Consider the following 72,089-nt stretch of genomic DNA (forward strand, 5'->3'; position numbering starts at 1 on the left):
TCTAGGGTAAAGCTCACAACTAAAGGCCCATATCCAAAGGTCTTCAATTGTCCGTTCCTTGCCCTAGTCAGTTGGCCTTTCATATTGGCCAGCACAGCATCGCACCAGTTGAAAATGGTGCCTCGGAAGCAATCTATAGCCATCCGCATTTGGGAACCAGTGGCTATGTGCAAAGCAGCAGCATCGCAAAGTTTGGTAACTGTAAATTCAATTACCATAAGTTCAGGTCAGGATATGTATTTGATTTCTATCCCCTTCTCCTGGTTTTGATTGTTGCACCACTCTAGCCGGAGACTAGCAAGGGATTGGCCACCCGACCTAGTCTCGAATAGAGACAGTTGCTCGCCCCTGTTAGGCAAGCCAGTGAGAAAATATATGTCGGAGGGCTCTATCTCGAGCTGGTGTTGTCCGATGTAGAAACATTGATCTTGAATATTCCACCTTTCAACCAGCCACTCTAAGAATGGCACCAGGGCCCTCATGCCAGGAATGGCCCAGTACTTGTAGAGACAGAATGCCTTTAAAGCATCAATGGAAGTTTGATGACCTATTGCAGCCAAATCGACATCTTCGTGTTCTCTTTCACGCCAACCTAGCATGGTGGGCAATCTACACACCAAAAAACATTGATTAGAATTCATTAAATCAAATTTTGATGGTTAGGTTTTGAGTTTGGGTTTTGAAAATCCGCTTTGCGTGGAGTGCGCACCTCGCGTTCAGAAAACAGAGCGTGGGCACGCAGCTGTTCTGAAAGTGGGCTGCGTACTCCGACCATTTTCCCATATACAAAAATGTCGGGGTACGCAGGTCACCCATGGGGCACCTGCGTCCCCCGAAAAGTGGACCCTAAAATCCCAAACCCTCCAAAAAATCAAACTAGAACTTAAAATGGAATTCTAAACGGATGAAATTGAAGAGGAGGATGTTGTGAAATACCTGAAAGAGACGGCGCTCGATTCCGACGGTCGGATTCTCTGTAAATTCCACGGGAAGTTTCTTGTCAAAAGCCCTTTTCTCACCCTCAACAGTAAAATGGTAAAAATGACATGGTAAAAAGTCTTTTTATAGGTTTTTTGGATAAATGAATGCTAAGTTTGTTTATTTTTCACCATGAAAAGATATTTTTCAATGTATTTTTGCCCATCTTAAACAGGTATGAGTAATGTGTTGTTTTTGTGCAGGACAAAAAGGACTTTAGGGTAAAATCATCATTTTTCATGAACCAAGACATCAGAGTCATCTTTTAAGCCCTTTTTTGACTCCTAAAACATGAAAAGATTGCCGAGCGTTTCTTTTACACTCGTTAAAATGGAATTAAAAGACGGTCGTCTTATAGCCCTTTTCTGACCGTAAAAGCAAGAAAAGATTGCCGGATTTTTGTTGTTTCAAATTCGATACTGGAAATAAAACGACGTGTCCTTGATCGCTTTTTACTTTTCAGGTCAAAGGCACTAATCATGAAAGTACTCCTTGGTCGCAAGATCAAGCGGTTCTCTCAGGTATTATTTTATACTTTTTCGGGCTTGGGAGACACAAATTTACGAAAAAGTTCACCTTGGAGTCTTCTTTAGTTTTTTCAGACTCTCTAAAATTGAAAAACGCTGAGTTTCTCCTATACTGGACTCGTTAAAATTTTACAGTAAAGGACCTGTTCGATTACAAACAGGAACAGACCACTCCTTCTTAGGGTCCGAATCTAAACTAAGTTGGACTCATCCGAAGGATGAGCTTATAATCAAGCATATGTTATCCTCCTCAAGCTTGTAAAAAATAAAGAGGTACTTGCCAGAAATGGTGGGGGAAAGGAGAGAAGAATGAACCTATTTGTTATCCTTTGTTACAGAAGAACCTTATCACCACTCTTGAACACGACACGTTTCATTCACCTGGGTTGGGAAATCCTTTGCCTTAAAGCTGATAAAACCACTTTGAAAGTCTTCAACCATTTCTGGGTATTAACTTTGGGTCAATCATCGCCAAGCCATCTGTCGTGTCGTTATGTGTTCAAGAGGTCTATGCAAATAAGCCATTCATATGCAAAATACTTGTCATCCATTTGACCATCCCTGAGTCAGTCCTTACAGCAACATTTCTTCAACTTGAACAATGATTTCGTGTTGTGGGCTTGCCTGCAACGGGTCGCTTTTTATCGACATCAACACATTATCTAGAGAGATGACATAGAAATCGTCAGTACCTTGAAGTCTGCATGCATCAATGGCAGGTTTCTCGCCTTTGACGACAGTTTACATCATTGACTTTCGATCAAAAGATTCCGTGACGTGTTCGACATCAACCCATTCATTCACATTTCATGGATTGTACTGGGTACTTTGAGAACCATTGACATCACTGGTGGTCTCTCTCACACTTGCTAACGGTTTACATCATCGACTGGTAATCAAGTAGTTTCTACCATGTTCGACATCAACTCATTTATTCGCATGGATAGAATCGTACCAATTCAGGAAGTAGAGATGAAGACCCTGGATCTAGTTTCCACCATCCAGGCTGCGAGGAGTTTTGTATTCATTATATAGTAGACTAATCATAAACAGATGGCTGCGTCCATACTGTGTCTACAAAAGTCTATGATTTTGATGTACTGCAAAATCATTCTTGTATCAGAGCAGTAGTTAGATTGTTAGTTAAAGTTTTCAATCTGAGTATGGGAATGCCTACCTCAGCGATGATATCATCTTATATATGTATTTTGTGTTGAATATTTGCAGGTTCTGACCGGGTCCTCCGCAAGATACTCCTTGAAATGATAAAGTACTTCACCCTTCCTAGATCATATATAACCCTAATCTACTACAGGTTTCGCACTTTAGGGGGCAATCTGTTACACTAAAAATGTCACCATGACTATTTATAGTTAGTATGGCTCCATCTACTGTCATACTATCCTCCTTGGCAAGTATCATGCCTCTGCTCTTCATGTCAAACTTCAAGAAAGAGAGAAAAGTCATTTAAAGTCAATTATCTTTGGTACGCAGTTTCTCTTAGCCTTACCTGCGTGTACGCAACCCAAGTTCACAATACCTGCGTACTTGTACGCTCTGTATGTAAAGGGGTGGGTGCGTACCCCTGTAAAGGTCAAAAGGCACGAGTTTCATCTTAAAAAAGTTACTTGTGGTCATTTCTAGTCTTCTAGAAGCTTGTTTGACGTGTATGAAGCGCCTCCAGATGGTTCATGTATCCCTACCAAAGAGGAACTTATCCCATCAAGAGGGGAGTTATCCCATCCAAAGAGGGGCTTATCCCATTGATGGTGGACCTGAATAACTTCCTCTAGAGCACTATAAATACAGGCATTGGGCCAAAGGGAGGAGAGGTTGAAAGCTGAACATTCCTAAGGGTAGATGCTGCTGGAATTAGGACTTCCTTGTAGAAGCTTGTGAGGAGAGATTACCATCTTTGCTTGTTTCATTTGGAAGTGGGTGAGCTGATCAAAGTAAGGGAGAACTCTTGTGGACCCTGGGAAGGACCTGCACAACACCAAGGCTTAGGTTGTAATGGTTCCTTTTGTTACCTTTTAATACAAATTAGTCCATTCTTCTCAACAATTTGTTATTTATGAGTTGTTTCATATACTCCTTGGTCTATATGTTAAATATGTTTTATTTTATGTGATATTCAGGTGCTATTTAATCGTTTGACTGTTAGTGAATGCAGGTTTCGAAGGGAAGGAGGAGCTCATCCGAATCAACGAAGCTGGACTACTACAACAACGTTGGGTTATAGGTAGGATCTAAACACTTGATTTCTCATATTGTAAAGGCATATTTAGTGAAGGATTGCTCTTATTTGTCTTGTTTGTCACTAGAAAGTCTTAGGCTTCTAGGGAGGTCGGTTGTGTTCGCACTAACGACTCTTTCCGTGTGACATCTGGTATTGCATAAAAAATAGCTTCTTTTTGGCTTCCTAATTAACGACAAGTTACGCTTCCATCATAACGTCAAGTTTCACTTCCAATATGGTGCTTCTTATTGCATCTAGCTTTGCTTCCATTATGGCATCTTCTTTAGCTTCTAATATGGCTTCCATTATAGTGTCTTTTGTTGCTTCTAATATTTCTTCAATTATTGCATATTGGTTTTCTACGTAAATGCCTTCTTTATTTTCTTCGTAGGAAACACCAAGTTTGGTTTCTAATATTTCTTCAATTATTACTTCTCTGTTGGCTACCTGAATTGCTTATGTTTTTGTTTCTCAGGTAACGCCAAGTTTTTCTTCCATAATTACTTATTTTTTTAGTACCTAAATTGCTCTTGTTTTTTCTTCTTAGGTAATGCCAAGTTTGGTTGCTAGTATTGATTCCATTATTACTTCTTGGTTTACTACCTAAATTTCTTATTTTTTTGCTTCTAAGATAACGCCAAGTATTGCTTCCAAGATTGCTTTTGGTGTGATTCTAGTTTGACTTCCATTGTTGCTTCCTATTTTGCTTCCAAAATTGCTTCCTTGTTAGCCTTATGGTTTACTTCCTTTTAGTTAGAAGGTTTTCTTCTTGTTTAGTGCCTGGATTTGATTCCTTTTTAGGTCCATGGTTTTCTTCCTTTTAGTCTTGGGATTTTCTTTTGAATTAGCCTCCAATTTTACTTCCTGTTAAGCAACCAATTTAACTTCCTGTTTAGAGCCAATAATAACTCCAAATATGGCTTCCAATTTCATGTCGAATTTTACTTCCATCTTAGAGCCACATTATGCTTCTATTTTAACAACTCATGATGCTTCCTTTGTAGCTTCCATTTACTAATTTAATGTTTTTTATTTCAATTAAATTATTTAGGTATATCATACCCCTTAAATAACTTATATGATTATAGAGTAAGTCATATTGAATTTGAAATATTTTATAGCATACTAGTAAAGAATTTTTAGGGAAATGGACATCCATACAAACTAACATTATTTTTCTTTAACTATAGTTGGTATTTGTATATTATTAATAAATACAAATTTGGTCATGACTAGCTACATATAATGTAGGCCCAGATTAACTTCATAAAGATTTCCAGAGCATAGCTCTTTTAGGTTTCTTATAGTTACATGCCAGACCACAACATTGGAATAAAATAACAAGATATTTTTTTTAACTATAACCTATATTTTTATATTATTAATAAAAAAAAGTCATTTGTCTGTGACCGATTACACATAATTCATGCCCACATAATACATGTTCAAATGATATAAGTCAAAATGATACATGTAAAAATGATACAACTCAATATGGTACTGCAGGTGAAAATGATACATATGATAATAAACATGAAAATGGGCATCATAATGATTTATCAATAATGATCCATTATGGAGTCTATACGATCAATGTCATTGGCTACTACCAAAATTTTTCTATCATCATCATGTCTATAATGATAATCATCACTGTCATCATCATCATCATCTTTAGTCTCCTCTCCATCTATGAAGCTTGCATTACCCAGGAACTTTCTCCCTTTAACATATAAAGCATGCACCTCAAATAATTGCCCAATTCACTTGTACACGCGGCAATTTTCTCCCATTTAGATTTGCAGGAGCTTGTAATTTCACATTCCTGGCAAATTCACATCTATGCCATTTATGCGGAATCTTTTCTCCACATTTAACTTCAACCATAATTATCAACATGCTCATGTGTTTATACACATCATCCAACTACAGTCTACATTCTCAATCCAATTTAGAGACTTCATTCCTATCCCAATGTCAAATCTTGTACATGCTCATTAATCCAATAAACATGACCAAATGCGCAATTATTGATTTGACATTATTTTAAGCAATGGAATGCTTAGACTAATACTTACTCAAATGCGCCCTTTTCAAACATTCAGTCATTCAGATTTTGAAAATCTGTCTTCAATCTCTATTTAATACAACATAAGACATTCTTACCACTTGCCAAGCTGTAGTCGAATTCATAAATTTCTTTTCTAATTACTTGGATGCCTTTCACCTTGATATGCCCTTACTACCATACTGTTCTGCGTTTCTGTATCAAATTGCCAGCATCCTTACTGCGCCTTTCACATCTTTGCAAATGAATCTTCAACTCATTGTCAAAACAGCTTCAAATATACAGTACTGCGTTTCATTCGGCAACTCATTCACATATCTGCAAAACGCAATGATGCCCAACCATAATGTTAACACATGTTTGTAAATGCGCTTACCTCTCATTTAGAATGCGCCTCGCCTGCTCCATCCATCAGAAAATGTTCAACACAGCAATTTATGCTGCAATACCACAGATCGATTTCAAAATTTACTGCAAGTTAATTTCCATCATAATTTCTTCATTTCGCATTTCAATACATCATTGTTTCGTTGCCAATGGACAGATTGTCCGATCATTTGATAGAACTCTGCGTTTAATACCAGAACTCTGTGTTTTTTTATTAATTTCAGTTTCCAATTACCAGATTCAATTCTGGTTCCACACTTCAACAAATCGATTGTGCTATGATTTATGCAATTGGTTATTGTTTTAACACGCTCCGCATACCTTTTACCTCTGAATTTTTATACAACGTGCAATCCTTCTTTCAATTGCAGTCGAGCCACCATCTAAACAGCGTTCAGTTTAATAATTCAACCAATGCATTCATTCCGGAATTGTGAATATTGTATCTTCTAATGACAGCGTTCAGGATGACAAACTTATGGATTTAATTTCAATTTTGAATAATCATTACATCGAATAGGTTACCCTCTGTATTTACCTTTTAATCGATTTCACAACAGCGCCATTTGTTCCAGCGGACACTGTTCCAACAAATGATGCTATTCATTGGTCCTTTTAACGCAAACAACTCTTCATTTCTGAAGCGCTTTCCAATAATTAAAACCTCCTCACAAGTTAGTATCACAATTAATCGATTAAAACTCCAGAATCGATTTTCATACACATTATCAAGCCATTAAAATTAAATGAGAACAACGTTCATCATGTCCTACACTTTTACGGCTTCAATATACCTCTGTTCAATACTGCAGATATTCATATATATATAATCTGCCAATGTGTTGTACAAACAGTGAAATCGACCTTTCCAAACTGGCATTTAAATCTTAACCTACACCGAACTTTGGTTTCATTCCAATCACTGAAAATAAATACAATTCCGCCAATAAAGTTATAAACACATTTATCATAAAAAATACTTACAATTCTTGTTCTTCCTGGCCAGATATGCAAATCGATGGCCCTTTTTACATAAGCCCTAAGGCTTCCAAGTAGAAAACCTTACACTGTACTCACAATCTCAATGTCCCTTTATCCTCTCAAAAACCCCTCATATTTATACATATACAATGCATTTAATTTAGCCAAAATATTTCTCCACCCAATCCTCAACTAATCTATATTTTAGGTGTGGACTCAACAAAGTCCTATACATAGAATTCCTAATCTCTAATTTTGCTCCTAAACTATTTCTCTCATATCCTTTTAATCAATAAAAGAATATTTACAAAATCCTCACTTTTCCAAATTATCTCCTATTTTATTAAAAATAACAAATAAATTAATAAAATAATAAAAATGTCACACCCCCCTTTTATCACATATTTACAAATGAAAAATGGCCTTGATGCTCCTGCATCAATCTACCTCTTGGTCATTGTCTCGAATGTCTGAACCGAACCCAACATAATTTGGATCGATTTCAGATTCAACTGGATCTTATGGAAGACTCGTGTTCTGCAAAAAAAAAAAACATTCAAAATGGAAATTTATTATTTATTTCATGAAATATTTAATATTTCTATTATATTTTCAATATTACAACATATGAAACAAAAGAATAATCATATTACATCATATCAAAGTGCACATATATACCATAATAAATTTCAATTAAGTTACAACTAAGATGTCATTCCAATGATGTAAAACATGCAACAATTTTAATAAATGTTAGTAAATCGTGGAATGACACCATACCATTTTATTGAATGGCTTGTGTTATGTGTAGTGTATTAGCCCCTATTAGGAAGGAAGGACCCTCCTTCTTAGTAGGGATCACTGATTAGGATGGTACTGTAGCTGTTTTATTTATTTCCCATCACTTATAATTTATGTGTGATTGCTACTACTACTATTATTAGTCTTGTTGATGCTTTAATGATTGTAGAATCCTAACCGCTATATTGTTTAACAACATAGGCCTTGGACTGATCCCTTTGTTAGTGTGATAGTTATTTAATTCCTGTTACAATTTGATGGTCTGCTCATATCATTTGAATGTGTGTTTCAACATTTGTTGTGATAATGGTTTCCAGGAGTGCTATTCTTGTATGAATAGGAGTGACAATGTGGTTTTATTCTCCATTGTGTGTTTATTTCTTGAGAGTGTAAAATCTAAAGTGTTGAATTGTTGAGAGTGTGATTACAATGATTGAGTTTGATATTCATTAGAACTAGTCATCATTTTCCGTTGCATATAATTTGTGTAATAGCCTTGCAATAAAAAATCCTATCTAGATTGACAATTAATGTGAAGGGTTGGAACTATTGCTCTAAATTAAAAGGAAATTTTTTCTGCCCAATAGTAAGCTAAAGAAAAACCTATGCACAAATTTCGCATAATGCAAGTTGAAGCAAAACTTGGAATGTTGTATGAAATCTAAAGAAAATATATTTAAGGGTCAAAGGAAACATATAATAATTCAAAAGTGTGTAAAATAATTAAATAAACACTCTACAATTTGAATCAATTAGATTGGCGAATAAATGAAATATGGGTGTGCATTTTAGTGAAGCAAGGTATTTTGGCCTGTTTGAAAAAAGTGCATGCTCGACCTTCATTTCAAGGCCAAATTGAATGACTCAACTTTGAGAGTACCTTTTTTTACCTTCAGTGTATTTTCTCATCGTGTTTAGGACAATAATGTGGTTGTATAGGTATTTGGTTATGGATTTTTTCTTCTCCACAACCTCATGTATCCAATGAAGCTTACAAATGTCCTCACCATTAAATCTATACAATGGGCAACACAATAGGTCCAAAAAATAGTGGGGTGCCTAATCTCAAAAAGTCTACCAGCAGCCATATAATTCGCTGCATTGTCAGTGACAATTTGTACAACATGTTCTTCTCCCACTTCTTGAACGACTTCCTCCATCATTTCACAAATAAGTTGTGCAGTCTTAACCTTGTCTGAGGCCTCCATTGATTTGAGAAACATTGTACCTACTGGACAAGATACAAGGAGATTTATTAAAGTTCTATTCCTTTGATCTATCCATCCATCACCCATGATCGTGCACCTTGTTTCTACCCATGATGAACAAAACTCAGATAGCACAAACATGGCATCTTCAACACTTTCTAATAGAAATTTTGTCCTAATTCTCTCTAATGAAGGAGCTGTGAACCTTGGACGTGCAACAACAACTGCATCAATCATAGCTTTCCAATAACGACTTATGGCACAGTGGAAAGGTATGTCAAAAGAGTACCAAAAGTTAGAAATGGCCTTCCTTGCCTAACTATGGATATTATTTCTCCAACCAGTGGTATCCAAGGTTGGTTGGGAACCGGGTTTTGTGCGGGGAGAAAAAAACGTGTTTATCTTTCCACCTCTAATGTTGAATGCAGGAGGATTCATTTGGCCTTGAGTTTGACTTGGACTTGGAGGCATGTGTGGGAAACTTGGGAACTGCATTGAGGATTCAACAGAGGGAGATGACAATGGGGTAGTGGAAGAAAAATTGTCAACTCTAGGAGTTCCTATTTATTTATTTTTCTTTTCTTTCTTTGCATTATGCTGACTCAACATATCAATGGCCAAGGTTGCTTGGTGTTTGACATTTTCATCAACGTTTTTGTAGAGACCTATATCATGGCCAGGTATTTGTGCAAGGTGGTACTTGAATCTATAAATGCCTCCACTACATTTCACTTTGCAAAATTTACAAAGGAGCTTAGGGTCTCCAAGAATCTTGTCACAACAAGCCCAAGCAAAGTCTTTCTCCCTCGGCATTGTTGTTGTTTTGGACTTGTGTTGGCTTTTGTTTAGATTTGGAGTTGTGCCTTCTATTTAATTTGGCTCCTGTAAAATACAATAAAAAATTAAAATTAAAAATGCCATATATAACTTCACAAAAAAGAGGGTTGGTTTAAAGGATATGAGGTTTTGTTAAGGATCAAATAGGAGTCTTTCCAACAACACAAGCACATTTTGACCTAACATATCATTATGATCTTGAAACGGAATTAGGGATATATGAGGAAATGCTATCTAAAGGAAATATTATCAACATATATTGCATTGTAATATTGAATTTGCAAGTTCGTTTAGCATAAGACAACTGAACCAATATATCAATAACAGATTCTAGAATAACAAAAATACCCAAAATTGTGAATGCATGGTTAAAGCCTTTGAAGTCAACAAGACATCAACCAAGGAAGGAATGCTTGATGACTTGGTCGATGGTTAGTATGAAACCATTTCTTAGTGCATTTTTTAAAATCTATTTAAGCCCCATTTATAGGGTTGAAAAGTCATAACCAAAGGAATACGTCGAACATTCGATTGTTGAACAGTGAAACTTGAAACTTGCCATTGAAAACAACATTGAAACTTCAATATAGTAATATACCTATTATTTAAGCCAAGTGCCAATGTACCTCGATTGTTGAATAGTGAAGTGGCTAAGCCTAAAGGTAACACATGTTGAAGGTGATGCGCGATTACCCGAGGGTCGATATGGAGTATGGATAGAGCACACATTGGTGATTGCCCGATATGGAGTCTAGACTTAGGCTCACCTTGGTGGTTCCCCGATATTGAGTCTGGACTGTGTAATAGTGAGTAGTGATTGATTACTGAAGGTCTCGACGTATGAGTTTTGGGCCTGAGAAATGAGAAATAAATTTTGGAACGACTGACGTTTAGTTTTTAGCAATGCGGCATACCTAAACTTGAAAAACTCGTGCTTATCGAGTCAAGGCTGAAAATCGAATAAATTGGAATCAATCACAGGAATCTGCTTTAATCGGCAAGTCTCAAGTCAAACTTGCATTGACCATGAGTTAAACTTGGTCAACGTGAGTTAGACTCACAAATATTTAGATCAGATCATTTGGAGAGCGAGCAGATTCCAACTCGTGATTAATCGCGATTGATTGGCAAGTCTTGTTTCACTGCTTGTAACTGAAATATGAACTGAAAATAGGAGATCTTACAATTGAAACTAATTGTGAATTTTCTAAACTGAAATTGGCCCATTGGCATTGTTTCTATTTGCAGTTGGGCGCGTCAATGGAAGAGATTCATTTTAAATCAGGTTCATGGAGAAAATATTTTATGGAAGATATTTCTTTTATGTCGAGGAAGACATAGAAATATTTTTTATTAAATTTGAATAACAATAGTATCTACTCTGTATCTCCCGTATCTCATTATTTTTATCTCCTGTAACTCATACAGAAAGTGGGGTAATAGTGGACATGTAGCATCAATCTCCACTCCTTTTAATCCAAAGTTCTGCATGCAAACCTTTGTGTCACTTGCACCACAAAGCCTTCACTATAGAGTGTGGAGTTAACACCTACCTCTGCATGACAAAAGCTACACATACCTTTTGACTTTGTTTTTTCACCTTCTGTCCATTCTTTGTTTGGAGTTTGGGACAACGAGCTCCACATACTTTTTTTCCATACCTCTATGTGAGTGTAACTATTCACATTTTCTTTGCTTCAGCCAATATAAAAAGCATTTGTGAGATTCTTTTAAGGCATGAATACATGCTTCAATCATGGAAATTAGCAAAGTTTCTAAAGAAAAAAATAATGATGGAGTTATCCTTTTCCATTTCAAATATGTTAGGATTCTATTGAGAGTTTTTTTAGAGATAATTATTAATTGGCCGTCTACTTTTCCCTTTTCCTTAATATAAATTGCATCTCTTATTAGATTTATAATCAAGAGATTTACATCAAATACTGGATCAAAGGGCCAAGGACTTTTCATAAATGCTTCCTTGTCCAGTAGAAGAATAAATGGTGAACATGGCAGCTTGGCTCCAATTTCTTGGGAATTAATAATTGTTTTGAAAAATGACTAATCTTGTTTGAATCTAGAACTATGTTTAAGCTTTGAAAATTGATTTTCCTCAAAATTGATCTTGGAAAGGTCCTTATTAAAGGCTTCTCTATATCTCCTCCACTAGAATGAATGGCTTGTACATTGAAAAGTATAGCAGAGCTCCCTTCTGAAAAGCCTGATCATCCCATTGTCACCAAGAGTTCCTCCTTTTCCCGAAATTGGACCCAAAACAACATTGAGTACTTAATTATGATCCAACCTTATAAATTTTGATTGACACTGCAACTCAAGAGCTATTAAATTTGAAGTGCGCTAATATGATTCATCATTCTTTCATTGAATACGTATATTGTTTTTGAATTTGTCATTTGTGCTTGTAGTATGTGGCACTGACCTTGTTTCACTTGAAAGGGTTTTTATTCTTGGACTATGACAATGCTAGTAAGATTTAGGCCTTTTGTAGTATCTGTACCCCATGATCATTTTTTCAAGATGTATGTCCTATGTGGAAATAAATAAGTATTTAGTTATTACCTCCTAAAAAAAATCATTGTTTCTTTTATTAGGTGCCATGTAACATCCTCTACAAATTGAGGACGAATGGGATGCAATATCCTATCCATCCCCGTAGACTATAGTCCTCCATAAAGGGGAAAAAACCCCAAAATACCCATTGTTCGGCAATTTGGGGAAACTGGGATTAAAAAGCCAAATTTGGGGTTTGGAGTAAGGATTACTCAATCACTTAAGAATATGAAACCCCTCTGCAAAATCTATAAATAAAGAAGGATTGAATTCATTTTGGATCACAAAGTGTGGATTAATTCATTTGTTCTTAAGCATTAGGTCTAATAGTTTTTTACTCCTTCTATCTCTTGTCAATTTCAGTGGTGAAATATTCCACCCTAGTTGACAATCCCTTATTATCTTGCTGTTTTAGCATAAGGGTCTCTGGTTAGTCAGCGAATTCTGTTGGATATTGGTCTCTTGTCTTTTTATGGGCACACGATTTCTATTAAAGGTGAATGAATTTGGAGGATAGCGCATGATAGCTTAGTTCTGTTTGGCATACACCTCTCTTGAAGGAAACAACAAAGTTTATGAGTCGTTAATATTTTGTTCTGGGCAAAGCACTTACCTTAGGCAGTGGATTCATTTCTGGCACCTCGAGTAGTGAAACTCTTTACTTTATTTACTTTTTTCATGCACAGTTAAAAGGAGCACTTCCCTAGTTATTAATTCTCAGCCTTAGCTAAGGAAGCATGTTTGCATATCTCATATCACATTCACTAGTGGCAGACTTTAATTGTATTATCTATCCATGCAAGGAAGGTGCATTAGGATTAGGAGTTAAGAAAGTTGAGACATTATTGTACATGTTTCTAGATTCATTGTACCTTCTAGACTAAAGGAAAAGTGAATAGTAGTGTTTGAAATTTTTAGTTATTTCTTGTTTCAAAGAGTAATAAATAGTGATGTGATTTGAGTTTCAAATCTGTGTACTTGTTGTTACTTTCTTCAGTGGCATGTGCTTCCCTGTTCAGAACAAGGGGTTTTTCTGCAATATCTTTCCTCCAAAGATTCTTCAATGCAAACTAAATATCAAATCATGCCCTCGTACTCCAAATCATCTAAGGCATCACCCTAGAGAAGTTCCAAAGTAGACCAATGAGCTTTGATAGGCCAACTCCAACCCCATGTCACTATACAAGTGTTGACATCACTGCTACAAAAATTATTCTGAAGTGTTGCATCCTACACCAATTCCTAAGATCGATGCCCAAAGGGGTTCTACAATGAGGCTCAACTTTCATTACCACATTTAAGACTTTTCAAAGGGATCAATCCCTTTAAACCATACCATTTTTACACTTTCACAATTTGGCCATGTTCCTATCAATTTATATTTTGTATTGAAAAGTCAGTCCTATTTTACATGTTTATTAAATTTAGGAACAATTATAGGTCAGCTCCAGCAAAATGTCAACAAATTTGTGGGTTAGGTTGGCATTTCTCCAAATACTATCACACATGTATATATAATCACACATTTTCCTTTTTAGATCTTGATTGGTTGAACAAAAAGGTTCGTTGCCTGTGTAATTTTGTCCCATACCTCCACATCAGCACTCATACATAACAATATTCTTAATTCTTCATTTGTGTGAACAATAAGGTCCATTTTGGTTGCTATTTTTGATGGAGCAACCTATGACAGTACACCTTTTACCACAAAGATGTTGTTGTTGGATAGAAATCTCTAGAGGAGTCTTACACCAGACATATAAATGGCTATTGTATATCACAATAATAAGAATTAACATATGAATATGTGCAGACCCTAAACTATGTGCATTCAATCCATTACTTTTTCTTTCATGGCAAATTTCATTCTGCATAGTAGATGTGTTGTGGCACTTGAGTGTGTTCGCATAAAAATTTCTAAGGCCAAACCCGGATTCTCATGTGTCATGGAAATTCAACATATGCCTTGTTCACCTAAGAACTACTTGTAACTCATCTTAGGGTACTCATGTACAATCTCACTCATCCCACTTAACAAGTTACCAAGACAAGGCTCATCACATCCAACCTTGGTCTAAAACAATTAAGCAACACAATTTACATCTTGACATGCCATAGCACCTGACATGTCTTAGAATGCCTTGGCACTATGTGGAATGCATTAACATCCCCTACATTCCTTGACATGCTTAGACACTCTCTAGCACATCGTGGCACTTCCTGACATGCCTTGGTAGTTTAGCATACCTTGGCATTTCGTAGCATATAACCTTGTCACTCCCTCCTTAACACACTTAGAACTCATTGAAACTCCCTCTCACACACTCTTATTCATTAATTTCCATTCATTTTGAACTAGGGATTCCTTATGTTTCCTTGACACCCCTTAACACTCCCTAGCTCACCCTAGCACCTGACACATCTTGGCCTACCGCCTTAACACTCTAGCATTCCTTGGCACTACATAGTATACCTTGTCACTCTCTACTTAGCACACCTAGACATCGCTGACACTCTTGGTCACAAACTCTTACTCACTCATTTCCATGCATTTTTACCTAGTTCTCCCTTGTGTTTCCCTAGCACTCCTTATCACTCATTGACACGGGTTGTTACACCCTAGCACCTATGACATATTGGCATGTCACCCTAGCCTCTAGCATGCCTTAACACTACCTAGCATACCTTGTCAATTTGTCCTTAGCACACCTAGAACTCACTGAAACTTCTAATCAAAAACTCTTATTTGTTCATTTCCATTCATTTTGACATAGTTCTCCCTTGTGTTTCCCTGGCACTCCCAGCTAACACTTCCTTACACGCATTGGCACATCTTAGCCGCATGTCGCCCTAGAACTCTAGCATTCCTTAGCATTGCCAAGCATGCCTTGTAACTCCTCCTTAACACACTTGGAACTCACTAACACTCCATGCCACACACTCTTATTCCTTCATTTCCATGCATTATGACCTAGTGCTCCCTTGTGTTTCCCTAACACTCCCTAACATTCCTTGGTACACATTAGCACACCATGGCACTTGTCACATCTTAGTAGGATTTCCTAGCACTCTATCATCTATTGGGACTATTTATCATACGTTGTCACTCCCTCCTTAGCACACCTATAACATGTTAACATTCCCTATCACACATGCGCTTTCATTCATTTACATGTAATTGAAACAAGTCCTCCCTTGTGTTTCCTTGGAAATCCCTAGCATGTGTTTGCGCCACATCCTAGAATCTAGCACACATTGGCATGCCTTAGCACTTGGTATGTCTTGACATGCTGAAAATTCCTTGGAACTTTATAACATGTGTTAGCACTTCCTGAAATTCCCTGCACACCTTGGCACTCCCTAGTTTTCATGCCCTCATAGATAACCTTACTTTTTTTGTGACTTGGGAACCCAACCAAGTCATTGAAAAAATAGTGTTGTGCCTAGACCAAAGTCTCCCTTTGTCTCAAACTTATTTTTCCATCCTCTTATCACAATCGTAGGATTTCCTCCTACAAGTCCTAATATGAAATTCTCCTAACACACTTCGTCCATGGGACACCTAGAATTCACTAACACTCCCTGGCATAATCTCTTATTCATTCATTTCCATGCACTTTGACCTAGATCTCCCTTATGATTACCTGACACTCCCTAATACTCCTTGACATCCATTGACACTATTTGGCATATGTAAACATGCCTTTTCATTCCTTGGCATGCCATGGCACTCCTTAATTATCATTCCCTCATAACTACCCTTATTTTCTTTTAGACTTAGGAACCCAACCAAGTCCTACCTCGAATACAACAACTTTACCAAGTTACATTTACTACAACTAGACTATGCCTTGTTCCCCTAATGGGCTATAAATCATATTAGGCTTCTCACGTCCAATATTAACTCATCCCACTTAACAAGTTACCAAGTCAAGGCTCACATCCAACAGTGCCCATAAAACAACTAAGCAACATAGTTTACATCTTCACATGCCATAACATCTGGCATGTATAACAATCCATTGGCACTACATGGCACACATTATCATCCTATGCATTCCTTGGCATGCTTTTCCACTCCCTAATAGACCCTACCACTCCCTAACATGCCCTGACACTATAGCACGCCTTGACACTGCCTAGCATATACCCTTGTCACTCCCTCCTTAACACAATTGGAACTTGTTGACACTCCCTATCACACACTCTTATCTATTCATTTCCATGTAATTTGAACTAGTTCTCCCTTGTGTTCTCATGGCACTCCATGCAACACATTGACACACCCTAGGACTTGGCACATCTTGGCATGTCGCCCTGGAACTCTAGCATTCCTTGGAACTACCTAGCATACCTTGTCACTCCCTCCTTAGCACACCTAGAATTCACTGAGAGTCCCTATCTTGCACTCTTATTCATTCATTTCCATGCATTTGAAACTAGTGCTCCCTCGTTTTTCCCTGACACTCCATAACTCACACTGGCATGCATTGGCACACCTTAGCATCTACCACATCTTATCATGTTTCCCTAGCCTCTAGAATTCCTTAGCACTGCCTAGCATATCTTGTCACTCTCTCCTTAGCACACCCTAAAATCACTGACACTTCCTGTCACAAACTCTTAATCATTCATTTGCATGCATTATTTTCACCTAGTGCTCCCTTGTGTTTCCCTAACACTCCCTAACACTTCCTAGCACTATTTGGCACACCTTGGCACCTAGCACATATTGGCTGCATGTCGCTCTGGCACGCTAGAATGACTTAGTGTTGCTTAGCATACCATGTCACTCCCCTCTTACCACACCTGGAACTCATTGACACTCCCTATCACACACTCTTATTCATTCATTTCCATGCATTTTGACCTAGTGCTCCCTCATGTTTCCCTAGCACCCACTAACACTCACCACACATTGGCACACCTAAATGCAATGATTTTCACTAACAGTCAATCCAAAAGCCCTTCCAAAGTCTAGCTAGTTACTTGTTCTTCACTAAGATATTAGGGTTAAGTTTATTGTATAGTGTTCAGTGTGAAAATATTACTAGGTGTTTTTATCGCATAGAGTAATTATGATCTTCCCCATGTACACAAGGATAACTGAGAAGTGTTTCCCATAATCATGCAAGTGGAACTTCAACATGTACATTAGGGTAACCACAAAATATTTATCATATTTACACAATGCAAGGTGATACGAAAATATTTACATTATATACGTGAATGTACTAAGATCAGGACCATTAGCATCATATCTACATATTTACCACAAGATGAGGGTCATTACAACCCCTTAAAAATAGCCATAAGACCTTCCTCTTTTGCAGCTCCTTGACCACAAGGGTTTAATTGAAAAAAACATAGTTCCTTTAAAGATTTGTAGGTTGAGGCAGCCATTTCAAGCCCTTGAACTTAAAGATAATCAAATATTTGCAATTTTTTACAATAATAAGTCCATTATGCACACTCCTCATCTTAGAGTTTGGTAGAGAGGGAGAATACTTGATTGATGCCACCCTTGTAAATGAAGAACTTTGCCTACTCATTGGTTGGACACTCCACCACTAGTTGACACCATTAACACACACCAAAAGTCCAAGATACCCATAATATGTGCCCTACACCCAAGGGCTTAGACTACACCTCCATAAAATGTACCTTCAACTTTAGATGTCCCAAAACAGTAATATCCTTGCGCTAGCCTATTTGTTAGTTTTTTGTAACTTTCTCCTAAACTAACATTTGTTTTTAACTATTTAATCCACTTACCATATACTCTCTCTTGTTTGCACCCACCTAGTATACAAGAACACTTATGTTTTTAATACAACCAAGTTAAGAGTGCATGTTTCTTTCTTACACTTAAATGTTTTCAATACAGCCAAGTTAAGAGCATGTGTGTCCTTTTCAAATTCCAAAAGTATAACATGTCTATCTCTATAAACTAACAACAAAATCATTGCATAAAAAAGGTAAGATTAAAATTAAATTAAAATTAGATTATTATTTTTTAGAATTTATACTCGGATATTCCACAGTTTCCATTTTTGCTTTGTCGACGTTTCGAGTCTAGACCCAGACTCATCATCAGGACTTGATTTACAAAGGAGAGAGACAGAATAGATAAATAGGGTTCAGCTATCAAGTATGTGAGCCGACAGCCTACTAATTTGAATTAACTAGTTTTATAATATTTTTATAATTTTTTGATATGAATAAACTAGTTTTATAATACTTATTTATTTATTTATTTATTTTATTTAGTTAGCTATTTATTTATTATTTTTTTTTATGTTTTAGTTTAATTTTTTATTTACTAGGGAGGTTTATGTAGTATAAAGTTTTTTATAGTTAGGATAATATTCATGTTTTAATGAGGTGGGGAGAGGCACGATGGGTTTAGGCTCTGACGGCGCGCATCAACACTAACCGCGAAGGAAGGCAACCGCAGTTCGCTGCTTCAGGACCACAGGATGGAGCGTTTTTTGGCAGATAGGGTTTCGGGCGATCGACAGATCAGCACCAGTGTCGGGAGACTTCAAACGTTGTCCGGCATGGAAGACCTACCGGAAACAGAACTTGTAGACTTCTCCGAGGACCCGTTGGAAGGTCAGGTCATTTTCACAAGCCATATCTCTGGCCCCCAGGGTTTCGCTCCTCCGTTCTCTGATTCTTCTGATGCCCAGAATATCCTCCCGGTCATTTCCTTACCGGACCCCTTCTCATCTAGCCTCGCAGCCCTGCTGCTCTCTCCTGGCACTGCCTCATTTCTCGCCTCTCATCTGCTTGACCCCGCTGATCTGAATCAGATCCCATCTCCGCCTATTGATCCACCACCTGTACCTGAGGTTCCTAGGGCAATCTCTTCTCCAATCCTTGGGACAAAACCCTCTGGCGCATTCAGCACCCTGGTTGTAAACCCTAAATCCTCAGGACCTCCTCCACCCGGGGTCTCAAATCCCCTATCCGAGCATCCGTCGGCCCCTCGATCCAAGAAGCAGAGGTCAAATTGCGTTAGGGCAATTTCGAAGGATACCACGGTTATCTTCGGTGACACCCCAGATTTTGAAGCAACCATGGCTCTTGCTCGCACAATGTTGGTAGGGCACGTGCGGGGGCGCTCCTACACGGTGGAAAGATTGACGCGCTGGGTGAAAGAAATCTGGGGTGTACTCCTCACACAGGTGCCGGAGGTTGAGGTTTTACCTCGTGGGTGGTTCTCCCTACAATTTGTATCCGAAGAACACACAAATGTGGTCCTCGAAAGATACTGGCATATTGAAACGACACCTGTTCTTCTGAAGCGATGGAGTCGGTTATTGGATCCCGAGCATGAGCAAATTTCTACAGGGCCATTATGGGTCCGTTTACTAGGACTCCCTACACAATACTGGAACGAATCATCGTTCAAAAAGATCGGCAATGCACTTGGGGCATATCTGGATCATGATCGTAGATACCTTGATACCCGGAGAAAGACTGTCGCTCGCATTCTGGTGCATCTGGACACTAGAGAAGGGCTGGAGGAAAGAATTACATTGCAATGGGGTAAGCTCAGGCGTTATCAGATGCTGGATTACGAAGGAGTACCCTTTCGGTGCAATCGATGCCACCAAGTGGGGCATCTCTATAAGGATTGCCCCTTAATCAAGCGACCGGACAGCACCCCAAAACAATCCCCCATTGCATCCAGGCGGACTTCCCCCATAGTCTCACAGCCAGCGAGGGGATTCTCTGTTTCCAATGGAGCTCAGGTGTTCTCAGAGATGAATACACTCGAGGTGCCATCGCCTCCGCTGACTAGGGCTCGGGCAGCTGCTGCAGCCGCTCAAGCATCGGGTACTTGTTCTAACTCTCCCCTTATCTCTATTGCACAATCATCTGATTATGTTTCCTCTGCATCATGTTCCATGGCATACTGCAATATTCCCCCGCCCCCTCCTCTTCCTTCTACTGCCCCTCCCTCGCTGCCATCCATCTTGTCCCCGCCCCCGTCTCCGTCCTCTGCGACCCCAATAAACAAGATGCCCCAGCACCCATACTCTCTCCGTTCCCGGACTTCCCTCCCGGAATCCTCTGCATGCAATATGGGCTTAGGCATTGTACCCTCGGGTGTGAGCTCCTCTTCTACTAGAGGAAGGAAATCAGATTTAAACAAAGCCATCAAAAGAGCTGGCGCAGAAGTTGCATCAGGTCGACAATCGACCATTGTTGGGGCCCTTAGAGCAAATCCCCCGAAGAGGGGTCCTCCATGAAGTGCCTCTCCTTTAATTGCAGGGGTTTGGCTAGCTCCCCCAAAAAACTAGCCCTCAAACGACTTTTTGAGGTCGAATCCCCTGATATCATCCTCCTGCAAGAAACCCTGGGTCCGGCGGAATCCATCACCCTCTCGCTGCATAACATCTCGCCCAGATGGAAGTTTATAGCTATGGATGCCTTCGGTAGATCTGGGGGACTGGCGATTGGTTACAATCCCAGAACCATCAGACTGGAATCCTCTTGGGGGGGTCAGGGATTCCTGGGGGCTGACATTTTCTCATTGGACTTAGGACTCTCTCTCCGCATCATCAACATCTATGGCCCTTGTCAACAGAGAGAAACCTTTTGGAGGATGCTTCTCAGCAGGAACTTGATGGACCTGGATCGTATCATACTAGGGGGGGATATGAATTTTTCCTTGGGGTTTCGTGAAACTTGGGGATCTCGGGCGCAAGTTGACTCTATTACACCATTCATGAGGAATTTGCTGGAGCAGCATGACCTTATTGATATACCCATGCAAAATCCCCTACCAACATGGAGGAACAGGCGAGTTGGGGAAGCGTCTTTGGCTCGCAGACTGGATCGATTTCTGATAAAAGGGCAGCTGATTCACCAACTCCACATCTACAAGCAATGGGTAGGATCAGGAGGTATCTCTGATCATTCTCCTATCCTAATGGAAATCAAGGGTCCCCTTCCTAAGCCAAAATCTCCTTATAAGTTCAATCATCTCTGGCTTCAGGACCCTAGCTTCTCTAAACTGGTCTCAGACTTTTGGCACACACACCCAATTGATAGAGAAGCTTCGATGGCTAGGGGATTTGTTAAAAATCTGACTGAGCTCAAGCATATAGTGATTGAGTGGGCCAAGGCAAAAAAGGCCAGAGAAGAGGAGCAACTCATCAAGATTGAAGAAGACCTAAATTCCCTTCTGGATGATCGATGTCTGGGATTCATCTCCGAAGCAAGCAAGACTCGGCTCATTGAATTGGAAAAGGAAAAGCAAAATATCCTAAAACTCCGGGAGGAATCAATCAGACTGAGAAGCAGGGCACTTTGGCTGAAGGCTGGGGATGAGAACTCTAGATTCTTCCACAATTTTGCCAAAGGAAGGAAGGTTTCCAATACCATTTGGGATCTTCCTCTACCTGATGGGGGAGTGGCAGATACCTTCAACAAATTATCCCATCTAGGAACTTCACACTTCAGAGGGATTTTCAAGAGCCCTGCTGGGACCAATCTTGCTGAGATTATCAATGTGGCTTCTCATTTTCCCAGATTTGTTAACATCGAGGATGCTGAAGCCCTTACAGATCCTGTTTCCATGGAAGAGCTCGAAAGCACGATCAAATGGTTTCAGAAGGAAAAGAGCCCGGGACCTGATGGATGGACTATTGAGTTCTACATTGCTTTCTTTGATATTTTAGGGGGTGACATCTTAAAGGTAGTAGAGGAAAGCAGAACTTCGGGACAAATCTACCATGCGATCAACTCCACTTTCATTGCCCTCATCCCCAAGTCCGACTCTCCCTCTTCATTTGATGACTTCCGTCCCATCTCCCTGAGTAATGTCCTATACAAAATCATTTCCAAGATTATTGCCAACAGGATCAGGCCAATCCTGTCCAAGCATATTGCTGCCCAGCAATTTGCTTTCCTAGAGGACAGACAAATTCATGAAGCCATTAGATCTGCACAGGAAGCCATTCATTCTATCTGGACTAAACATCTGAAGAGTATTCTCCTCAAAATCGACCTCTCCAAGGCTTTTGACCGAGTCAGCTGGCTCTATATCAAGATGATCCTCATTCACTTGGGCTTCCCTCAACTCCTCATCAACTGGATTATGGCTTGTATTACATCCCCCACTTATAGTATCCTGATAAATGGTTCAGCTTCCCACTTCTTCCACTCAGAGTGAGGTCTGAGACAAGGCTGTCCTTTATCCCCCCTACTTTTTCTCCTGGTCATGGAAGCCTTGAGTCGATTGATCATCTCGGCAAAAAGGGAAGGAACTATCAGAGGCCTGAAGATATCTGAGGACTGCTTTATTACACATCTGCTGTTCGTAGATGATGTTCTTATTCTACTCGATGGTAGTATACAAGACACCTCGACATTCAACAGGATACTAAAGCTATTTGCACATGCCACTGGAATGGAGGTCAACCGAACCAAATCTTCAATCACTTTGGTAAATACCTCGGTCAATGAATCTTTTACTGCTCGCCAAGCATTCCCCTATACCACACAGCCCCTGGATAGGGGACTAAAATATCTGGGTTACTGGCTAAAGCCCACCACACAGAAGGTGGCGGATTGGACCTGGCTAATTACCAAAGTGGAGAAAAGGATTACTTGCTGGAGATTCAGATATCTATCTAGAGCGGGTAGACTCACCCTGATCAAATCTGTTCTAGAAGCCACTCCAGTTTTTTGGATGGCCCTTGCCTGGATTCCCAGGAACATCCTATCAAAACTCAAACAGCTCTGCTCCAGATACCTCTGGGCTGGTAACAAAGAAAAACGCACATTTTCCTGGATAGGATGGAAAGCGATTGCACTGCCCAAGAAATGGGGAGGCTGGGGTCTGAAGGACCTACCTTCCTTCGCTAGTGCGCTGGCGGCCAAGATGGGATGGGCACTGCTCACCTCGCAAAGCTTATGGACTAACATTTCATATCATAAGTACATTTTGCCTCTCAACATCCTGGATTGGGCGAGGCTCCCAGCTTGGAATAAGACAGGCATTTCCTCAATCTGGAAAGCCCTCCTCCATTCTCTCCCACTGATCAGGAATAACATGGCATGGAGAATTAGGAATGGAAGCAGTGTCCGCATTGGATTAGATCCATGGAGCGGATGTGGTGGGAGACATAGGCTCCCACAAGAACTGGTGCTATATCTATCTGCCCAAGGAACCAAATTCATCTCACAAATCGCGGACCAAGAACAAACGGACCTTTTCCATCAGGCTTGGAAAAATTCCGCACAACTCAACCTCCCATAGAGATGGCACGATGCTTGGAGTGAATTCTGTGAGGCCCTGATGGAATCACATGTCAGAATAACTGAGGGAGCGGACGAAATCATTTGGCACCTGGCAGATAGTGGGAGGTATACACCAAAAGAAGGTTATGTTCACATCATATGGCAGAGAAAAGCCGAAGTTCTTGAACGCTGGTGGCACAACTTATGGAAGCTATCTGCTTCCCCACACTCCAAACCATTCACCTGGTGCATTCTCAGAAACAGAGTACCCACGGGTGAGCACCTCATGCGAAGGGCCCATTTCGGACCATCGAGATGCGTTCTGTGCAAGAATGCCAGTGAATCCACAGAGCATCTATTCCTGAATTGTAATGCGGTCCTTCAATTATGGATCAATTTAAAACAGGTTATGAAATTCGCGGGTGAATGGAGAGGAATCGACCTTGTTAACGCATGGATCGATTGGGGGAACAGTCATAAAGGCACCAAACTTGTTAATCTGCCCATTATCATAAATTGGTCCATTTGGAAAGCTAGAAACCAGCTGATTTTCGAAGAGAAAGCTATTCATTGGCCACTTATTGAAGCCCGGATCATATGGGCATATAATGAATTACCTGATCCTCCTCCTCCAAAATATCGCATACCATCCCATCCCCCCACCATTGACAGGGGGACTCCTTGGGCATACTTCGACGGGGCTGCAAATGCCCAAAGTAGTGGGGGTGGTTTCATACTGCACAAATATGGAAATCACTCCTATCGCATCAAGGCTGGTTTGGGGGTCGGGACCAACAATTTCGCTGAACTAATATCTCTTCGACATCTGCTTCATTTTTCTTTGATCCACCAATGTAACAACATAAACATCTACGGAGATTCACAGATCATTATTAATTGGTTCAACAACATCACTACATGTCACATTCACACACTCAATAACATACTTGATGAAGTGCTACAGTTCAAGACAACTTTTAATCACATCTGCGTTTCTCATATATACAGGGAACACAACCAGGATGCTGATAAACTTTCCAAGGAGGCCACGCTGATGGAGAAAGGACATTGGGAGATAACCGAGATTTTGGAACAATAGGAGCAAAAGTTTTACCACCGCCCATATATAGACCCACAATATCCTACAGTGGGTCTGCATGAGAACTGATATCAAATTAGTAGAAGGACAGCAACAGTACACAGAACTGTGATTTTTGTAATTTTTGTAAACTGATGGATGCCATAAGGCATCAACTCTTTGAACTATACCGACCATACAACAATATTGTGCAACAACAGATATATGTATTTATTTTTGTAAATGTACAGAGATACCAATGACAAATTGGGCATATGCGGCACGCATCTACATATGTAACCTTTCATCTTTAATGAAATGTTTACGGATTTTTCCAGTGGAAAAAAATATTCATGTTTTAATATTCCATAATTTTTATTTTATATTTATTATTATTTTATTTTATTTATTTATTTTTTGAGTTAAATTGTTTATGCATTAAGTTTTATATTGTGTTATATTTAATAAAATAATTATTTATTCCTAATAATTTTGATTTAACTCATTGTATTTTTAAGGTGATTATGTTTATCTTTTTTTTTTTTTTTTTTTGAGTTAAATTGTTTATACATTAAGTTTTATATTGTATTATATTTAATAAAATAATTATTTATTCGCAATAAATAAATAAATAAATAATAAGTAAATAAATAAATAAATAAGTATTATAAAACTAGTTTATTCATATCAAAAATTATAAAAATATTATAAAACTAGTTAATTCAAATTAGTAGGTTGTCGGCTCACATACTTGACAACTGAACCCTATTTATCTATTTTGTCTCTCTCCTTTGTAAATCAAGTCCTGATGATGAGTTTGGGTCTAGACTCGAAACGTCGACAAAGCAAAAATGGAAACTGTGGAATATCCGAGTATAAATTCTAAAAAACCTGACCACAGAAATCTACAATCCATTATTAGATTATTATTATTATGATAAATACACCAAATATGGAAAAATTGTTTTCAAACACAACCATAAAAAAAAGTGTTAGTTTATCAAATACAACTACAAACTTATTAAGCCAGCCTAGATCCATCTTAATCTGGATCTATCAAGCACCGAGAGGGATCCAATCTATCGATCTGCAAACCTATTTTTTGGTGCTTGGTAGATCTAGGTTAAGATGGATCTAGGCTGGTTATATAATACTATATAATATCTATATTTGTATCTATGTGTATCTTTCTTATTCCCTCTCTCTATGTCACCCCCCAAACATACACACTCTCTCTCCTTCCCTCTTCCTCTCCGCCTCTCTCTCTTCCCTTTATCTCTCCTCTCTCCATCGTTCCCTTGTCACTCCCTCTCTCTCTCTACCTTTCGCCCTCTATGTCTTTCTTCTTCCTTCCCTCTCTCTCCCCCTCTAACTTCATCTCTCTCTCCTCTCTCTTAGTCCTCTCTCTCCCTTTCTCTCTCACCTCCCTCAGTTCCCCCCCATCACTCTCTCTCTCTGCCCCCTCCATCTTTATGCCTCCCTCTCCACCTCTTTCCCTTCTCTCCCTATCTTTATCCCCACCTATTCTCTCTCTCGCCTCCTCTCTTCTCTCCCTCTCTCTCTATCCATCTATCCCTTGTCACTCCCTCTCTCTCTCTCTACCTCTATCTCCATATGCCTTAGTTCTTTCCTCCCTCTCTCTCCACACCTATCTCCCTATGCCTTAGTTCTTTCATCCCTCTCTCTCCCCCTCCAACTCCATATCTCTCTCCCCCACTCTCTTCTTCTCTCTCTCCCCTCTCTCTCTTCCTACCTCCTTCTCTCTGTCTCCCCCCATCACTCTCTCACTCTCTCTTTCTCTTTCTCTCTCTCTCCACCCTCCATCTTTGTCACTATCTCCCTCCCCCTCTCTTCCCTTCACTTTTCTTGCTATCATCACTTGGATCCTTAGTTAAGATAGATCTATGTTGGTTCTTACTAATATTTGTATTATATAAATTTCACATCTTTAAATACAAAAGTATTCTCATTTTTAATTTTATTAAAACCTTAATTTAATTTATATGGGAATAATTTTAGTAGTCATGAGGATAGAGGGTTTATATATATCTAAAAACTAATTACAACCCTTTTCCTATTAGCTTCAAATAAAAAATGTTATAAAATTAAATTAAATTAAAATATTTTTATTGTGAAATAAGTTATGGCTTTTGGGCATGTGGTATTGATAAGGCATGATATTGGCCCATGGTATTGTAACAAAGCCTATTTACAAGTTAATAATATCCATGGTAAAGTGGGGGTGAATATCGATGGTTAAGAATCTTGTCATATTGTTATAAAATATTTAGATTGTGAAATAAGATATGATTTTTTGGCATGTGGTATTGATAAGCCATGGTATTATCGTGTGCTATTGTAACAAAGTCTATTCACAAGTTCATAATATCAATGACAAAGTGGGGGTGAATATCCATGATTAATAATCCTGTCATATTCTTATAAAATATTTTGATTTTGAAATAAGTTATGTTTTTTGGGCATGTGATATTGATAAGCCATGGTATTGGCCCATGGTATTGTAACAAGTCCTATTTCCAAGTTAATAATATCCATGGTAAAGTGAGAATGAATATCCATGGTTAAGAATATTTTCATATTGTTATAAAATATTTTGATTGTTAAATAAGTTATGTTTTTAGAGCATGTAGTATTGATAAGCCATAGTATTGGCCCATGGTATTATAACAAAACCAATTTTTTACAAGTTAATAATATCCACTGTAAAGTGGGGGGTGAATATCCATGGTTAAGAATCTTGTCATATTGTTATAAAATATTTTGGTTGTGAAATAAGTTATGGTTTTTGGGCTTGAGGTATTGATAAGCCATGGTATTTGTGAATAGGTTTTGTTAATAACAAAATCAAAATATAACAAATTGAATTTAATTATTTTTATTATTAATTGAGCTAAATTTTAGATTTTTGCACTCATCCCCATACTTTTGACTTTTATTATTATTATTACTATTATTCTTTAACTAAGCCCATATTTAGAATTGTTTACATACTTACATTACACCTACACATCTACTATATACTCTATAAATATTTATTGTTTTTTAGAGAGGGAAATTTTAACCTTTTTGAAAAAATTCAGCCTTAATTTTGATGTAACAAAGCCCTCCTAATTCCAATCTTCATTTACTTTCTAAAACAAGTAGTATATTTTCACTTTTCATAGGGTGGAGGGAAAACTAGTAGATATTTTCACTTTTTATAGGGTGGAAGGGAAAACGAGATTGAAGAGAGTTGTGAAATAAATTTTCACTTTTCATAAGGTGGAGGGAGGGAAAACTAGTGAAAAGAATATTTTCACTTTTCACAGGGCGAAGGGAAAACGAGATTGAAGAGAGTTGTGAATTAAGGTTTTACCAGTAGCAGATTGATATCCAACCCCACCATTAGATCTTCAATCCATTAATGGAGCCCAGGTATGGGAAAATGAGATTAAAGAGAGTTGTGAATTAAGATTTTACCAGTAGCAGATTGATATTGAACCCCACAATTAGATCTTCAATCCATTAATGGCACCCAGGTATGTTTCATTTCTAACCTTGCTGCATTTACACCCCACTTTTAGTTTTCTTCCACACAGGGAGGGGTACACACACCTCAGATATCTGGTTCAAAATTCACTATATTTTTCATCCTTTCTTTTAAGTTTACGAGTAGCATATTTTCACTTTTCACAGGGAGGGAGGGAAAACGAGATTGAAGAGAGTTGTGAATTAAGGTTTTACCAGTATCAGACTAATATCGAAGCTCGCCATTAGATATTCAATCCATTAATGGCGCCTAGGTATGTTTCATTTCTAACCTCACTGCATTTCCACCCCACTTTTAGTCTTCTTCCACACAAGGAGGACTGGTTCAAAATTCACTATTTTTTTCATCCTTTCTTTTAAGTTTAAGAGTAGCATATTTTAACTTTTCACAGGATGGCAGGGAAAACTAGATTGAAGAGTGTTGTGAATTAAGGTTTTAACAGTAGCAGACTGATATCAAACCCCACCATTGGATCTTCAATCCATTAATGGTGCCTAGGTATGTTTCATTTCTAACCTCGCTACATTTCCACCACACTTTTAGTCTTCTTCCACACAGGGAGGAGTACACACACCTCAGATCCTTGACCATTGGATCTTCAATCCATTGATGGCATCCAGGTATGTTTCATTTCTAACCTCACCGCATTTACACCCCACTTTTAGTCTTTTTCCACACAGGGAGGAGTACACACACCTCAGATCTTTGGTTCAAAATTCACTATTTTTTTCATCCTCGCTTTTAAGTTTACGAGTAGCACATTTTCACTTTTCATAGGGTGGGAGGGAAAATGAGATTGAAGAGAGTTGTGAGTTAATGTTTTACCTCTTCAATCCATTAATGGTGCCCAGGTATGTTTCATTTCTAACCTTGCTGCATTTCCACCCCACTTTTAGTCTTCTTCCACACAAGGAGGAGTGGTTCAAAATTCACTATTTTTTTCATCCTTTCTTTTAAGTTTAAGAGTAGCATATTTTAACTTTTCACAGGGTGGGAGGGAAAATGAGGGAACATAGGTAAAAGCATATGTATTTTTCCTTCTTTTATGGTTTGTCTCTATAGAGTTGATTTTACTGCGTGTACATTGTATGCATCTCAAAATTTCTCTTTAGGAAATCCTATTTTTATTCTTTCCAAGAAAAAATCTCTGGGGAATCCCAATGAATGTTTCCCCACATTCATGGATGGCATCCCTAGTAAACCCATTGACATTGACTATTGCACCTCAGGCAAGGGATTTCAAACACGGCACCTGCCAACACAGAACTAGCCAAATACCCAGTAACATTAATGACATTCGATTGGGCTAACCCCTTGGGCTCAATAAATCATAATCAACTACACTATTTTCCATATTAACATATTGATCCTATTTAACATTTTGTTAGAGTAACCATAACAATCCAAGCATGTTCCTATTTTTATTTTGGTTTTTAATTCCTTCTTTGGTGTGGTGAAAACTTTATTTGACTGTATAGATGTTTATTTTTGTCAGACTATATGTTGAAAAGTAGATGCTCTCTTACATTCTACCTTGTCTGTTATGTATTGATGGAGTTCAGTTTCATTAGTTGTGACCAAAGAACTGTGTCAGGCATGTATACAAGGATTCTTGTATCACTATTTATAAACTGAACATTTTCCTTAAACAAGCAAAGTAGATCCTTAATGCTACATTTTTGTATCTCAGGGAACTTCCAATCCTAATAAATGAGGTGAAATTTAAGTGTTTCTAGAATCCAAATCTCAGGTTTTGTGAATTCACTCATATATGGCCTTGGAAGAGCAAAGTGAAATTTAATTATTTCCAAATCTTAAGTTCTGTGAATTCACTCATATTTGGTGCTGGAATCTTTTGAGCAAATGGAAAGAATTTCTTTTAGTTGCATTCAAATTTTCTAAAAATAATACTAAATTTCTCCCTGACTAAAATTCTCCTTGAAATGGCTTTGGGATTGAAAATCTTGTAAATATTTTTAGGGAAACAACCCAAAATAATTTTTCCAGATTAGAGTTTTATAACACTAGGTACTAAAACAATCTTCTATTTTCTGCTGCAAATGTCTGGTAGAGTCTTCCCAAAAACTAATCAGAAAATTACGTAGATGCGCTGGACGAACTAAATAATTTTTAATGAATAATCACTTAACATAAATGATATATTAGGTTGCATAAATATATAACTTAGAACCAAGAAATGAAGAATAAATCTCAACGAGATTGACATATTCTTAATTGAGTTGACTGAGGCCAGGAATTACTTTGACTAGAGGGTGTTGAAAATGGCATAATTTTGTTATGGTTGGATAGATTTAGAACTAAAAATCAGCAGTTTTCTTGCTTACATAACTTGAGAAGATTTTTTTATCTCAAGTCTCAACCTTATTGAATAATATGGTTTATGCCTTGGAATGTTGAGTTATGCTATGATACCACTTGCTAGTAACCTAAACACTTTGGATGAAAATTTAGTTGTGAATTTTACTTGCAAAAGATATAATTGAAAATATAGATTAATTGTCCCTTGTGTAGAATTTCCTTGAAATTCTGCTACTGCTTGAATGAATAAATATGAAACTAATTGTTGCATGAAGACAAAAAATATATCTACCAATTTGTAGTAGAATATAATAGAAATAAAACACAGTCACACTATAGCAAAAAAAATAAAAATTATAGGGAACCCAACTGGGAAAACCCTTTGCTAGCTGTAGAAATTTAAAATAATATCCATATTAGACTTTGAGACACCTTCTTCAAGACCAGGTTCATTGATTCTTATTGCTTTCCATATTCATTTTCATAAGCATTAGGGTTGTTGTTCGTCAAATCAGAGTAGCTAGAAAGTGTCTCTTTGATTTCAAAAAGCAGATCAGGATCAACTTCATCCAAGAATCCCCTAGAAGGCTCATCAGTAGCAAGAAGAAAGGTATTTTTTAATTTTATTTCATCACATGCATCCATCATAATCACTGATTTGTCTTCATTTCTTTCACAGTCATTTTCAATGTTAGATGCAAAAGGTAATTTAGTATGATATAATCCTTAGGTAACCAACCTCAGACATATTGTTGGTTAATTTATGTTGTTTGAAGTTTATTGAGTTTGATTTTTATCATGAAACTACTAGAAGCGTACTAGAATGGGTGAGTTGATTATCTTGATAACAATGTTATGGTTTGATCTAGTCCTTGAAAGGAACTTATAGTTGATGGTCAAAATTTCACATTCCTTTCATTTTTTTATCTTCACATATATCTTTATTTATAGCCTCAAAAGTGTTGCACACCTATAAACTTTACTAGAGTTGTTCTTCAGTCTTCAGAGGTGGTTAGCTTTTCAAAGCACACACGTACAAGAAGAGGAGAAATAATATGCCCGGCTAATTTGAAGTTACCTACCTGTGAATAGGGTGTTCACATTCATAAACCTGACGACTTTCTCTACTTCTTTCTAGTGAACAACTTTGGGACTTGCCATGAATCGTGAGACAATTCCAACCCCATAACTATAAATTTCTTATTTAAATCTATGCCCAATAGATTAGAATCTACACAAGGAGAACTCCATTCTTGTTTCGAAAGAAACTGCAATCGACTTGTACCGTGCTATTTAATATTTTATGTATTTATTCGCATCCTTGGTCTGTGACATAAAGATGCAATAGGCTACCTTGCATTTTCTACACTAACACTCCTAAAAAAATAATAAAGTATGCCCAAATATATTATTTCAAATGATCTATGTAGCTCACCTTATGGTTTTTCAATTAGCGAAGTTGCTACCTATATTGATGAGAACTTCTACAATTGATACCACAATGACAATATATGTTATAGTTTTATCCATGTTTCTTTGAAGGTGTTTCTCCTTCAGTAGAGCAGCAATACATTGTAGTTTCCATTTAGGGGAGAAGTGTACCCAGTAGCAACCTTGGCCTGTGTGCAGATGGGTTGAATGAACATTAGACTCTATCTATTGTTTTGAAGGTGTTTCTCCTTCAACAATACTTCATCTTAGTAGATACTTTCGGTCTGCACTTTTAGTAGATGCACACAGCCTTAGGATACATGTTGTAGATTATAGTTTTCCTATGAGGTTGTAGTAGCGATGAAAGAAGTGCATCGATTTTAGGCATATTTAGTATGCTTTTATAGTTTGACTTAGATGCTCACTTTTCTTAATTTAGGTGTTTTTATTAGTTCTGTTTTATGCACAGATTTATCTTTAAGAAAAGTGCACAGTAGAGAAGGGTTCTATATTTTGAGCAAGGGACACACTTCTAGGTAGGAGGTACTCTATTCTAGGAAGATTTTTCCATGTAGGTTAAGTGCTTTATTCGAGAATCCCAAGATGCGCTATTGTAGAAATAAGAAATTCGTTTATTTTGAGTTATTCATTAGTGCATTGATAGTATAATGTTTATTCCATGCAATACCTCAATATTGTATACAACCATATTTAGTATGCTTTTATAGTTTGACTTAGATTCTCACTTTTCTTAATTTAGGTGTTTTTCAGTTCTGTTTTATGCATAGATTTATCTTTAAGAAAAGTGAACAGTAGAGAAGGGTTCTATATTTTGAGTAGGGGACACACTTATAGGTAGGAGGTACTCTATTCTAGGAAGCTTTTGCCATGCAGGTTAGGTGCTTTATCTGAGAATCCCAAGAGGCACTATTGTAGCAATAAGAAATTTGTTTATTCTGAGTTCTTCATTAATGCATTGATAGTATATTGTTTATTCCATGCAATACCTCAATATTGTATGATGAAATTACAGTTAAGATTGTCATAATATTTTGACTTACCCTCTTTTATAGGGAAACTAGAGTGTGTGTCAAGCTTGCACATCATAATTGTATCATTAGAGTTTACCTAGCATGAATTTTGTGGATCTAAGCAGCTAGATACCTGTTGGAATTCAAGAGGGAACAATACTACAAAGTGGGAAAGAGGTTTCGCAGTTAACCTACCTTTCACATTATGGTTGGAGTCGGTTTGTTGGAAACATGGTGGATACCCCAGCTTCCTTTTTATGATTGAGTGCAAGATTGAGTCCTTGTTGGAATTCAAGAGGGAACAATACTACAAAGTGGGAAAGAGGTTTCGCAGTTAACCTACCTTTCACATTATGGTTGGAGTCGGTTTTTTGGCAAGATGGTGGATACCCCAGCTTCCTTTTTATGACTGAGTGCAAGATTGAATCCTTCGACATACTCCTCGCTCAATTGTCATTAAGTGATGGGTTTTCTCAGAAGTGCTTCACATCTATAAACTTTACTAGACTTGTTATTGAGTCTTTGGATGTGGTTATCTTTTCAAAGCACACACGTACAAGAAGATAAGAAATAATATGCCTGACTAATCTCAAGTTATCTTCCTCCGAATAGGGTGTTCCCTTCCATAAACCTGACGACTCGCTCTACTTCTTTCTAGTGAACAAATTTAGGAATTTTCATGAATTGTGAGACAATTTCAACCCCATAACTATCAGTTTCTTATTTAAAGTTATACCCATTAGATTAGAACCCGCACAAGGAGAATTCCATTCCTGTTTCAAAATAACCTGCAATCGACTTATACCATGCTATTTAATATTTTATGTATTTCTTCGCATCCTTGGCCTGTGACATAAAGACACAACAAGTTACCTTGCATTTTCTATACTAACACTCCTAAAAAATAATAAAGTATGCCCAAATCTGTCATTTCAAATTATCTATGCATCTCACATTTTGGTTTTTCAATTATCAAAGTTGTTACCTATATTGATGAGATCATCGACAACCAAGGCCATAGTGACAATATCTGTTAGAGTTTTATCTGTGTTGCACTAAAGGTGTTTTTCCTTTAGCAACACTACAATACATTGTCATTTCCATTCAATGGAGAAGTGTACCTAATAGAAGCCTTGGTATCGGGTGCAAATGGATTGAATTCACAATAGACTTTATCTATTATTTTGAAGGTGTTTCTCCTTCAATAGTACTTCATCTCAGCAGATCCTTTCAATCTACACCTTCAACAAATGCATACAGCCTTGGGGTACATGCTATAGATTCCAGTTTTGCTGTGAGGGTATAACAACGATGAAAGAATCACATCGATTTTAGGCATCTTATTGTTGTTGTATGAAAGCATGCTTGTCTAGTGTTTCCCAAACTTATATAGAGCCATATTTATTATACTTTTATAGTTTGACTTAGATTCTCACATTCTTAATTTAGGTGTTTTTCTTAGTACTATTTTATGCATAGATTTATCTTTAAGAAAAGTGCACAATAAAGAAGGGTTCTATATTTTGAGCAGGGGACACTCTTGTAGGTAGGAGGTACTCTATTCTAGGGAGCTTCTGTCATTCATTTTAGGTGATTTATCCTAGACAGAGTTCTAAGTCCTTGCCTCCTTGACAAAGTCCCTGCCAGACAAGACACTGGTGGATAGAGTTCCAAGTCCCTAAATTTTCTAGAAACCCACCTGACCCTAGCTATCTAGCCTAAAATCCTTTACATTCCAAACATATCTTGGTTGTTATTTCATAGAGAGAGCCATCTCTAGTTTGGTAGGGCTAGCTACCAAACTAAAATCTTGGTCTGTGGTTACCTTCGTCGATCTCTTCATCAGCCTGGGACATTATGGAGGATAATAGAGGGCATGAAAACTAGGGAGTGCCAAGGTGTTGTAGTGAATGTAAGGTTCCCAAGTCATGGAAAAATGCAATGCTAGTTGTGAGTTCATGACTGCCAAGGTGTGTTAGGGAATGCTATGGCATGCTAAGATGTGCCAGATAGTACGAAGACATGTCAAACAAGCTAATATGTGCCAAGTGCTAAGGCATACCAAGATGTACAAGGGTTCCAAGTCCTTGCCTCCTCTTCTTCCATATGATATCCACTTATGACATTTCCTTTGCAATATTTGGTGCATTTGATAGTTATAGGTCATTTATAGGTTATAAATGTCTTCAGAGTTTCACTTCTAATTAAGTATTCAAATGAACATATTGGTTCTCTTATACATAACTATTTTTCCCTCCACCCAATTTTCATAACTTCAAAAACCATTAGATAGGGACCTACATCTTTGATGTTGCTTTGCTTGTTTAGTAACATATTGCTGAGACTTTAATTTATTGAAAGTTGTAGAATTTAGAATTTATGAAGTCTCAAGGTCTAATTTTAAAAAACATAATTCTTTAAAGGGTGCTAGCTCAATGGAAGAGCACCTGCTTTACAAGAAGGAGGTTGGTGGTTCAATTCCATTGTGCCCTGACATCCATATGGAATGGCGACGATCAATTTTTGGTGATAGAGGCTCTCTTGACAGTCACCAATGAGCTTTGGTGACATTTTTCGACCCTCACAAAAAATATGAAATGGTGACAATCAACGAATGCCACCATATATACGCATCAATAGTGACGACCCTCAAAGTTCCGCAACCATAAATCGTTGTTGTTGATATGAAATGGTGATGGTCATTGTCCGTCATTGTAGTCATTATTCGTGATGGACATTGAATGTCACCACAACACCTATACTTCTAGCAATGCGGCTTTTGGTGACGGTCAATGACTATCACCATATATATGCACCAATAGTGATGGCCATTAAAGATCCATCACAATAAATCATTATTGTTCATATGAAATAGTGACGGTCACTATCCGTCATTATAATCAATATTCATGATGGACCTTCAATGTCACCATAACACCTATACTTTTGGCGACGCCACCTTTGGTGACGTTCCGTTTTTTGTGACCGAGGCTATGGTCTGTCACCATTGCTCATATTCAATGGTGATGGTCGCTATCCATTATTATAAATCATTATTGGTGACGAAATTTGAATGACACTACAACACCTATACTTTTGGTGGCGCCATCTTTGGTTACATTTAGGTTTTGGTGACGGAGGCTATGGTCTATCACCATTGGTCATATGAAATGGTGATGGTCGTTATCCCTCATTATAAATCATTATTGGTGATGGACTTTGTATGTCACTACAACACCTATACTTTTGGCGACGCCACCTTTGGTGACGAATGCTCTTTTGAATGTCACCAATGAGCTTATGGTGACATTTTTCGCCCCTCACCAATGTCCTTTTTTCTTGTAGTGATAATATCAGTGCATAAATGAACATAAAAATACATTAGTTACCTTATCTTGTCATGCCAAGCTTGTTGCCCTTCAACTGGACACATCCACGCCATCTCTCAAGGGACTCCAATTATCTTGATAGATCCACCTATAACTAGAGACTAGCTAATATGCCTGTCAAGTACATGTTCAGGAATCTAGCACATATACACATAATGTCAACAAAATCACGGTTAATAGGACTCCCTTTATTCAGAGAACTCATTTGTTGGAATTAGGGTTTCCAAACCTAGCCAAAACATTCTTGCCCAATTCCTTTCTTTTACCTTTTTCATTGCTACAATTGAGGCTTACTATGCATTGTCACATCACGCAACTGTCAGTTATATAAACACATCAACTATTACCTTGTCACACTAATACCAAGCATGTTTCCTACAACTACTCACACATGTCAACCACATGTTCCACATATCAAGACAATCATATATATCAATTCGAAATCAACCTTTACGAGGACTAACGATCATGTCATAATCCATAGTCAACTCATAGTCATCAGTCATAATACATAATGCTACAAAAATCACCTATGATACTCAAGTACATGTTAGCTATCTCAACTCATATGCATTAGCACAATCATTTTAAAACAAGATCATTTCAACACATATTCATATTATGAAATTCATCAAAAATTCAACCAACTTGCAATGTACCATGTTATATAAATCAACTAGATGACATAATTAAATAGTCAAGCACCAAATATACAACATAAGAAAACTCATACCTTACTATGTCTCAAGGGAGGCTATCTTGTCTGCATAATCAGTCTAGTTAGCACGATATAACTTCACAACATATCAACTCAAACATAAATAAGATCATGATATCTAGAATAGTCACTACCTAACATGTTTACATCATAACTCATTCACAATTATCATTCACACATATGCAAAGTCGATCTAAATTAGTACAACACCATATCACAAATATGTCGGCTTATACCTGAATATGATAACCATAACCATCTGCATAGGCCAATCCTATTCAGCATGATGCATATAACATCAAGGTATAAATGCTATAACCCTAATCAGCAAGCTAACTATCATTCTCGTCAACAACATATAACCTAACCGTCAAGATAACTGTGATATAACAACAACAAGTTAACCTATAACATACTCATCAACAACATATAACACAATCATCAAGTTATCTAATATAAAACAACAATAGCAATGCATACAACTACATGTTACTATCATTCTTGACTATCTGGCACATGTGCATATAACTACACTAATCAACTAACATCTATCATGAATGTAACCATAACATCAAAATACATGTACATAAACCTAATGCATATAACAACCATTGACTTAGATACCTGCATGCAAAACAAAAAATACTTGTATGACGATTTGCTCTACCCCAAAGTCCAATGCTGCAACCTCATTATGTTGATTTGCATCTCCTGCCCTATCTAAGCCAATAAATTAGCATCATAACAGCCAATATCACTCTGATGACCTAAATTGCATATAATGACTTCACAAGGCATGTTTGACGTACTATTCAAACTATAAGCAAGACCATGCATGCATAACAATTATATATATAGACATATAACAAATGAGTACCAAACCATACACACATCATTCTAGCTAGAGTCTAGTCATCAATGTGTGACCATATCAAGTACAAAACCCATGATCTCATGCATGAAAAAAACCATTAATCCATTGTACACATTGCCACTAGCAACCAACAGTATGCATAAGCAATATCGAATCAACTACACCTACGCATAAATGCATGTAGTCGAACATAAGTGATCAAATCTTGTAATCAACCTACAAGACTAATACATGTAATCCAAATATTCAAGAATGTAACCTAACATTCAAGGATGTAAGTAAGCACCATAAAATCAACATGTAAGCAACATATAATCCATACACATTTAGTCACATACTTATGACAATGCATTTCACGAAATTAATATTAAATTCTTCATGATAACCATACTAAAACCATTCTCAAGCATCAAGCAATGTAATAAATACATGGCATGCAAGTATAAAAGGCACACATGCAACTTACATGCATGCATGACCAACACCTTCAACCCATCCAGTCCGAGAGTTGAACCATGCTATGATACCACTATGTAACACCCCCTCTCAGGTCTACCCAAAGTAACCATGCCAACCCAGGTAAACATGAGGAGAGATGCTACTACAGTTAGATTCGAACTCCTATGTCACCTTAAGGAAGTGGAATTGACAGAACATCACTTACAGTCATCCAACATCATCAAAAAACCTCTTAGGAGACAAGTCAGCCACTCAGACAACCTATCCCTGGGTCCCACTTCTATTCTACAACTTTTAGGCCATAGTCGCTCTCATGCTATGGGAATGGGAGTGACCATCAACCTAAAGTCGTTCTCATAAGCTTGCCTGCCAGTGACTATGGTCCAAAATTTCCGGTTCTGTGCTAGTGACCCCAGGATTTGAGCCACTTTTCTAGCCCAGAATCTTGGCCTCTGCCCATAACTTGTTGTAACTTTTGAAAATTATAAAAAACATGATAACCATGCTGATCAATAAAAAATTACCCTCAGGACTAGGCCTGAGCATCCCCAACCGGGATTGACATTCTGTCAAACACTTGGCATCAATGCAACCTACAGGTCTAGGATACAAGACAAAGCATAAATGACTGAAACAACTTATGAAACATAACCAGAAGGATCACCTCCTTCTCCATTGAACTACTAAATCATCAATTAGGTCTTGTATCCATCCATTTAACAATTACAAGTAAATTTATGAAATAACCATGACATGAACCAACCATTCAACTATACTTATAACTAGCATAAAACAATATAAATATCAAAGATATAACAACCATTAAATCCACAAATAAATCAATGCAAAAGTAAGATAATTTATCTTTTATTAATCATAGGAAAATCCAAGCAAGTTTGGGACTTCCACGTACCACCCGACCATAGACATGATTGAACCAAATATCTCTTTCATCCAGTCACCCTCGCACCATATTCCAAGCATGAATGTGGGATCTCATAGAACAACCAATCCAAGAACAACCAAGGGAATCCAGAGGTTAAACCACCTCCAACCTCATCAAACCATGATCACACCAAAACCGGTGCTCTGATCACAACTGAGCAGTACTTGTAATGCCATTCATAATGCATCACTATCCTTGAGGAATTTTCCGTCTCCTTGTCTCTTAGACTTTACCGCATTCCAAACCTAGATCAATATGCCATAAACTGAGACCAGTCTCTTAGGATTTACCACAATCCAAACCCAGATCACTAAGCCCTAAACTGGGACTTGTCCCTCAAGCTTTACTGTGTATCCCACCAAAATAGATCAAGGGATTCCTAAGCCTTTAGGAATGGAACTTGAGACCACCTCTTCCCCAGATTCCGAAATCCATCTGACAATTCCAAATCTCAAAAAATTAAATAAACATCCCAAAATACCATGGCATCCAGAAAAAGGCAAGGCTAGGCTAAAAACCACTATCATAACCCGACAAAACCATGCCACTGAGAGCATGAGAACAATACACTAACATGCAAAGCCATGCATGTCCAAACCAACTAGGAAATCACACATGCAAAAGGTTACCTATAAGTATCGTGCTGAAGCTTATTGATACTGCTTTCCTTTCCTTGATCCTTGCTTGCCTTACTTTCCTTTGCTTGATTTTCCTTTCCTTGCTCCAAACTAGAGTGCACCAAGAAAAATATAAGTGACCAAGAGAGCAAGAGAGAGAATAATGAGAGAGCTCCAAACTTGAATTGACAAAATCTTAACACTGAACAACCTGCCAATTGATCCTCAGAAGCCTTTTTATGCATGAGGCCTCTAATTTCTTCATTTTCCATTATTTTCCTTCAGTTTCCTCCTCACGTGCAACCTATGACCTTTTACCTTCCTTTTCTCCTAATTTCCTTTATTTTCATAAATAAATGTGCCAAAAATGCCTTTTTGCCTTTTAATGCCTTTTCCTTAGCCTTTGCTAATTTCCTTAGCCAAGACACACATCCCGTGATGCCCACTAAGATATATTTTCCCAGCATTCAGCTTGGAATACGTGTCCCTTACCAGTGGTCTTATTTTTCCTTTATTAACTTTCATTACATGAAATTTTCACCTGGGTTGTTATAGTTGATATAGTTGAAAAGAGGAATTCATGTACAAAGTGAGGTTTAATAAATAAATTCTATGACTAATTTTCATATATGAGTAGCTTTCTTATTTTTATGTAAATCATATAAGGTTTGAATTGGATTTGGAATGTATGTGTTGATTTAGTTGAATGAGGAGTGGATTAGACAATGGGACTGTCAAATTATTCATTGTTGTGGGATGAATTAATTGTTGTTGAGTGAAAAAATGAGACAAAATACTTTCCACACATACCAAAAGAAATGTTAGGGTGATTTGAATCAATCGAGGTTCCATGAAAGGTATTAATTTTGGGGTTTATGTTGAGCCAATCTACCTATTAACAAATCTCTTTGTAAAGGTTCCTCATAAAGGTTCCAAAGCATGCATCGATTGATAGGAATGGGAATTTATTTTCCACACATTAGGTATTAAAATAGTTCGATAATCAAGGTATCCGGGTGCGAAAGTATTCGGTGTTGACCTCATCACAGGTGGTAGATAAGATTCTAGATTTTGGAATTCACGAAAATGTTATCCAAATTGAATCAAAGATATCTAGCTCTATTATGTGCAAAGATATATACAGATCTAAATAATTATTCGAATGAAAAGAGGATTCAGATTGATAAAGATATCCATATTCCTAAAGAGGGAGAGTATAGGGATCATCCAGATTCTTAGATTGAGGCATTAGTGCAAATTTATCTAGGTTGAAAAGGTATTCGAGTAAATAGTGATATCAAGTTTAAGAACCATCCAAATTCCCAATTGTGCGAGAGGTTTTCCTTAACACTTTCTAGAAAAGTGCCCAATCATAGAATACGTTTTGTGGATAGTATATATGAAGCCCATTGTGTTCAGGGCTTAGAAATTGGGGATTGTGAAATTGTTTGCAAGGTTAATTGTGATTATATTGGGGGAGTTTAAAAAGTGTTGATGGTTCTGGTTAAATTTTAAACCCCAATCCATATTATTGATTAAAGGGATTTTTAAATGATCCCACACACATGAGATTGAAGCACAGTCAAGGAGGTTTGATCAAATTTAGTTTGGGCCAACATGTATCTGTGGAAAGTTAATGAATTGTCATCAACATTCATGAACCATAATAAACCAATGACATATGAGATATATAAAACTTCATTTTATAATTATTTGTAGGAACCAACCTATTGTTATAAATATTTGTGGGCACTAACCTACTAGAGACGCCAATAATCACTATTGCAAATATTCATAGGCACCAACCTACTAGAGACACTAATCCACATTATTGTAAATATTCATAGACACCAACCTACTAGAGACACCAACCCTAATTGTTGTAAATATTCATACTTACCCACCTACTTCACTAAGTCTACTTGCTGCTTCTGCCTTCACCTTGTTTACGTGCTACTTCTTTCTTCACTAGGTTTACTTCTCCCAAAACTTGTTGTTTTTGGCTACTCCTAAAGAATGAACTTGTACATTATGTCACATCCAATTTTTCAAATATGATTATGAAAGTTTTACTTGAGGAATTTCTATATGTCTCCTTTCATCTATGAAAAAATCTCAATCTTAAAAATCCTAAAAAATAAGTTACATCAAAACTTCCAAGCCGACTTGTTTGAAATTGATTTTAGGATTATTCAAAAACCCTAACTTATACAATGCATATCTTTATATCAAACAAAAGTTTGAAATTTTTACTTTCACTACTGGTTATATGCCTCCATAGGCCTTTGAAAATTTCATTGTCTAAAACATCCCATAAAATACTTTATAGTTAAAATGCTAAATTGACCTATTTGAAGTTGATTTAAGGACTATTCTAAGACCCTAAATTTCACATGACATATATTTGAAACTACAGTGAACCAAAGTTTGAAATTTTACTTGCATTATCGCTATATGCCTCCATAGGTCTTTGAAATTTCATTACCTAAAACATCCCATAAAATAATTTATAGAAAAAATGCCAAATTGACCTGTTTGAATTTGATTTAAGGACTATTCTAAAACCCTAACTTCCACATGGAACATCAAAATAATTGTAGTGAACCAAAGCCCAAAAGTTATAGCTAAAATGTCAAGATGACCTGCTCACTCCACAAATAACATTTTTGCTCCATTTTTAAAACCTTCAAGACGATTCCCTAAATTCTCTTGAACACCTTAGGTCTATTTTCATTTGAATGGTCTTGAAATTCACTCATCTGTTATTTATTTATAGTATTTTTGTGTTCACTTATGGGGCCAACTTGTAAAACTAGCTTGGCCGACCTGTGCTTTTTGACCGGGCTGACCTGATAGAACCTTTCATATCTCTTCATTCCTATGGAGTCAAAGGGAGTTCCATATACCATTAGAAAGGTATTAGAATACAATTTTCAACAATATATCCTATTTTCCCATTTGATATAATTATTTTGAGTAAAAATTCCTTCAAATATAGGGTATCCGAACCGTGCATAAAAAATTGGGCATCTAAACAATATTTCCAACGATATTCTTCTAGAAATATTTATCTTGGACATTCATAGTCTATCCTATCTTTGACATCAATGACAACAATATTTCCAACAAAATATACCAATAAATTATGACATAACAAGAACTCAGACCTTGTGAGGCACACAAAAGTGGACCTCTATCCAAAAAATATTTTATCATTTTGATCACACTAGACTAATACAAAAGTTGTAAAATTTAAACCCAGATAAAAAAAAAATATTTCATTCCTAGTTTTACCAATTTCATCGATTTAATTCGGAAGTCATTTTTTTTTTTTTTATATAACCCTTTTGTTCATGCAAGTGAGTTATATTGGAATCTAGAACATCAATATTATCATGTAAAAATCAATATTCTGGGTTGAATTATTAATGTTATTGGTTCATTCAATATCAATAATATTTACATTTTATTATTTCTATTTTCTAAAAATGAAATTGACCAAGCAATTGCTAGGAATTGTTATAATGGATTGAAGGGTCAATGCTATTGGCTATTTCATGAATATCCATAATATTCCCATTTCCCACTTTAAAGGTGTTGGACACCTAATCCTCTATGGGTTGGTGTAGAATGTGAACAACCATGAGAGTCCAAGAGACCTTGGAATGTGGAACCCAACGGTCACATGAATGTACAATAAATGTATATCATTGTGAAATAATAAATATACTCTCATGCTTATATTTAATATACTATTGCTACCATGTATGTGTTTAACATGGTATCAAAGCGAGCGAATTTTGGTCCTACTCATATTTGAGTCACTGTTTTCTTGTGGCTTTTTGTTTTGTTTCTTTCACCAGAGCTATGCGTTTACCATTAATGTTATGTGGGTCATGAACTCTGGGTGCAGTGATATTCCTGGTTGATTGATTCATGCGTTGGTGTTGAGCTTGAAGTCTGAGCGAAGCTCACGGGAATACAAAACGTTTGAAGGCATATATATCCACGTGTTGGAATGGAAAATCAATTTTCCTTGCGTTATGTCTCTGTACGCAGGTTGAAGGAATTCTAAATGTTTTGAACGTCCCTATGCATGGTGATCTCCATGTGTAATTCCTGATATGAGCGATTGTTTTCTGTGGCCAGTTCTACTGTCAGTCATGTAAAAAAAAAAAAAAAAAACATAGTCGGTTGTTGCAGTTGTATTCTGCGTTGAAGAATGAAACTGGGAGATTGAAGACTATATTCATTAAGTGCAGTTATAACGCTCCCTGCACACTTGAGCTCTAATTTTAGCCATTATCCTGCCATCCCTGACACATTTATGTGTGACAGTTCCTCTACCTTAGTCTAAATGACTATGTTCCTGACCTCTGAAATCCGCAGGTCTCTATTTTTGGCTGTCGTTTCTATATCCTTCGAAATCCACAGGTCACCATTTTTGGTCTCTGATTCGCTATCCATATATTGAACTGCCATACCAGAGTCCGTTGGTTGCTCTGCGTTAACCATACAAATGATGGCCCATACAAATACTGTCTCGGCTCTGCATTAACCATCTTTGCTCCAATAAATATGCTATGCATTAACTCCATATACGCTGCTCCTGCTCCTGATGTGCATACGCTGCTCTGTTGTGCCCATGTATAACGTTGTCTCTGGCTACATTGGTAAGGTTGGTATGAGGCATTTCCACAAGCTAAGGAACCATTATCACTATCCTATCGTTAATATTGACAAGCTATGGTCTCTGGTATAAGACTGTCCTCCACGGAGCTACGCTAACACCTATAGGACAATCCTCATTCATCCAAAATGCTCACGCTACTCCTGGTTACGTCTGTTGCAGTCGAGTGAGTTTCATCAACAGAACCATACCTCCCATCCGAGAATACATAGTCGTGGTATAATGCTTCCTATGTTGCGATATTGTGGCGGTATCATATATCAAGTTTGTTTCCATATAACGCTGTTTAACATTCATATAATATACTTGGAGATGTAGTCTGATGGTGTTTTGAAGGCTCTGTGGTATCACTGCTTCCATACATGGTATTGCTGCTCCCTACCATATATCGCTCTAAGGTTTAAGAGATGAATTCTGAAGCACTGGTTAGCGATTTGAAGTGTGATCCCCAAGATCGAAAGCATCATCATCAAAAGAAGTTTCAATCTGCAAAGAAAAAAAATATTCAGAGGCCGAGTACCTATTTCTTTGCCCAAGAAGGAGCACAATTGTAAGGCCGAGAACCTCTTCTTCTATGGAAAAATTATTAAGACAAATTGAGACAGTGTCTTCTCCAACAAAACCAAGGGTCTGAGTCAAGCTCACAGATACAAGGGAAGGCCGAATTTGATTCCAGTTGTGGCCAAAAATTGTTCTACACCAGAAATCAAGTTTCTGTCACCAAGGCCATGCCATTTAATTATGGGAGCAGACTTTTTTGATGTATTTCAATTGAGTATTGATAGTGGAATATGAAGCAAAAATTCTTATGCCTTGACTATGATTTAAAGGGCCGAGACAATATAGATCTAAGGGTTTCAAGAGTTGAGTTATAATGGGGAGAGAGCCGCATTATTATAGATGCATCAACGATAGTCTCAAGAGCTTAAGTAGATCAAATCATCTGCCATCACTCCATGCCTGTTGAAAGGAGACAATTCATCTAGCCATTGGAGAAGCCATGTTGCAATATTAGGATCAAAGGAATCGAATTGCAGCCACTAATGTTATGTTTTAGATCTGATTTCTACATGCCTGTAGCAGTGAGTTTATGAGAGGCTGAGTTCGTGTACATGTTCCAGATTTCATGTGCTTGTAGTAGCTTGTAATGTGCATGTAGAAGTCTATCAATATCATTGTGATTTATTTTCTTCGTAAAGGAAGGGAAGATCTAGAGAAAGAGAGCACTTTACTGGGTTCACCAGAGAATTGCACTGAAGGTTATTTGAGCTGAAAAATGGCTGTCGCTCATGGAAATATGCATGTCGCTCATGGAAAATATGCATGTCTCTCATGGAAAATATGCATGTCTCTCATGAAAAATGGCTGTCGCTCATGGAAATATTTCTGTAGGACTGGGATGCAGAAATATTTGAAGCAACTTGGTCATCCATAACCTCATCCACATAATATTTTCATAGATTCTTCAATTACTACTATGTTCTACATGGACTGACTTGAGACGGGATTTCAACATCTTCCGAGACCCTGATATGAACTCTGTATGCATCAAACCCACTTTTGAGAGGATAATGACATTACAGTTTTGAAGTAAGGAGGTATTGACTTGTTGATTCTAGAGTTGTTGATTCCTTGTTATATTCACTACTACATAAGTATATATGGTTCATGAAAGTAGTGTTCTTCTAGCATCACAGTGATTGTTGCCGGTTGATTGGAACATTGATTGTTAAAGCCCAGAAATTGGCTCTAATTTATGATGTATTAGATTTATTAAATACTTTGATACAGTCCAATGATGATGGGATGGTAAACATCGACAAGGACAATATTTCCGATATCATAAACTGTCTACAGAATGCACAGGAAAAGATCGATTTTCTGCAACAAGAATATCAATTCCAGTGAGATGAGCTTCAACAGAAGAATAGTAATTTTGAACCTATTCAGAATATTGAGACAGACTCCCATCAGCAAGTCAATATTGTTGAAGTTCATTCACATCTAGTGTCTAATAAAGCAGCAGTTGTACATGCAGATGCAGAAATTCAGTCTGCACTTCCCAAGCCCATCATTAGACCTTGGGAAGAGCTTGTCCACAACAAGCACATAACTTGTCTTGGATATGACAAGGACATGTCCTTTCATATTCCAGACTACTCAAAGCCCATCCAGTTTCAGAGTGTTGGATTCCTTCATGACAGTTCACTTCCAGTTGTTACAGATTCTGTCCCTCTTCCACAACAACATATTGTGAAATGCCAACACTGTGACCGAGTTGACCATCTGAAAGATCATTGTTTTGATCTTCATCCATGTAAGCACTGTCATAAAACCAATCATTCTTCAAACAGGTGCTTCAAAAACAAACCTCTTGCAAGAACAAAGATTCATCTTGGATGGATCGCTTCTTGGCAATGGGCATCAACAACCAAGAAGATATTTCAGTCATACATCCGAACTTGTTCTAGAGTATTGAAAAATCTTGCAGTTTAGATTTCTTCATCTTCTCAGGTTGTATCTAAAAGGGAGGGAAATGATGGTCATCTACAATCTTCAAAGCCACATCAAGTGAGCCTGAGCCACAACCTGCCACACCAGATTCAGAGTTGTAGCCAAAGACAAAGATCCACTTGAGCATGCCTTCAGTCGGTGATACCTCTTCAAAGAATTGGGGACACTTCCTCTAGCAGAAGACTTCAGATTCTTGCCAGTTTTGGAAGAGTTCCAGGAATTGCATTAAGCATTCCAGAGTTGGTGGTAATCCTTAAACCATCACATGTTGAGACCTCCCTTTTCAGGTTGAGGTTCTCCCTTTTATGCGGGGTGAGACCTCCCTTTCATGGTTGAAGGTTTCCCTCTTCAAAACATTAGGAGCACTTCCTCTAGCAGAAGACCTCAGCTTCATGCTAGAATTGGAAGAGTTCCAGGAACTGCACTAAGCATTCCAGTGTTGGTGGTCATCCTTAAACCATCACCCTTTATACCAACATTTCAGAGAGCACATTCAACCTAGTGCTGCCATGTTTTTTGCACATTTTGTATTACAACTCTCTTCTTGGACTCATACATACCCCTTCGGATTAAGGGGGGGAATGTTGGACACCTAATCCTCTATGGGTTGGTGTAGAATGTGAACAACCATGAGAGTCCAAGAGACCTTGGGATGTGGAACCCAACGGTCACACGAATGTACTATAAATGTATATCATTGTCAAATAATAAATATACTCTCATGCTTCTCTTTAATATACTATTGCTACCATGTATGTGTTTAACAAAAGGAAAAAAATTCCCCTGTTTCTAGCATTAGACACAATATATTTAATACTGAAAAGAATAGTAACAACACAAAATACAGTACATTGCTTCTATAAATGTGCAAAAGTTTTTAAACAATCTCTTTTCAGGAGTGTTATTATTTGTACATTTTATTGTAGGGATATTAGGTTGCATTTCTCTTATATATTTGAAGTATTATATATTAACTCAAATAAATTATAAATGTACCGTACACTCACAAGCACTTACATTAGTTTTCTTCCATCAACCACCATTATTTGTTAGACATTTATTTGTCTCAACATTTGCAAAACAAAGTTAAAATATAAATAGATTTGAAAGACAGAAAGAATTCTGAATCTCAGTAAACTAACATAAAAATTGTAGAGTCTACATCCATTCAAACAAACTAGTGGTTTTGCAGTTTCTTTAAATCTTGCATATAAAGCATTTAATACAACAATTCAATCTAGCTTCCATGATAGAGATAAAGATAATTCATCTTACTATGAAATCCATCAATATTAAAAGAGATATGAGTTGATCTAAAAATATATAAAATAGAAATGCATATGAGATAGGAGTTGATATAAAATATATAAAATAGAAATGCATATTTAAATAATAAAAGGGATGAAATAAAAGAGACCTTGATATTACACATTATTAATTCTTAGAGTTAGTGGGATAGTTATATCTCCATGAGTGTCGTCTCTAACCTAACATAAAAAAATTACCTTTATAAGTCTACGTTTTCAGTCATGTTATGATGCATGAGAAGAAAAAATTATTCAGATCGATCATCTAAACATAAAAATATGACTGACCTAAGCTTCCTATTGTGCTTTCGGTACATGATTGTCTACACCGTCTTCTGGATCAACCATGCATTTTATAATCTCATCAACACACAAACCTACCCAAATGTAGACAAATAAGATTGGAATTGTTAGGCAAACCAAACAAATTTGGCAAGTTTCCGAATTTTTAATCCTTAATAAAATTTAAACTCATTTAATGATTTGATGACTTTCTCAAGAAACTCTTTATTATATTTTTTATCCTTCCTAGATCATCTATTGTGGAAGTTTGTACCATTGTCTTACCAAAGCCATGGTCTTCTGCGCCTTTCATAGAAACCCTATGGACACAAAGTTCTGTGAGATTGTCCTTTACAACATCCTTTCCTTCATAGCCTTCACTCAAATCATAGTTTAAGTGTGGAGCATGATACCTTCCATGATTGATGCATTAGATTTGCATGGTCTAGTCAAACTAAAACCTTCAACATAATATTTCATTATATAATGGGGAGTAAATAGAGCGTATCCACCCTATTCTAGTATTTTATCATGACCCTTGAACTCTCTCACAAAATCCATCTGATCATCACATGTAGGTCCACACAAATTGTTGATGTTTGTCCAAAACCAATATTCAATGCATTCATTTGGACGAGGCATGATTTTAATTTAATCAAGTTTAATGGTTATGAATTCATCCTTTTCCAAAGTCTTTTTCAAGTCATCCTCAAAATATTTCTCAATTAATGCAGATGGAATTGATATCTTTTCAAGGTAAATAGTTGTTGTCTTGTCTTCTTCAAGAGAATCCATGGTTATGAGAGGTTCATTACGGTCATCTACAATAAGAACAACATCAACGTCGATGTTCTGTGTAACAAATAAAATGGACCATTAGAAAATAAAAAGATATGAAGTTCATATTAAATATTACTTGCACACTACCCAAACTAACATAAAAGGAATTCATCCCCACACTAGTACAATGTCAATGACATGCATCGTATGCAAGAGACAGGGATAAATGACAAACCCCACAGATTTTTAAAAATACATAAACAATAGATGATTTACCCATATGTAGGTAATGATCATCATAATATTTGTTTAAATACAACCGATACACTTTTTCTTTATGGAATACAACCTCCTTTGGGGGAGTTGTGACACCATAAATAACATATGTCTTCCTCAAGACCTTATCACTGATGTTGCAAGTGTAAAAATGTGACTGCATGCCTTTGTAGATATGTCTTCGGAGAATCCAATGAAAATTTCATTAACTAACTTTCTCTAATCGAGAAAGGAAGACCCATTCACCCACGTAAATCTTTGAATGAGAGAAGTTTGTAGGGCTAGACAAATTAATCATTGATCCAATTATATATACACTCAATTGTGTGTCTTGAATCAATTAAAAGGAAAATAAAAAAAAATATATGTGGCCTTCATCATTGAGGTAGGATCCAATAAGCCAACTCTCTTCGGTATGCGCTGATGGAATGAGAAATCCAAATTTTTTGATAGAACATCGAATACAATGAGACAAAAAATAAGGTTTTTCAAAACAACACGCCAATGTTTACAAACTACTTGAAATCTTGTCAACACTCACAGTAAAACTTAATGAAATATTAACTCACTACTCTCAAATGACAAAAACTTCCAAATAATTTGATCCATAAAAAAAAAAAAGTTCTTAAAACCAAAATAAACATTAAACATTGAACTGACAAAAAACAATTAGACTATATTAAAATATTAGAGTGAAACTATATTAAGTTAATGTGAAAAAATATATTTAAATGTAAACTAGATTAATGTAAGGTCTATTTTAAAGTATAGATTAAACGATTTTATGTTTATGTATTTGAATTACATTTTGTTTTATATAGATTTTTTTTTAAGATATATAGCTTATACGGTTTATCCCTATTTTATATGTATATGTAAAATTAATTTGACACCCTACAAAACAATATATCAAATGTAAAACTATTAGTATATTTGATATTAAAGTATATAACCAAAAATATTTAAACTTTACAGTAAAACTAATGCAATAGAGTGAAGCTTCTATGAAAACTATATAAAAAATTTTAATATAAAATTGAATTAACATTAAAGTTTTCTACATAAATGTAATTTGAAACCATATTAAAAAAATATGTTAATGATAAACTATTATTATACTTCAACTATTTTTTGAATTATATAATGTTTTGGATATTTAATTTTATATGTAAAATTATTAATACGATGCCTATTTTAAATATTATAGGAAAAAGTGAAATTATATTATCTATATATCTTTATATATATGAATGTTAAATTATATTAATGTAATGGTTATAATATAGAATTTATATTAAAATTAATATAGATTCATTTTAATTTTAGAATTGTTAGAGAAATTAAATTTCTCAATAAGTATCAAATTTGAGGAGAGGAAATGTTTAAACTTGGAGAGAATTTATTACCCTCATCACTTGCTAGATCTTTAATTAAGATAAATCTATGTTAGTTCTTAACAATTTATTTATATTATATAAATTTCACTTTTCTATATGTAAAAAAGTTCTCATTTTTAATTTTATTAAAACCTTGATTTAATTTCAATAGAATATCCATCAAATATTTTTAGTGACAATGAGGATAGAGAGTTTAGATATAACTCAAAAGTAATTATAATATTTTTGCTTTTATATTTAATTAAAAAATGTTCTAAAATTAAAATATTTATATTGTGAAATGAGTTATGGTTTTTGGGCATGTGGTATTAATAACCCATTGTATTGTATCAAATCTTATTTACAAGCTAATAATATCTATGGTAAAGTGGGCTTGAATATCCATGGTTAAAAATCTTATTATATTGTAAGTATTGAGTTTTTATGTGCTTATTAATTAAATTTAAATATATGCCCAGGGGGCTTTGGATTGACGGTGAATGGGTGCGCTGTTAAGGCACTCCTTGCGATAGGTCACTGGTTCAATTCCCCGTGGGTACTTAATTTAGTCTTAACCTAGAAAAAAAAATTAAATTTAAATATATTAGGAAAATCAATATTTCAATTTATATGGTAAAATCGATCTTAATTTATAATTTTTTTTTTGTAAAGCTTGGAAGGACCTTCTGTTTTCTATTTATAAAAGACAAGTTTACACCACATAGATGGGATAGGTGGCCTCAACCTTCCCAGTGGGAAACCAATTCTGTCGACCATCTATCCTCGTTATAAGCCATCCAAAAATAATATAATTTCAGGTGATCAACCCAAACTATATATACATATATATCATGATAAGAGTCTAAGTTTATGTATAACATAAGCATACATTAGTAAAAAAGTAAATGCTATCCGATAAAAACCAAAAATCATTCTGGAACCTGACTCTTCCATCTGATCTTCTAAGGTTGAGTCCACCGGAGTCAGGTCTTCAACTAAGTCTCCTGGTGCATCTGCCAACTCGATAATACAATGGATATTCCTTTGAATATGATCTAGGCAGATATCCTACTTGCACAATTGGAACTGAATGGCCTGTAGATCTTTCTTGTAGTTTGGCATGTCTTGGAGGGTCATTGCCATCCCCATTGAAAGTTGCTCCATGGCCTTCCCCAGAAGGCTCTTCATGAGCCAGTACAAGTATAAAGTCTACTTAAATTGCGTGAGTCTGCCCCTAGTATTCCTTGGGTCTGGGATTACCTCTCGCTAGGTCTCCATTTCCTCTTCGGAATCTGCCTCCTCCTTTATTTGTTCCTCCCAATCTTCTAAAATCTTGCAGATGCCTGCATCTGTCCCTACCCTATACGTTGCTGCCGCTTCATTGATGATCCTTTCTATTGGTTTCCTCCCACACCTAGGTTCTGAGGTGCCCGGGTCAGCTACACGAGGCAACTCCTTCCCCCTTCTTCCTTGTCCTCTTCCACGGGCAGGTCTAGCCATCTCTTCTACTGTGCGAGCCCAGTGCCAATGCGAAGATGTCTTTGTTGGTCTCTCCCTTGGTATGTCGCGTCATTTCTCAGCCTCTCCGTAGCAACTCTACTCATCCCACCACCCTTCCTACCTTCATAATCCACTTCCTCCATTCTCTGTTCCATCACCCCTCTTGTCTTGTCCTTCCCACCTCCGCCACTACCCTAGAACTCACTGCCTCTTCTCCATTGTCCTATGTCCATTGTCATGCGGGAGGCCAACGCAATCATCGCCATGAGCATGTGGGATGCGGTGGATAGTACCCGTCCCTTAGTTGGCCTCCCAACCATCTCTGACATACGTCCTTGGGCACACACCTACACTAGCAGCACCCCCACTAGCTTCAGTGTTGAACCGATAATCCTACTGTGGTTGGTAATGATAAGAGTGGTTCAAATCATTTATGTAGCTCCAACTTCTCTGGTCAGCAGAAATGGAGACTTATGTCTTTGAAGGCTCCATTGCTCAGCAAATGAGCGAAAAATGGCCCCAAGAAAAATAGGCAGCAAGAAAAAGTCTTGAGAGGTTGAGAAGATGCATGGACTAAACAGTCGTTTGCTATAAGTGATATGTGTATTAGTGGACATTAATCATCATCATATTATGATTTTCTTTCATTTGTTTTTCTATTATTATTTTTTCTTCATAATTTTATTAATAAAAATGAAAGTACAATATAATATATTTTTTATTTTTTAAACAAATTTTATTATTTGTGTTATTTTTATCTTTTTTATTATTAATTAAGTCAATATTTAAATGTTTACACTTATTTATGGACACTACATCTCCCTTATACTGCGCTCTATATTATTTTTAAATTTTTATTATTTTTAATTAAACTTATATGTAAGCCTTTATAAACAAATATTTACACTACTATAATATCATTCCATACTAAACTATAAAACACTTTTTAATGCAAATATAAATTTTTGAAATATAAAACTATATTAATATAAAATTGTTTTATATAAAAATAATTTAAAATTATATAAAAAAATATTTGATTTCAAAGCAATATACTTGAAGGAACTTAAAATGATATATATATATATTTTAAAATTATATTAAAATTTATACATTTATTTTAAATTTATGTTAAAGCATTTTATGAAAAAAAGGTAAATTACGTTAATATGAAAAATATATTTAAATGTAAAATGATATTAATTTATGTATGCTGTTTATTTTTAAACTACATTTTTTTCACTTACTGGTTCACGGATACCCGGGTCAGTGGGTAGCCGCTACGTCCAGGGTTTTTAAACACTGAGTGGATGCCACCCGAAGGGCATCAACACCCCTCGGCCTATTTACTGACATAACCCCAAGAGCTTTCGGGATTCGACCCTGTGACCTCCCATTGGCGAGGCACTTGATTTGACCGATTGAGCTAACTCTTGGGGCTTTTTTTAAACTACATTATATTAAAAATATTAATATAATATCTATTTCATCCTTTCCCAAAGTCTTTTTCAAGTCATCCTCAAAATATTTCCCAAATAATGCAGATGAAATTGATATCTTGTCAAGGTAAATAGTTGTTGTCTTGTTTTTTCAAGAAAATCCATGGTTATGAGAGGTTCATTACGATCATCTGCAACAAGAACAACATTAACGTTGATGTTTTGTGTAACAAATGAAATAGACCATTAGGAAATAAAGATAGATGAATTTCATATCAAATATTACTTGCACACTACCCAAACTAACATAAGATGAATTCATCCCCACACTAGTACAATGTCAATGACATGCATCTTATGCAAGAGACATGGATATATGAAAACCCTATAGATTTTAAAAAATAAATAAACAATAGATAATTTACCCATATGTAGGGTAATGATCGTCATAATCTTTGTTTAAATACAATCAATTCACTTTTGCTTTGTGGAAGACAACCTCCTTTGGGGGAGTTGTGACACCATAAGGAACATTTGTCTTCCTCACGACCATATCAATGATGTTGCAAGTGTAAAAATGTGATTGCATGTCTTTGTAAATATGTCTTCGGAGAATCCTGATTTTCATTAACTAACTTTCTCTAATAGAGAAAGGAAGACCCATTCACCCATGTAAATCTTTGAATGAGAGAAGTTTGTAGGGCCAGACAAATTAATCATTGATCCAATTATACACTCAATTCAGTGTCTTGACTCAATTAAAAGGAAAATAAAAGAATATATGTGGCCTTCATCATTGAGGTAAGATCCAATAAACTAACTCTCTTCGGTATGGGTAGATGGAATGAGAAATCCAATTTTTTTTTGATAGAACATCCATTACAATGAGACAAAAAATAAGGTTTTTTAAAACAACGCACCAATGTTTACAAACTACTTGAAATCTTCTCAACACTCACAATGAAACTTAATGAAATATTAACTCAATAATCTCGAATGACAGAAACTTCCAAACAGTGTGATCCATGAGGAAGAAAACGAAATCTTGAAACCAAAATAAACCTTTAACATTATATATTGAGGACAAAAAAATAATTAAATTGTATTAAAATATAGATTAAAATGTTAGAATGAAACTATATTAATATGTTAATGTGAAAAAAATATATTTAAATGTAAAACTAGATTAATGTAAGGTCTATTTTAAAATATGGATTAAAATATTTTATTTATGTATTTGAATTACATTTTGTATTATGTAGACTTTTTTTTTTTTTTTGGATATATAGCTTATACGGTTTATCCTACCTATTTTATATTTATATGTAAAAGTATTTTGAAACCCTATAAAACAATATATCAAATGTGAAACCATTAGTATATTTGATATTAAAATATATAACCAAAAATATTTAAACTTTACATTAAAAACTATAAAAAAAGATGCAATAGAGTGAAGCTTCTATTAAAACTATAACTTTTTTAATATAAAATTGAATTAACGTTAAAGTTTTCTATATAAATTTAATTTGAAACCATATTAAAAAAATATCTTAATCATAAACTATTAATATACTTCAACTAATTTTTTAATTATATAGTGGTTTTGGATATTCAATTTTATATGTAAAATTATTAATACGATGCTTATTTTAAAATAATATAGGAAAAAGTGAAATTATATTAATGCTAAATAAATAAATAAATAAATAAATATAAATATATATATATATATATGAATGTTAATGTATACTAATGTAATGGTTATAATATAGAATTTATATTAAAATGAATATAGATTCATTTTAATTTTAGAATTATTAGAGAAATCAAATTTCTCAATATGCACTTCTTTTTTAGTGTTAAATTTGAAGAAAATTTTAAGCTTCGAGAGATTTTATTACTCTTAACAATATTATTATATAAATTTCACTTCCTTATATGTAAAAAATTTCTCATTTTTAATTTTATTAAAACTTTGATTTAATTTCTATAGAATATCCGTCAAATATTTTTAGTAACAATTACTCTTATCATTTAAAAAACCCTAATGGTCAGGCGGCCATGAGTTAGATGGCGCGGGAAACCAAAAACTACAGTAAGCGACAGACACTGAAAACAAGAACCAGCAACAATGATAGAGGAAGGAAGGAGGGGAGAGATCCCCTCCTATCGAGATGCAGCAGCAGGGGAAGGCCAAAACAACAGCAACTAGGCGGAAGAAACAAAAAAACTGGGACTTTTCCTTGGAGCATGATGGCAGGCAGGCAGTAGAGGCAAGTGTTTACCATGTGCAGAGAAGAAACCAAAATTCGTAAGCCCAATGAACAAACTGGAGTGATACAAAAGCTACATGAAATATCATGCGCTAATCTGCAAATTCATCGGAGTTTGGCCGACGGAAAAGGACCTCACTAGATGGATACAACGAAAATGGCAACCCCAAGGCCATATCTAGGTAAAGTTGGGAGAAAAAGGCTTCTTTACGGTAATTTTCTCGAACCTGCAAGATAAAGAAAAAGTGTTTGAAAATGGTCCATACTTCCATTATAATGTGGGACTATTTATGAGATACTGGGAGGAATGTTATAACCCAGACAAGGAGAAATTCTTAGCAGCCCCAGTATGGGTAAGGTTGTTCGGATTACCAATGGACTTCTGGGATCCAGAAATCTTAGAGGGAATAGGAAATACAATAGGCAACTTTGTTAAAATAGCTAAAACTACAAAAAAGGGAAGATACACCTCATATGCTAGAATTTGTGTTTATATGAATATAGCTGACCCTATTCCAGATATAGTGTAGTTATAGTATCATGAGGAAGTATGGCAACAAACCCTTGACTATGAGCACATACCTTTTAGATGCAGAAGATGTCATGAGTATGGACCTCTGTTCAAAGAATGTCCACTCACAATAGAAGAAGAGAAGTGGAGAAACAAACAACAGAGGAAAAATCAAGAAGACCAGGAAGGGTTCCAGGAAGTAAAAAGAAAAAGAAGACATACAAGAGAGAACCCCAGTGAAGGAAAGAAAGAAAAACAAACCCAGCCACGTAATACAAATAGCTTTGAAATCCTACAAGAAGAAGAAGATAATGAGGCCCAAATAATGGATTATCAGGGAGAAAAGGGAAAGAAAAGCAGCACAAGTCAAGGCAAATCACATACTAAGAGAAAGGCACAAAGTGAACCAATAGAAAAGGAGGAAAAGGAAGTGGGGGAGAAAATGGACAACGTAGGAATGGAAATTGACACAAGCAAAGGAGAAGAACTAAGCACGGAAGAAGAAGTATTGCAGAAACTTCTAGATGAATGGAGACACCTGGATGAAAGATTCATTCCAGAAGAGCAAAAAAGGATCTATAGAGAAATGTTCCAACAGTACCAAGCAAAACAGGGACAGGGAAAATTGGAAATGGTAGAACAACTAGGCCTCCAACAGGATAATACTCAAGACCAGCAAAACAAAACAAAAGGCGAGAAAAAAAGAGGCAGGAGGAATATACAGGAATCGATTCAGATCATGGGAGAAATGCTAGTGAACACTAGAAGAGTAGTGCCGCTCTCGATGGTATTCCATCAGTTAAACCAAGTACCCCAATGATAATCACATCCTGGAATATAAGAGGCCTGAATAGTAAAGGCAAACAGAGACACTTAGTGGATAGGCTAAGAAAAGAAAAACCCCAACTAATGTTGGTACAGGAAACAAAAATCTCAGGAAGGAAAATGGAGGAAATCCTAAACAAAATCAAACCAAAATATGAATGTATGACCATAGATGCGAAAGGCAGTGCGGGAGGCATCGCAATACTATGGAACCCTACAAAAATCTTAACAGACTACTAGATAGGTATGAAAAGAATACTCACAGAGAAGTTCAGGTTAATAGGAAATAGAGAATGGTTTCTAGTATCGGCAGTATATGGCCCACATACACCAATAGAAAGATGAAGCTTCCTCATCCAACTATAGCAGTTAGGAAACCTGCATAAAGAAAAGTTGTGGTTGATAGTAGGAGACTTTAACATGACAATGTCAAAAGATGAGAAGAAAGGAGGACTACAAAGAGAAGAGCCAGAAATGGAGAGATTCAGGGACCTTAAGGTAGAACTAAGATGGTCGATATCCCAACCATAAATGGAAAATACACATGGGACAATCGATGAGGAGGGAGTAGAAAAATATCCTCAAGGCTAGACAGATTCCTAGCAACAGAACACTTCATAGGACAAGATATCTTCTACGAAGCATAAATTCTCCCATGTCTAGGGCCGGATTATTGGCCCATCAAATTAGAATTTTCCATGAACCAGCAAAACCAGAATAGACCCTTTAGGTTCAAGGCATTCTGGCTGAGAGATCCCAACTTCATAGAAAAATGAAGAACTAGTGGGAGGAGACTGAGACGGGATGGAAGGAAGAAATAAAATGCACACTCTCCAACTCAGATTAAAAGATCTAAAAGGAAAGATAAAGAAGTGGAACAGAGAATAATTCAGAAATATTCAAAAGGAACAAGAAACGCTCCAAATAACGATGAAAAGAATCCAACAGAAAATCATAAATGAAGGGAGAAGTGAAGAACTAGCAGAAGAAGAAGGACTGGTGCTAAATAAACTGGAGGAAAGAATAAAACAAGAGGAAATATTATGGAAACAAAAATCGAGAATCCAATGGCTAAAAGAAGGAGAGAGAAACACAAAATTCTTCCATAAGGCAATGTTGCAACACCGACAGCAAAACAAAATATTCTCCCTAAAAGACAACCAGGGCAATAGGATAATACAGAAAGCAGAAATGGAGAATTTGATGGTACAACATTTCAAAGAGATCCTAATAGAACCCAATATTAGAAGGGAGGCTGACATTGAAAGACTCAGTCAACATATCCCCAAATTGGTGACTAGAGACCAGAACTTGGCACTCCTAAGGGTCATAACAAAAGCAGAGGTGGAGGAGGTAATAAAGAAGATGGCAAAGAATAAAGCACCTGGGCCAGATGGATTCACCACAAAATTCTATCAAGCCACGTGGAACTTCATGAGTTAGGATATAGTGAATGCAGTAGAAGAGTCCCGATGCACCAAAAGAATGCACCCAGCCTTAAATGCTACCTTCCTAGCCCTGATACCAAAGACAGAGAACTCAGAAGAACCACAAGGGTTTTGGCCGATAGCGCTCTGTAATGTCATATATAAAATCCTAGCCACTATAATGGTGAATAGATTAAAACCAATACTACCAGAACTGATATCCCAGGAACAGACGGGGTTTGTCAAAGTCAAACAAATAATCGATGGCATAGTAGTAGCACAAGAAGTAATCAACTCATTGAAAAATTCAAAAACAAAAGGGATGCTGATAAAACTAGACCTAGCTAAACCGTATGATAGACTTAGTTGGGGATACCTCCAACAAATACTAAAGGCATACACCTTTGAGGACAGGTGGGTAAATTGGGTAATGTCAATGATCAACACACTAGTTATGTCAGTTCTATTAAATGGGTCACCAACAGAAGCCTTCAATCCAACCAGAGGACTCAGGTAGGGAGACCCGTTATCCCCGTTCCTATTCATCCTAGCAGCGGACGGACTAGGAAGACTAATAAAAGCTAAAGTGGATAGAAAACAACTGAAGGGATTACGACTATGGGAAAATGACCTACCTCTAACCCACCAACAATTTGTTGATGATGTTATGTTATATGGACAGGAAACACTCAAAGAAGCAAAACAAATAATGGAAATTCTCACGGAATTCACTGAGGCCTCGGGGACACAAATAAGTAAAGAAAAATCAGAAATTTATTTCTTCAATACCCAAGCTTCCTCCCAAGATTTCCTGGCAAGAACCATGGGTTTCAGAGTTGGGAAATTCCCTACAAAGTACTCAGGCATCTTGCTAAACGACCAACAGAACCGAGTGGCTAATTGGGGAATCCTGATAGGCAAGATGCAAAAGAGAATGCAAAACTGGACATTTAGGGCACTGAACATCCCAAGCCGCATGATCCTGCTCAAATCGGTGCTCCAATCCATACCGATTTATCAACTGACCAGTCAAGCTACACCGAAAACAATCTCCTAGAAAATGGTAGATATGTTTAAAAAATTCCTATGGCAAGGGTCGAGTAAGATAAAAAAATGGGCATTGCTATCCTGGAATTGGCTAAGTAAATCACTAAAAGAAGGAGGACTAGGCCTGAGAGACTCATACATCCTAAACCAGGTAATGGGGGAAAATTTGTCGTGGCGTTGGATACAGGGAGGAGAGGACCTATGGAAAAAATGTGGGAGAGAAAATAAGAGATGCCTAGGTCCCCAGAAGGAAAGTTGAGAAGCCAAACTGAGAGGAAGGGCTCGACAATCTGGAACTTGGCAAGAGCTAATAAGGAATTGATTAGCGAGCATAGCTTCTGGGAAGTAAAAGAAGGGACAAAGTGAAATTTTGGGAAGATGCATGGAAACAGAGAGAAAAACTTAACCAATAGCCCCTACTCCAAGAGATATACCAGTTCACCATCCAAACAGAGGGCGACACAGTACGTAACTACTGGAGCCCAGAGTCAGACAGATATTGGAGGAAGTGGAAACAAAAGGAAAACTGGCAAGAAGCACCTGTAGAAGCTAACTGGGAAATATATGAAAAGGAAATGGAATCAAGGAAAGTAGCGGTTAAAGAAGGGATAGACACACTAAGGTGGGGAAACAGAATCAAAGGTATGTTCACAATAGCAGAGGGATACTATCTAAAAGCAGGATACAACAGACACACAGAAACAAAAAAATGGGAAAGCATATGGAAAACGAAAACATGGCCGAAGGTGACATTCTTTACCTGGATACTGAGCCATGGGAGAGCGCTAACATGGGACCAGTTGAGGAAAAAAGGAATGCAAGGCCCATCGCGATGCGCCCTCTATCAAGAACAGGAAGAAACCATGGAACATCTAACCAACGAATGCATGGTCAACAACGACCTGTGGAGACAACATCAGTAGCTCTTTCAAATCAGTGAGAGAGACGTAAACAACATGAAAATAACGATTGAGAATTGGAGAAACAAACCTTACCAGAATCCATTCTTGAACAAAGCATGGAATCTATTTTAGGATTCGTTTTGTGGAAAATTTGCAAAGAGCGGAACCGCTTGATCTTCATGGAGGATGGCAGAGCAAAGAACGGGATATGGAACCAAATCATCTAGAATATAAGAGAGACCATCCTCACAGAGAGGTGGTGTTAGGCCCCTATACCAATAGGTGTCATATGTCATGATTGACTTGATTAGCGCTATAATATGTTCATACCTTTTCTTGTTGCAAAGGTTTTCCATATTTTCAAAAAGTCAAAAAATTTAAAAAATGTAAAGAGGGTATACCCTAAAAGAAAAATCAAAGGGTAAAAAAAATAAAAATAAAGATGGTCAAAAAATGAGAAAAATGAACCCCAAACAAAAATAGACCAGGAAAGTGTGCAAGTCTAAATTCCACTACTTTTTCATTTTCTGTAATAAACAAATTATGTGCAGCTTGTCATTTATGCCACAATTATGAATAGTCAAACTGTTTAAACTTGGCTAATTCATTTTTCAATTTCATGCTGTAGAAATAGAGAATAAGTATTTGACCAAACAGTGTAATCTTGGCAGATAAGTAGATAGGTAGAGTAAATAAAAAGGATCTCAACAGCTTAATCTGAGCCCTTGGATGTAATAAATGTAGATTTAGATAGAAAACATTATGTAAAAGAAAAGGAAGTTGAAGAGGGTTTGCCAGTTTAAGTTCATCGTAATAAAGGAGAAAAAATGCTAGGGTAAAGTAGGTAGGGTAGGTAGATGATGTTGCAGAATCATGTGTGATGAATAATGTCTATAAATGTGTTAATCTTTCATTTTTCATCATAATGCAAAGGCATACACTACATTGAAGACATCACAAACAAAGCAAAGTCACAATGATTAACTCCCCTTCTCATTTTCCCTAATTATTCACTAATTTCCCCTAAGGACTAAGGTATTTGCTAAATTGGAGGGGCTCAGAGCATTTCTCTGACTTTTGGAGGGACCGGACCCTCGGCCCAATAATTTCAAAAGCCTAAGTACTTAAAACCATCATTCATTCACTTTCATAAGTCTTTTCCTAAGTAAAATCCTATTTTACTTAGGAAAAATACACAATATTACATAAAACCCCTTTTTTCCACTTAAGCCTAAGTTAAATGTACACTCTGATGTTTTACTTAGCGCTTTTTATCACATTGTTTCATATTAATTTCTAACTTATATTATATAACTCCCGAAAAAGTTCACCCTTTCCCGTATTATTAAATATATATCCCCAAAATGTTAAATATCCCGCCCCCGGTTAAATATAACCGTAAACAGTGTTAAAATCGGATTAATGGGTTAATCATTGACTCATTAAGAAACTGATCCCCCGTTGCATTAGCAAGGAATTAATTAACCCTCACGGTTAATTAAGAACCTCCCCGACCTATCACAATCACCCTGATATGATTAATTAACTTTTAATTATATTGGGCCCACCACAGTTAAAGCTCCGCTGTATCACTCACCCGCCGCCCGTCCGATCATGCTCCCCACATCCAATGACCATTATTGATCATCCTGTACTCCCGCCACGCGTCGCAAATCCTGTGGGATCGCTGGCTCCCGACCAAATACTGCTCGTTTCCAAAAGCGGTGCAATTCCAGACCGCTTACCACCCTTCGCATGCGACAAAACATCCTTTCCCACTTACGTCACCCACCCGATAAACGAAAAAATCCCGCCAACCTTGACTTTGTGAATAAAATCGATGAAATGCCATTTTCAATGTTTTATATGGAAAACTGTGCTCCCATGCAAAGCGACGTCCTAGTTAACTGCCAAAGCTTTCCAACCGCAACCTGGTCAGAAAATTTGCAGCAACGCACTCCGGAACCTGTTATTCAACCTGCCATTGTCCTGTTCACTTCCCCATTACAAGTATTTATCCAATTCCCACCAAAACCCTACAAGTTTTGATTTTACATTGAAAATTCCGCAAGAAAGAGCTAAATTCAGTACAAGTCCAAACTTTCTTTCACTACATAGGTTCCCAAAACCTGTTGTTTTGTCTATTCTCCACAGAAAACCCCAATTCCATTTTTGAATCCACAAGAACCAAAAATGGAAACCCCTATAGCCCTAATGGTCGCACCCATGAATGCTCCTCACAAATATTTAGATTATCTGCCTCTGGTCGATAACGATTTTCAGATAAAAGACTTATTCGGTGATAAAAACCACCTTAATGTCTTTTGCCAAGCCAGAGATAGTTATTTGAATGGGTCTGATATCTTAGGACTATGGGAATCTAACCTTCTCATGTATTTCCTCCACTCAGTCCATGTTTTCCCAGACATGATTCATCAATGCTGCGCCAATTATGACCCTAATCGTAGAGCATTTATGTACCCAAGTCAAATAGTTCTCTTCTCCATAACTGCTCAATCCATCAATGAAATGTTGCAATTCCACTCCAGTCAGCCTCTCACTTCTATTTCCATGCGATATTTACTTGAAAAAACATCTCAATTGTCCCAATCAGAACTGAATCGCATCTGTCAAACCTTCATGTTACCAGAACACCAGCCCAAAGGCCCACCTCCTTATCTGCAAACTTTCTTCACAGAAACTGGAAGACTCATTGTTGATATGATATCTTTAATTATGGGATTTAACACTAGTGAGTTTGTTGACAAGGTAACCCTAGTGTTGTTGTCAATTTTTACTCATGGACAGCCTCCTGCTGTCAAATATGACTATGCCTCCTATATTGCCAATAAAATGCATGACCAATTTCTGAGACTGGACAATGAAGGAGTCTTCAAATACACCACTTTCATATATCATCTCATGTTGTATTATCAGTCAGACAACTTCCCTTTCCATGTCAAGAAACTTGACACCAAAGGAAATCCAAGGTCTGTCATCTTTTGGAGTTCTATCTTTCATAATTCCATTGAGTCCCCTTACACCTACAATGAGTTCATTGACCTGTTTGTCCATCCAACAACCACTTTATTGATAGGAGTTTCCCCTCCTAGGATAAATGGTGATATGAAGAAAATCCTCCAGCTCTCCAAGCAGTACAGGATAGGTGACTGGTACCTATATAAGAACCATACAAAAATTAGGATCTATGGGTGTGAATTCTGCCCTTTTAAGCTACCAGAGTATGTTCCAATGAGACTCTTTACATTGGAATATTTCAGGCAAATGATAAATGTAGACCTAGTCCATTTTTGTAATGCCAAGAATAAATCTCAGCTTAGAATCAAGAATCGGTTAGTCCCTTTTGTCTGCAACACTAGGGAATCATGGAGAGAAGCAAAAATAATTTTAGAAGATCATCTTAAGTTACAAAAGAGTTTTGGGTGGAAACCATATGACCCTAACAGATTTATCTATGATAGAAGAATGAAGAACAGATTGTCACCATACATTCACCATAGGATTCCAGAGATTGAACAATTGGAAAATATGGATGAATGGAGGGAAGGGACCCTAGTAGAAAATGATAATGAACAGGTCAATTTTGAGAATGCTATGAGGAATCTTGAGAAAACACTTGACCTAGATTCTTTTGGGCAGGTACAAAGATCAGGAATTGGTGCATCTACTGCTGGAACTTCTCAGCAACCTCCACAGGAAACCAGCACACTAGCTACAGGGTCATCCAAGGGCAAAGAACTAGAAACCAGTATTCAAGTCACAGAACAGTCTACAATGTCTCAGCAGCCTGAAACTTCCAAAGAACAGGTCCAAATGACAACTCCACCAACTCAAACCAATGTAGAAGGACCTCCAAGCTTGCAAACTTCTCTGAATGAGGAAAGGAATAAAAAGAGAGACGGGAAACAACTACCCCTGCCAGTGGACCTTCAGGACAGCCTGGAACAAAAAGGCAAAGGGTAAATTCCCTTTCAGAGTAGGAATTTGTTGAAGAGACTACAGATAGTCAGAGAGAAGAAAGGGTAGTTAGCTAGCAAACTTTTCCATTGGGAGGAACATCCACTAGCTCACAGAGACAAGAGCTAGAAAGGTAGCAAAGTGCAGAGGTATCATCTTTCAGGCCACCAGGGAAAGATGCCTTAGATATCAACATTTACAGAAATAAAAGCCAAGAATGATCCATTGAGGCTTCAAATTTACAATCAATATTTGAAAATGGCCCCCACAAATCAACAAAGATTAATGTCAGCCTATGACATTAAAGAGGGAAAAATGATAATGAGCTACTTCAAGCCTAAAGTGCAACAACCTCAATCAACAGTAGATTATCTCAGAACAAATTTGGAGGTCATGGCAAAGGATATTCATCCTATGGATCAGATTGAATTGCATAAACAAACTGGAGAAATGATTTATTCAACCTTGACTGGTAAGGCAATGATGGCCCATAGGCTACAAAATTCTTTGGATAATACAACTACCCAACTAAACTTGGAGAAAGCCTCCTCCCAGGCTAAAGATAATAGAATAAAGTCCTTAGAAGAAATCATTATTGGATTGGGACATGATCCCAAAGATGTGAAGGGTGTAGAAGCATTAATCAAAAAGAAAGATGAAGATATTGCTGCCTTGAGGAAGCAGCTAAAGCTGCCTCCTTCAAGGCATCCACAGACTGCTGAGATCATAAAACAAAAATCTAAAGAAGAAATGGATTTACTTTTAAAACTCAATGAACGATTAAATGAGACAGAGCAAGCATTAGAAAAGGCATTGAAAGACAAGCAGGGAGAGTCGACTTCCCAGCGTCCCGATGTGATACAAGTAGTCTCAACAACAGTCCCCTCTACTCTTGGGATAGTATTAGCACCAAACATTCCAGCAGCCACAGCAGAGGTGGTCATAGGTACAGTAACAACAAGAACAACAGGGATCACAACAGGACAACAATGCCAATTTGAGCACAGAGGAATTAATAAAGTCAATGGAGAACATGAGACTACAAGTTTCAGAGCTAAAACAGGTAAAAGAGCAGTTTGCTAAGATGGAAAGAAGCTATGATCTCTCAAAGATAAACGTTGTAGAAAAAACAAGAGAGATTAAAGCATTAGAAAATAAAGTGAATTAGAAAAAGATCTCACTTTTGATAAGCCTCAGGCAGAAATCAAGAAAATTCTTTGGGCCAACATCACTCAATCCATAAATGATGTTTGGCCATCCATCCAAGTAATTTTTGAGCAGATTGATCTAGTAGAGACAGCCCATGAATAAATTCAAAAGACAAAAGCACAATTAGGAAAAATGCCTGAGGAAGCCAATAGGGTCATACATTTTTTGAATACGAGGAATAAGGAACAACTGGAAGACTTTGGCATCATAGATAGAACAGAGACCATTTTGGAAATCAAAAGGGTATTAACCAAGAAAACTTTGATGCAGAATTTAGAAAGAAGATGTCATGACATGCAGGCAGAGATTAATGCTTTTATGGATAAATTTACCATTCTGCAGAGTAAAGGGCTACCCAGTCCTTTAGTGATTAATGACAGATTAATGAGGAATAAAGACTATGTGGATAAATTGAATCAATATGCAAGCAATCAAGTAAGTTCATCAACAAGTGTATCAGGAATAAAAGCACTCCCTACAGGCCGAGTTCTCTATGACAGCCTAGAGAACTTATCCTATGTCGAACATGAACTGAAGCACTTGTTCCCAATTCAACCTACATTCTTCAGGTACACAGAAGTAGATGAAACCCTTAGAAAGATTCCGAAAACTAGGATACCACGACCAAAATGGTGGGAAGAAATGCTTGAAATTTTGTAATTTATCCTTGGTAAAAAGTAAATTTTGATTTTTACTACAGTCAATAAGGGTAAAGAGGATGAAAAGAGATCAACAAGTAAAGAGTATCAGATGCAGGTAAAGTGTATCAGTAGGAAGATCAAAACAGAGCATCCAGCACATAATTCAACCAAGGACAGCAAGAGGCTAAATCATAGGGCCTAACTCCAACACATTCTCAAGAATAGGGACAGCAAGCCATTTGGTTGCCTTATCTGTCATCTACAAGGTCTTCTGGCCCTATTTTCTTGAAAGATATGATTAGTCATCCCAGTTTATATCTCACTTTCTTATGAGATATTTTATTTGTAAAATTTTTGTATAAATACACCCCCATTCGGAGTATTGGGTGTGGATCCTTTGACATTGCTGTAAAACTGATTATTTTGGAAAAAAAGTGCTGTTGGACGAATTTTTCACAACTGGCTGGATGAAGGATTGATGTACAGGACTTTTCACAGGATTCATGTGTTGGACATCAAACAAATAAGTATCTTATATCTTAAGTGTTAATGTTTTCTGGTTTATTATATTCATTTTGTTCCATATCTGAATATTAAAATGAAAAAGAATAATTCAGAAAATGCTTAAGTGCAATCTGTCCTCAATCATTTTTGTTCTCAATGTTTTCTTCTAAACTAGCATGAACAGTGAATTCTTAATTGCTCATGTTTTCTAGTTTATTCATTTTAATCGTTTAGTAAAGAATTCTTAATTGCTCTTTATTGATGGTTATTCATATTTTATTCTCATAAAGTTGTTGAAGGATTCTTAATTGCCCTTTAACCCTTTAAGTCCATCCCATCTTTTTAAGTCTCTATTTGCTCCATGTTTAACTATCTTTCCCTGTGAAACCATCCTTTATTGAGAAACCAAATCTAGTTGAGCCATCTTCCCTGACTCCATTAGCCCAATGGACTAAACTATTCAGTTCTGCCCCTCTACTATTGAACTTCACCAACAAATTCAAACAAAACCCCAAGCTCTTATAACTAGCCTAAAACCTTATCAAACAAAGCTAAAATTTAAAGAGAGAGCCCTCTATGGACACATATTGGCTAGATTCTTTGTCTAAAATATTGGTTTGTGGTTACCTCAAACCGATTTGCCCTTCTTACAACTTCTGGCAAAATTTGAGTGATAACAGGTGGTATGAGGAGGATTGGAAAACGAACCAAACAGAGACAAGAATAATGACACAACTGCAACTATAGCCTAGTATGACAAACATGATAGCAAAGAAACACCACAATAATGAGGTGGAAGAGGTCAATCACTACAGAAATCCTCAACAGGGGTTCATCAAGTTGAATTTTGACGGGGCCGCGAAAGGAAACCCAGGAGAAGCAGGGATTGGTGGAGTATTCAGAGACGACAGGGGAACGACGCTCAGGATCTACATGATGGACTACGGCAATGCAACAAATAATGAAGTAGAGCTTCATGCATTGAAAAGAGGGCTAGAAATTTCCATACGGGAGGAATACAACAAGCTTCAGGTAGAAGGAGACGTGAAACTGGTAGTGGACATAGTCAAGCAGCTTCAGCAAGGAACACCAACGGAAAAAATTAGTAGTAGCTGGAGAACCGCCTGGTTGGTGAAGGAGATAAGAAAACTACTAAAATAGATAGCCTACATCCTTCCCACCCATGTGAGAAGAAAGGGAAACAAACCAGTTGACAGTCTGGAAAATTGGGGTTGTAGGAATAGAGGAAGGCCGCTGGATACAAGTGAGGCCGAGCTAATGCAGACGGAGGAGATGGAAAACTTGAAGCAACTTCTCGAAAAAGACAAAGCAGGAGATAAGAATACCATAGAAAATCTAGCGTGACCGGGGAGGAGTGGCCAGGAAAGGGAAGGAAGAGGACAGACGAGGGAAAGGACAAACGCGGGGAATGAAGTGAGTAGACATGAAATCTAGCCGATAACGGAGTAGGGTAGAGAAGGTACACGTATCAAGAGTATGGGGGCGATGATGGATGAGAATGATAGAGAGGAGGGCAGGGCAGAGAGCAGGCGGGCGGGTAGAAGAATGACACCAAGTGGCAGAACAAGGACAGTCGTAACATGGCAAGAGTAGCCGGGAGAAAGTGGGGATTAATGAGAGGCAACGGTAGAAAGGACAGAAGGGTAGCATCCTGAGATGAAATTGAAGGGATCCGTGCTGGTAACAAAGCCAGATAGGTGGCGGTTAAGACAAGGGACATGAGGAAGAGAGGGATAAAAATCAACGAAAATAAGAATACAGTAAATTGCATGCAAATGAAGATGAGGAAAGCTGGCGAGAAGGAAGGTGGTAGAAGAGAGAAGATGCAGGTGGTCAAAGGAAGATGAAACAGATCGACAAGTTGGTATGTTGCCCTCTCGTTCCATACTCCTGCTAAATTCAAAAGTATTCTAAGTAGGAAAATAGGAAGTCTGCGTTGGAAAATGCTTAAGAATGAATCAAAGGGTATCAGAACTTCCCACGACAAGGGAAAAATGATTCCCATAGAACACCTGAATTCCCTGGGTAGGAAAATTGGGAGGAAGGGTCTCGTACCTAGGAAGGAAGAGGTCCACCCAGGGTTAAAAGCCTGTAGCATTCCCAGGAAAAACATGACCCTGGCTACACCTGTAGGAATGACAGGGAGTGATCTAGAAGTTAAATGGGAAGCAACCTGGGAGAGAAAAAACCTAAGGTTTAGAGGGATACAGACAATCTTGCAATCTAGGGGGGAGGGTAGGAGAACCGGATTCAGAAATCCTGTAGACAAGACTAGGAGATCCTGGGGAAGAGGGAAACAAAACCGATCCTCAATTAGGAAGGAACCCTTGTGGTTGCCTAATTTGGAAGGGTAGGGTACAAATAGATGCCAGGTGTGTAGAAAGGGAAGAAAACTATGAAAATTCCGATCCTTGGCTAACAAAAGGACCACCTCTAAAACCCATTAGACCAAAATCCCAATGGTAGTAAATCCAGAAAAGGGAAGGAAATCGAGCAATTGGGAAATTGCGTTGATTCATTATTATAACTCTGATATATGTTTTGATTTTGTGATAGGTATAGTAACATACCTGGAAAAGTATAGTGAATAGAACAGAGAACATCAGGAAAAATATAGCTACATCGAGACAGAGAACAAAATGGCCCCTAGGAAAGGACAGAGAGTAACTAAAATGGAAGAAAGCACAAGTGGAATGATGAAGAAAAGAGGCAGGAAACTAGGTGGAGAAAAAACGAAGAAAATCATCGATGCCTACATGATTGGGATCCCACCATACATTAGAGCCCAGATAGCGAGTTGGGAGAGAGAATTAAATGACAGTATCAAGAACCGGGATATCCCCATGGAAGAATGGGAAAGTATGGTGCCAGACCTAGGGAACACTTGGGGAAGACATTCCCTATTCAGGCAAACTATCCAACAGTACTGGGTAATGAAAAATGTGGTGGCATGGGCTATGACACTGCATCGAGAGCAAATGGCAGATGAAGGAGTAGAGGCATAGGAGAAGAACAAGGAAAAAGACCCAGTCAGGGCAGAACTACTCAGGGAGATAGCGACAATTCAGATACAGACCTACTGAAACAATCTGGCCTTGGGTAGAATTGAATAGACTCTCAAAGACCTGAAGTGGAGAATAGAGCAGAGGACTAAGATGTCAGGATCAAGCGCCAAGGCGCCGACCCCACTAATATCCTCGGATGTGCAGTGAAACAGTGATCCAGTGTGATAGCAAAAACTTTTTTCTTTTGATGAAATGCATTTATATGTTTAAGTTTAAATTACATTCCAGGAACAACAATATAGACAGTAAAAACTGTGATGCTAGATGGATAGCAATAAACCTCTTTAAGTTTTGGACAGGGTTTAATGCTGACAGGTGGTTATGTAGTTTCCTTCGGGCAGGTAAGCCACCTAGAGCAAATGGTTGATAAAAGTTTTTTGAAAAAGGAATATAAATAGAGGATCTGCCAAGTTTACAAAAAAAAACAGTTACTCTTATCATTTGCTAGATCTTTAATTAAGATGAACCTATGCTCGTTCTTAACAATATTATTTATATTATATAAATTTCGCTTCCCCATATGTAAAAAATTTCTGATTTTTAATTTTATTAAAACCTTGATTTAATTTTTATAGAATATCCATCAATTCCTTTTAGTAACAATGATGATAGAGAGTTTAGATATAACTCAAAAGTAATTATAATATTTTTTCTTTTATATTTAAATAAAAAATGTTATAAAATATCATAAAATTAAAATATTTATAAAATATTTTTATTGTGAAATGAGTTATGGTTTTTGGGCATGTGGTATTGATAAGCCATTGTATTGTATCAAATCTTATTTACAAGCTAATAATATCCATGGTAAAGTGGGATTGAATATCCATGGTTAAAATTTTTATTATATTATAAGTATTGAGTTTTTATGTGCTTATTAATTAAATTTAAATATATTAGGAAAACCAATATTTTAATTTATATGGTAAAATGGATCTTAATTTATAATTTGTAGCCACTATTTACATGTTATATATTTTAATGTGATATGTGTATTAATGGACATTAATCATCATCATAATATTATTTTCTTTCATTTCTTTTCTATTATTGTTTTGTTTATAATTTTATTAAAAAAATGAAAGTAAAATATAATATTTTTTTTTAAAACTAATTTTATTATTTGTATCTTTTTTATTATTAATTGAGTCAATATTTAAATGTTTACACTCATTTATGGACACCACATCTCCCTTATATTACCTTCTATATTATTTTTAAATTTTTGTTATTTTTAATTAAACTTATATG

At 36.8% G+C, this 72,089-nt stretch overlaps 1 protein-coding gene and 1 pseudogene across 1 annotated transcript; one reads left to right on the forward strand and one right to left on the reverse strand.

Moving 5' to 3' along the window:
- The first annotated feature begins 22,834 nt into the window (after positions 1-22,834).
- On the forward strand, positions 22,835-24,955 carry LOC149221049 (uncharacterized). The gene is made up of 3 exons (XM_089387303.1): positions 22,835-23,839; positions 23,973-24,131; positions 24,263-24,955. Exons 1-3 carry the CDS (start codon positions 22,835-22,837, stop codon positions 24,953-24,955), a joined length of 1,857 nt encoding a protein of 618 aa, XP_089243429.1.
- Positions 24,956-46,809: 21,854 nt separating this feature from the next.
- On the reverse strand, positions 46,810-50,013 carry LOC149221050 (vacuolar-sorting receptor 6-like; annotated as a pseudogene).
- Between the last annotated feature and the right edge of the window lie 22,076 nt (positions 50,014-72,089).

Source organism: Pinus tabuliformis, chromosome Q (genome assembly GCF_031772625.1).
Source record: "Pinus tabuliformis cultivar Carrire ecotype Pingquan chromosome Q, CPIR1, whole genome shotgun sequence".
Classification (NCBI taxonomy): Eukaryota; Viridiplantae; Streptophyta; class Pinopsida; order Pinales; family Pinaceae; genus Pinus; species Pinus tabuliformis.

Bases quoted from the DNA above. Each gene is read 5' to 3' on its own strand.
- LOC149221049 (XM_089387303.1), top strand. From the start codon at position 22,835: ATGGAAGCCTTGAGTCGATTGATCATCTCGGCAAAAAGGGAAGGAACT. The intron at 23,840-23,972 runs GCTTGGAAAAAT...GGCACCTGGCAG, and splicing joins AAACGGACCTTTTCCATCAG to ATAGTGGGAGGTATACACCA. The intron at 24,132-24,262 runs GTGAGCACCTCA...AATTTAAAACAG, and splicing joins CAGAAACAGAGTACCCACGG to GTTATGAAATTCGCGGGTGA.